Below are 72,089 nucleotides of genomic sequence, written 5' to 3'. Positions count from 1 at the left end.
TATTAGATAGCAATTTTTCATTGTTTTAGAGAGCTCTAATAAGCATTGTTATTCAAAGTGGATGTCTCTTAGAGAATGATTCATATAACCGCTCGACAAAGTATGAGTATGAATCGCAAACTGTTATTTTCACGATGTATGCACTAAAGTAATCTCACTAGCAAGTGTACTAGTATGGTTGTAGCAAGTTATAAAATTTTTGGAATCAAAGTTGAGTCCCAAGTATTATCCTCAGGGATTGGTTTTCTCAATTATCACTTCACAAATCAATATTTAGTTGAACCATACAATTGATTAGAGAGTTTGTATTATATAAAATTCAAAAATAACAAGTATAGAAAAATGTAAACTTGAAGTAAAACAGAACTGCAAAAATTGTATTGAGATGAGATGTATGAACGAATTAGAGTTAGAAAATTACTTCACCAAAATGTCAAGCCTATCAAACTTATAGAAAATTACTTAATAATAAATTACAGGCTTGACAGATTTTGTCTTAAAACAAGTAGTATTCAGTAAATCTAGTGTGAATCGTTATTCTGAGGTAGGGAAGCTTACTTTAACTATTAAACGATGTTTGGAATGATTTGGTATGCTATTACAAGAAGTTTTGAAATGATTTTGTCAGATATTTTGGATGAAAACTATTTTCAATGTTGTAATTGGTATTAATTGATTTAAAATGCTGAGATTTAGCTGAAATATTATGAATTATTTTAGCTAAGCGGTTAAGAATATGATTTTGTCTGTGATGCATCATACTGAGATATATGTCTTGCTTCATTATAGAGTCGAGTTTCACGTTTAGATGGGTAGATGTATAACGATAGATCATACTGAGTTGTACTATGTTGTGCTATCTGGATCCAGATACCAGAAGGGTAGCTCTCGAATCAGCTCAATTTCTTTTGGATTATTTAGGCTGTAAAACCAATTAGAACCATTTTCATGTTGCGCATTAGATGGATTGGGAATGCATGAAGTTGTTGCTGTGAGTAATATTTTGCTCTATATATGATTTTTCTTTTGTAAGCTCACTCTTACATTTCTGTCTATGTTGTTGTGTGCGTGTATACTGCGATAATTGTACGGTGGTACGTGAGCAAATGTAGCAGCAGGTGTTGCATCTACTTTACAGGCTAAGAGGTCAGTAGAAAATTGTTAGAAGGCTAGAGTTGAGTAATTTTGCATTAAATTTCTTTTTCTTATATTTTGAGATCTCATATACAGGAAGTTATGTAGTATAATTTTTGTGTATTTTGAACTAAATATAATATTATGTTGTTTTGTTGGATATTTATTGTAATGAACTTTGTTTATTTTGAATGAAAAGTGAATTTTATACTTATATTCTCTATTATTTATTCATCTTAAATAAGTAAGAAGTGTAGAATTAATGTTCCTAGTCCCTTATAAAAAGGAGTCGTGACATGAATGCTTGATAACTTTACACCAACAACCCCCCTTTTTTGTTTGTTTGAACTTGGTGCATATTTCATGTTTAATAATTAGTCCCTCAAGCAATGTTCACAAGAGGACGACTTAGATTAGCTTAGCCTAGTACACATTTAATTTAATCATACTTCGATAGAGGTAGCGACAATTCTTTGATCAGATAGCATTGCAATGGACTTTGTGATATGATTGCCAAGAACACCTATTGGTCATTACACAATATGGGTAATAGTAGATAGACTAACTAAATTTGCTCACTTTTTGCCTATAAGCATAAAAAGTCCCTTGAAGAAGCTGACGCAAATGTATGTGAAGAAAATATTGAGACTCTATGATATACCTAATACCATCATATAAGAGAGAGATCCTAAATTTACATCAAAATTTTAGGAAAGCTTGCATCAAGCTTTAGGAACTCAACTTCTGGTTAGCTTAGCTTATCATCTACAAATTGATGGATGATTTGAAAGAATGATAAGAGCCTTGAAAGACATGTTGTGCACTTGTGTGTTGGAAGACAAAGGAGCATGGGACAAATTCCTACCACTAGTAGAATTCACTTATAACAACAATACCCTTTCAAGCATCGGAATGCCATCCTTTGAAGCTTTATATGAAAGAAGGTGTCATACATCATTGGGTTGGTTTGAGATTGGCAAAATCTATTAGTGGAGTTAGAAATGGTACAACAAATGACAAATCAAATTAAGGTGACACAACTAGAAAAAAGCTATTTATAGACAGCTTTACAGACAGATTTTTTTAAAAATTTTCTGAAAAATTCAATTGTAAATCTGTCTGTATTACAGACAAAATTTTATCTGTCTGTAATTGGTCCGCTATTTGGCGCGAAGTATTATAGACAGGAAAATAAACAAATTTTTTTGTCTGTAATTTGAAAATAGGAGGGATATTTGGAGCGAGAGTTACAGATAGGAAAATCTATTTGTAAATGTTGTCATTTTTGACCGACTTTTCATCTGGCAATTTACAGACAGATTTTTTCGTCTATAACTGTATTTGATAAGACGGATAAATCTGTCTGTAATTGAACCTTTAAAACACATCATTTCATAAACCATTTACAGATGAAAAAAATCTGTCTGTAATGTGTGAAACACATAAAACTGCGCCTCCTCCTTCTTCTTCCTCATTTTGCATAATTTTTTCTCTCTCTCTGTCTCTCTCTAAGAGCTTCAGTTTTTTGGCCTTTGCAAGTGATTGGAGCATTTATTTGAAAGATAATTTACATTATTGTGTTCCTGGTACGATACTCTAACTTTTGATCAGTTTAATTTTTCTTATTTTTTATATATTTTAGAGACTTAAAATTTTTAAGATAGAGTTATAGGATTGAAGATTATATGACTGGGGGAAGGGCATAGATGTCCTTCTCTGAACCTGATTATTGTGTGCTGTGGGATTGTTTATGTTTGCAGAGTTTGTAGAATATGCATATTGTAGAGTTATAAGGAGATGTGCTCTAAAACGGTTTAAGATTGTGATGTGTTTGTATTTTATGCATTGATTAATATATTGTTATATAATATATTAGTTATGTATGGTGAAAATTTTAATTTTTGTAAAAAGGTGGTAAACAAACGTAAGGAAATTGACATGTATTAGGGGAGATTCTGCCAAAATTTATATTAAAAATTTGTGTAATGTATAATAGAAGGTTGATACAACATTGTGTATTTATATTAGGTTTATATAGTTCTTGATCCAGATGTTTCTTAGAAATGGTCAGTGTATGTATGATAGGTTGCACCCAAGTCGGGGGGAATAAAACTTGAATTTTTTTAGGATGCAGAGGAATTCATACGTATTTGTTGTAATTCGCAGCAACTCATCACCAACTAAAAAGTTAGAAGTTTATGTTCTAAGTGCTCAAGTGTAGAAAGTTTTTGGATATTGATTCAATTAGGTATGATTTGTATAAGTTTGGATTTAAACACGATTATTGGATATGGACTGAGTATGGGAAAGTAGTTAATGTCAAAAATCAAGTAGGCAATTCAAATATATTGCAATCAGGTGAGGATGTAGGTAATGTAAGTTGGGAAGAAAGCAATAGTCGTTATCAAGAAATAGTTTATGATGTTGTTGGTCCTGAATTTGTAATTTTTCGTGATTTTGAAGCTGAACAAGAACCTAATAGAGAGGCTGCAAAGTTTTGTAATGTTTTAGAGGCAGCAAACAAGCCTTTATGAAATAGGTGTGTGCATTCAGAGTTATCTTTAGCAGTAAGAATGTTAAGCATAAAGTCAGAAGGCAATCAAAGTCAGAGTTCATTTGATCAATGAGCTACATTAATTAGTGAGTTTAGTCCCTAACCTGACTCAATCCCAAAAGACTTTTACCAAGCAAAAAAAGAAGTCAAAATTGATTGTTGTTTGAAAGACTACATACTGTATTACAAAGATGATGCTGTTTTGACTAATTGCAAATTCTGTGGAGAGCTTAGGTTTAAACCAATAAGAGGTGGTACAAGTGGTAAACATAAAGATGTACCGCAAAATAAAATGCATTATTTGTCCCTTTTCTTGCACCCGAGAAAGTGGAGGACATGGTCCGCACTTAGGTCCATGCCCTCAATGAAGAACTCTAAAAGCAGAATGAGGAGATGTGGAAGAGTAAGGAAAGTGCATGGAAGAAGAAGTGGACAAAGAAAATGAAGAAGAAGATAGAGAAGAAGGTGACATTGAGGATGCAAAGAGAGGTCCAAAAATACAGATACAGCAGATGCATGCATGTTTTGAGCTCATGAGATCAAGCAGCTCCACACCTCTTCCTCCTCCTTCACGAGCTTCAGCACCACCAGTTTTCAGCTTCATGCATCATTCTTCTTCCAACTCCTCGTCTACTGATGACAATGCTCAATCAGATTATGATCATACAGATTATTCGTGATGAACACTTTTAATATAAGCTCCTTTTTTAAATTGCTAACCCATATATATTGAATGAATAATTAATAAGCTCACATTTACTAGTAATAAATATGCCTGCTTTTATTGATCTAAGCTATTTTGGGGGTATAACATTATTAAGTTACAAGTACGTTTAATGAATTGATTTATGTTTGCTTGTAAATATTACCAATGATATACGAAGAGAGAATTGCAAAATGACAGTTAAATTAATAATTGCGACAGCATTAGAAGGAAACAAATTATTAAAATAAAGTATGCAAAGCGTTTAGACCGTTACCATTAAATGAGTCACGTTGTTTACTAATTATAATTTTATTTTAATAAAAGATTTACATGTAATTTTATCATAAATTATCAAGACAATATTCTTATTTTCATCAGCATTTAAATTTGCATGAAAATTAGCAAAGTTTTACCTTATTATTGTTTCATTTACGCCAACAAGAGAATTTAATGTTTATAATAACCTAATAACGCCGAACAACAATGGTCATACAACTAACGTGCTAAGAAAATTGTTTTTCACTAAATTTACGCAATTAATCTCTCTAAATATTCGTTTTTCTTCCAAAGGTTGCCAGGTCGAATTTACTTGAAGATAAGAACGATGTCTTACAACAGTTATATTCTTAGAGGTTGTCTAAGTAATTATTAAACGTTATCTTTTCATTTTATTGAACGCACTCAAATATAATAACATTGTCGGATAGGATATGGCAAGAGTCTCCCTTTGAATATTTAACAAATCGCTTAACTAAAACTCAAACTAGTGACCATATTGAAACAATCAAGTGATAATCAATCTACTCACTCGGAAATATAATTTTATTATTTGAAAATATATCTGTCCCTTCCCCTTCTTCAAGCACCTCCCAAATCCCAATCAACCCTTCCTTATGGTAGCCACCGCTAAGAATGCAGGGACTAGTCCACTTCATATCCTCCCCATTTCGAACAAACTAGCTGACACAATTTATGAAGAAAAATTGCATTACAATCAATCAATCAATAAAAAAATGGAAAATACAAATATTATTTGATCCAAGTTTAAGATACAGAAAATACAATTTTAGAATACAAAAATACAATTCTCAGAGGTTTAGAAACCCTTGATGACACTTCCTTTTGATGAGCTGGTTTCAGAATCTTTGTACATCTGGTTTATCAGCAGAACTCAATAGCTGTAACCCCACATCATCCAAAACCTAATGAGCGGAAGAAGGGGAAGGCAAGAAAGAAATCCTATTGTGTCGGCAAAAAGAGCTGAGAGAAAGTAGGCAGAAAAAGTGTTTTCTTTTATCAATATCCACATGGGCATACACATTACATTGCCAATTCCTTCAGGTATATGCAGCAAACAGCTCTTGAACACCTACACTTCGGCAATTGTGGGTGATCAACATATTAAAAAAGCCTATACTTTGTTTACATCGGAGCAGAGATAGCACATTACCAGTCATTCAGCACTGTCATCACTCAACCATTCGTCATAAGTGTTAATATGAATAACATTACAAATGATCACTGCAAAGAAATGTCAAAACCTCATTTCGATGTTGATGTCCCTTGTGTGAGATCATAGACTGTGCGGAACCTAAGTCCAGAACCTATATGGTTTGATGTAGGCCACAGCCAGCTAAGGATATTTGGTCCCAAAACCTGCAGCAAAATTAAACAGAAACTCAAGCTCAAATAATATATACATCCATTTTCTGATTTTTGTTTCAACAAAAAATGGGGGAGAGGAATGAGGCAAATTTTATTAATTGACGAATTAATACATAAAGAAAATCAAACAAATTTATTCACCAACAAACACAAATTGTATAATCTATCATTCTCAACTTTGACCAGAGCATTAGAGTATCAATCAAGTATAATATATAGTTCCACATTATCAGCTGCAGTTAAGTGATATAATTATAAACTTCAATAATATACTTAAAGATCCGTGTTTTATAATACGGTAGCAGCCAGTTATATTACAATTATCGAAATTGTGAAAATTATTGGTAAAAGTGGCTGCAATTATAATTAAAATAATGGTTGCAGAAACCTCAAAAAGACAAACCACGATATAGTGAATGCAATTACAGTTGAGAAATACAATTTTAAATGGAAAAATTATACTTTTCATTATCTTTCTTTTTTTTCTTTCACTCTAGTTCCGTAAGTTATGAAAGTTTCAATATGCTCTTCTAACTCTCAAATAGATCTTTTTCTGTTTTGGACGTTAACACCACTTGACTTTTCCCCTCTTCACTTCCTTTTGCTCCTCTTCCTCTTTTGTTTCGTCCTTCTTCCTTTTCCATGTTTCCACTAATTTGCTGGTGGTGGTAGCAGTGGTGCTGTGGTGCGTATTCTAAAGATAGTGGGGGAGCAGATTTGCTAGGTCTGGTTGTTATGAGTATGGTTTTGTTGCTATGTTGAGTGATTCTAGTGGAGGATCTTGGTCTTTGTTGATGGAGGTGGTCATCAACATTAGTTAGTGATTGGCTCTAACGGTGAACATGGGCCATGATTGGTGGTGGTTGGTGGTTGGTGATTCGTGATTCGTGAGGACTGTAGTGGTTTCTGATGAAGATGGTTCAGCAATGAGTTTACATTGCTAGGTAATGGTTATTTGGGTGCTAAGTCTGGTGTTAGTGGATGATGTGGATTGATGAGCACAATGGAGGTGATGGCACAACTAAGTTGTGACGTGTGATGACTGGTGCTCTATGATGTTGGCTCAATGTGGAAAGGGGTTTATTGTTTCAAAAGAAGAGGAAGAAATCGAGAGAACAATATTTGGCCAAAATAAAATAAAAAAGTTAACACAGTTTAACGTTCTTAACAGAAAATAATATATTTGAAACATATTTGAAAGTTAGAAGATCACATTAAACTTTTAAAAGTTACGGGACAAAAGTAAAAAAGAATAAATTAGAGGAACAAAGGTATAATTTTGCCAGTTTAAAACAATGTTAGACATATAGGGCCTCTTCATGAATCTTCACTGAACAGCTTAAGATTTATGGTGAGCTAGTTATGGACAATGTACAGCCTGTATGACATAGAGACCAAGACTTTGATCATTACTGGCCCTATTCTTCTATTAAAAAGTTATGTTTCGGCATATGGCAAGAATGAAGCTGTGCATTTGCATGTCCTAGAAAAGCAAAGCCAGGGTTCATCATAAAGACTTAGAGAGACACAAAGCCGTCTTCCCTCTATTGCCTGCAGTGAATTGCATAACTATACTAACTTGTACTTAGGCAAACCAAGATTGTTCGTAGTGTGTATCACTGGAAATGACCACACTAGTTTGAGTGTGCATGTCCTTGAAAAGCAAAGCCAGGGTTCATTATGGTTAGGAAAACAACTAATGGACCATTTAGTCAAGTGGTCTATGTGATACAGTGATATACCAAAGAATAATATTCAAGTTGTTAGCAAATGTCGATAAACTGAAATTCATAATAAGTGATAGGACCCCACATACAAAAGAAAGAGAAGCAACAATAAGCAATATATTAGTTAACAATTGTTGAAGAAAAACACAGATAGAACCATAATGAATTCTGGCTATGAGTGCTTAAATTTTCAGATCATCTAAATACAAATAAAATGACCTATCTTCCTTAACAGTTAACACCATATAAGGCAATGTTTGGTACATAGATTTCTTAGTATCACATGTTTCTTACAGCTTACAGAAACAACATACCATTCAAAATAATTATGACATTTATAGTTACAATTCTTTCCTATTTCAAAATGTGAAAGGAAACAGCCGTCAATTATTGCATCGAATAGATGTTCTTCAGTCTCAGTATATTTAACCCTACCCCAAAGTTCAACCACAACTCAATCCGTAAATCCATATCATACGATCAAGATGAAGCAAGTGAAGAAAAAAGAATGACCAGTTGAACGAAGTGAAAAAATGCAGGAGGGTGGGTGCAAAGAAAAAGAAGTGAAGACATTAAAAAAACTGGATGCTGTGGCATAGTAGTAAGTTCTTACAGATGTCAAATTCTCATACGGCCCAATGTCATATGGATGTTTATAGATACGCCCACCTTTCTCTGCTAGCCACAAAGCTCTCACTCCTTCACGATACTGCCAACATGTTGCTTAATTTAGAAAGTCGATATCTTTCTGGTCAAATAAACTAAGTTTTGAACTAAAAACATGTAATAACCTCTATCGTGGTCTTGTTATGTAGAATGAGATAGATATGCCACCCAAAAAGCACACATAAAGCTATGGATAAGGAGACCAGCAAGAGAGAAGAGACAACCTGCAAAACTGAAAATCATGAGATACAAATTGTTGAGTTCGCTTAAGTAAAATATCTATTCGTTTCTAACAGAACTTACATATACAGTTCTGAAAGAGCTTCCATTTTTCTCTTCATCCTGAATACCAACATAAGCTAGACTACCCACAAGTAAGATCTGTACATTAAGAAATATAGAAAACAAAATAGATTGTCAGCACATGCAGAACCATAAAATCTAGCACCCTGTTATGACAAATACAGAAAGAAAGAGAAAAATAAATCAGGCCACAGATTTCATTCATGCAAATACATTTTAGTGTGGGATTGGGTTAGGTTATTTTAATAAAATGAATATTATTTTGGAATGTTTTTAAGAAAGCTTTTGAAAAGAGAAAAAAAAAGACTATTTCTCAAAAAGAATCAGTTTCCAAACACTGATAAGGATATCATGATTGTAACAATAAACTCATAATAAAAATCAACTCATGTTTACAATGAAAAAAATTCACATACCAGGGAGTAGATGCAGGCAATTACAGCATACAAGACAAAAATGAAGAAGACCTTATAGTTTGCATGGCCAACGCAGTTATTTATCCAAATGCAGTGATGATCCTTACAACCAAAAGACAACAGTTTTCATCATTATCATGAAAATCCTAGATAAACCTTGACAGATAATTTAGATCACGCATACCATTCGAAGAACACATCTTTTACAAACCCGGCAATGATGTGCACGAGGAGGCTTATAGTGATTACACTTCTGGCAATATCTCAAATCTCCACCCTGCTTGCATATCCAAACAAACATCACTCGAAATTAATTTCCATGATGCTCAATACTAATATACAACCACTTAAATCCTTTAAAGATCAGAAATACATCCTTTTCTGTTAAGTGTTAATGTTCAAATAAACCATAAAATTAAGAAGCCATTTGATTATCATATGAACTACAACCATTTTCAGAGCATACAAATTCATTTAAGATGCTTCACAAGTTCCATGCAGTTCAGAAGTGCATTTGATCGTGAAAATAGAGAGGTAGGGCAACACGGCTACACCAAAGACCAATAAAAAAATCTATCCACCTGAAAACCACCGAAATTCTATAGCTACATTGTACTTAACTGAATAAAGGATAGAAAATTGTCTTTAAACAGCAAAGTATGGTAGAAAAACTATGAACTTTTTATCTTCTGACAACCAGAGATCCTTTTGCTCATTAGAGAAGTAAAGGGACAGAAGGTAACTGAAAAGGGCCATTATGCTACTTGCACGTGATCAGGATTAGAGTATTAAATTGAGATTGCGGTTGTGATATGGCTGCATTGCACATAGTCGAAACATGTGAAATCTTAATGACTGAAATGATGAAAAACCTTCAGAGGAAGGTGAAAACTAGTAGAAACCATTCTTTTCATCTCTCAGCCTCTCATAGTTTGGACCTTAGCATTGGAGAAGAAACAAGGCAGAGAAAACCAAAAGGAGCTAAGCTCAAATTAGCTAGACTAATAGACTCACCTTCAAACTTCCAAATTGATCCCACCCAAGTTTATCAAGCTGCAAGTTTTGAGGTGAACCAACCCAATACTTATCTCATGTCCTAAGATTGTAAATTTGACGAGTTAACTAGGGAGTTTGACATACATGGAAACGAGATACTGATTAATTACAAAAGACAGTCTCTTGAAAATGAATAAAGGTTTCCACAGGTTATATTATACCAAAGCCAGTGTCATATAAACAGGATTCTGAGATGAAGAACCAGAACAATAGCATAAGCATGGATGACTACAAATCATAATTTCTATCCAAACCAACCATATTGAAATCAATTTGCATTCAATCTCAATGGGCATGGCCGATTAGGAATATCATTAACCGCACTAATTCACTTTTCATATGGAAAACACTATTATGATGACACAACACCAACCTTTCTTGCACCACAAACACAACAATGAGAAGGTTGAAATTCATAACCCCGTACTCTTGATCAAATAACCCCGTTGCCTTAATCGCAACATCCATCAAAACCCTTCAACTATCCAGCAAAAACGAAGTGTTCCCCACCAAAATTCTAAAATATGCACCCTTGTGAATAACCAAAAACCCTAGTCTTGTAACAACACTATGCACCGAAAACTCTAAACCGATGGATTGTGTTTCAGAATGAAACGACCCTGAAACAGCATCAACTGCAAAATGTCATTCTTTCTTTTACCCGAAGATCAAGAAACGAAGCTAATTTTACCCCTAGAGACTTCGAGTTCCAAAAAGGCAGCACAAGAAAAGCAAAAATCATCGCGAAAAGAAAAAAAGGAAAAAAAAAAATCAATAATGAACGACAAACGATGTTCCAAACGGGGAAAACTAAACGAAAGAGAGAGGAAGAACGTAACCTTGCGTTTGATCTCATGGATGGGGCTTTCAACGTCTTCGACATCGGGCACGTAGGTGGAGGGGACCCGACCCGGATCCGAGGAAATGGCAGTGCGATAAGTGAAGGCGCACATGGAGGTGAGTACCGTGAAAACGACGACGTTCATGATACCCGGCGAAGAGAAGAGGCCGAGCCAACGGTCGATGAAGACGAAAACGGTGGAGGCGTATATGAACGCGATGGCCAAAACGACGATGCTTACTGGAAGCGAGAACGTGAAGCTCCGTTGCTGCTGCGCCTTCGTCTTTTCGGCCATTTGGATCGGAGGAGGCACCGGCGTTGCCGAAACGACGGCGTCTCCGCAAATGCGCGAGAGAGAGCGCTCCGAATTGGAAGTTTGGTGCGTGGTTATTATGATGATGACGATGCTGACTTGTACTCTCTAACAATAAATCCACACGGTGCCGCTGTCTTTAATTTTACTCTTTTGAAGGAACGGCTTTTTTTTCCTTTTTCTTTTTTCTTTTTTCTTTTTTCTTTTTTCTTTTTTCTTTTTTCTTTTTGTGGTATTTTCTTTTCTATCGTTGCTGTTTATAGCAAAATAAATGTATTATAAACGCTGTGCAAAGGATTATTATTAAAATCGGGTTGACCGAGGGTTATTTTCACACTTTGTGATAATTTTTAAAATTAATTTCAATTCAATTTGTTGTTTTTTTACGATTTATTATGTACGATAGTCTTTTTTAATATTAAAAAATTAAAATTTTAATAATTACGTACGAAAATTTACTTTTTATTATGAAATAATAAATTTTAAAATTTATACATTTACTTAATCCATGATTTTAAAATTAAAAAATAAAATATAATTATATCTTACATCCATGTATCTAAAGCATATTGCATAATATTGAGCATAAAAAAATTACATTATTTTTAACTGAAATAACGAGAAACGTGTAAATTTATCAAATGATTTTTACCAGGGTTATTATATTCTTAATTATGTCACATTTTATATTTAATTAGTTTTAATTTGATCTTTTGAATTTTAAGTTGTTTATATTTTTTAATTTTAAAAATATTATCTCTTAATTATTCTTTTGTTTCAAAACAACACAAACAAACTTAAGGAATCAATCTGAAGAAGCATATTCCACAAGCATCATAAAAAAAGCAATAAGTTTAGGGGAATGATTTTACAATCATCTAATGTGATATATTTGTTAGACAATTGACACATTAAACTAGCCTCCTTAAATATATGATAAAAATTGACAATTCTACATTGAAGTAAGTATTTAATTTCACCGATTAAAGGAGCAAAATAAATGAATGACAAGTTTAGAATCTATCTCTACCAAGACTTTATCATACTTAAGAGCTTGAACTTGGCAAAGACCAATAATAGTCCAAAGTTTAGCTGAAATAGACAAACAAAAGCTAAGTTTGCTGCTTAATCCCATTATAAACATCCATTGCTCATTCTTAATCAAGTCGCCACATGTTGATTTCATTAAATGCATATTAACTGACCAGTCTATATTAAGCTTCAACCAGCTTCTAAGAGGAGGATTACAACTAATGATTTCCTCTCTTTTAGAGCACCTATGAATGATATTTGCTGAAATAGTAACATTAGAATTAAGATAATCTACATAACTCTTGATTTGAGAAGAAAGGACAACACAACACTATTTACAAACTTATTATTAAAAAAAAAACCACACATTTTTTATGATTCCAAAATTTACCTACAGCCACTTGATGCTTATTTATTGTTTGTCTATTTACAAATACAAATAGCACTAATAAATGTGACACCTCAAAATCTCATTAATTTTAATTAGATAGAAATCACATCAATCTAATTAAATAAAAAATAAAAAGTTACAGAATAAATTAGAAATTAGAAACACACTTAGAAAAATATAAAAAAAATAGTCAAATTAGAAAAAAAATTGGACAATCAAACATGATGTAAACTAATTTTAAGTATAAACTAATTATCCAAATCACTTAAAATGATTCACAGCTATCTAAATTAAGGGAAATAAGTATTTATTTTAATTGAGAAGAAAAAGAGTAGAAAATTAAATCTAATTTAAAAAATTAGTCTAAAATTATTAAAATACCCCTAAAAAAAGCCTATAACGTTACTCCACTTTGAGTAAGAAAATGATTTTTAAAAATTTAAAATTTTTATGGCTATTTATTGGACCAAATAGGGTTATGGATAACAACTGAAAAGTCTAACAAAATGTTTGAAAAATACTCCTTATGTGATGTGAAAATGACCAAATTTTGAGCAAAGTTTTCAAAATTTCCAATCCTATTCAATCTAATCCAATTTGCACAGTTCTTGTGACTTGAAAGGGAAGCTAAATGTCTAATAATTAAGCAAGAAATTAGCTAAATAGGATGAGCCAGTAGGAGAGGAAGTTAAGTACACCAAAACTTCATGGAAATGACACTTGAATCAACGAGAGATTCCTATCCAATTAGCCTTAACAAAGTGCAACTAAATCTTTCCAAAATTAGCCAATGATTGATGATTATTAGAGAGGAGAAACCAGACTTGATTAGTAAGAGAATTAAGAGCCAATCAAGTAAGTACATAGAGACAAACCAAATGACATCACCAGAGTCAAATTTTTTCAACATGTATACAAGACTTTTGTGGACTATTTTCCACATGAAAGGAGGTTGAATGAGGAGCTACTCTCAAAAGTAAAAATTATTGTCGTATTCTACACTATATATTTGTAAGCTCCAACACACACACAAAGAGTCAAGGAAAAGTTTGAAAAAATAAAATCCATGCAAAAAGAGACCTTAGTTCACATAAAAGTCAAGAAGCAATAAGAAAACACTTAGCCAAAATTTCTATCAACCAAATCAAACATTCTCAATCACTTAACAATACCAAACACATACCAAAGGAACTCTACCACCCTAGTCATGTCATAATTTGTGCCCAAAAATAGGAAAAATAATTCAAAGAGAAACCAAACAAACATTAAGTATCCCACTACCAAAATTAAGTAAAAAGATTCCAACATTTGAAAAGCCAAAAGAAGGTCTCAAGTCTCAACCATACCAAGAATCTAAAGAGGAGTGGTCAACACTCATTCGCAATCCTATAAAAATTCAATACAAAACCAAGTAAAGGACTTAGAGAGACACATTAGGCGTTCCATAAAAACTTAGAGAGACACAAAGAAGTCTTCTCTCTATTACTTCTAGTGAATTGCATAACTATCTTGATTTGTACTTAAGCAAATTGAGATTGTTCAAAGTGTGTATTACTAGAAGTGACCGCATTAGTTTGAGTATTGTGCACTTGATAGTTTGATCCCTTAGGGATTAATGTAGTACCATGTGAGACACTATCTAGAAGGCAATTACAAAACTCTCAATCACTCAAGCATGAAAACTTAAAATCAAGATGGAATAATTAATTACTCCATGTTGAAATGATAAGAAAACATCTAAAGTTATTTATGTTTATTTGTGTGAATTACTTATATTCATCAGTTGATTATTTTCCTTATGAGACAATTTATAAAAAGAAGTATACTCATCCTTCCTATTCTTATGTCTCTCTTTTATGAATTTTATGATAAAAGGTGAACGATGATAGCCTTGTGAACTTGTACATGGTATTTTCAGCTTTGGCATAGGAATCTAGACCTTTAATCCTATGAATTAAATTATGATGTTCAATGGTGTTATCATGTATACTTTAGGTGAGATTGAAAATCCTTTTATTCTTTCCTCCATCACTTATAAAGGGTTGCGAGTAGAATTTCTTTTTCCTCAAAATTTTACTTTGCATTACTTGGGCTTGGATGGAGGTGTTTTTTTTAGGATCTCTTTTATTTTTCTATTACTATATATATATATATATATATATATATATATATATATATATTTATCTTTATATATATAAAAGTAAATATGTTTTTTTTTGTAACTTAACATATTAATATCAATTCATTTATTCTTGTAAAGTTTAAGGCAGTTTTAAATTTTAATATTAAAAGTTTACTTTAAATTTTATTATTAAAAATTGATAACTGTATCTAATTAATGAAGAATAGTGGATGAATAAATAATAATTAATGAGTTTATTATTCTAAAGGTCATGCAACAATATAATAAATACAAAATAATATTAATTTAATGCGATTAACATATTTACATATTTTTTTAACTTAATATTAACATATTAATATTAAATATTATTGTATTTATTCTTAAAAAGTTTTAAGGCAATTTTGAATTTTAATATTAATGAATTATTTTAAATTTTATTATTGGAAACTGATAATTGGTATTTGATTAATGAAGAATAGTGAAAGAATGAATAAAATTTAATGAGTTTATATATTCAAAAGGTCATGCATGTTATATTTGAATCTGTTATGGATAATTAAATGCTTTTAATATGGTAAATATAATTAAATGGTGCATCAGAGCTACATGGACAAACCTAAAATATTTAATAAAGAAAAAAATTATATTTTATTTAGTATATATAAAAGAAAATACAAGTTGTTTGTTTAAAATAATATTTTTCCAAAGCGGCACCTAAGATATCAATGCTTTCTGAAATCCAACATGGGAAGGTGGATTGGAGGATAATGGTTCAAATAATCTATTTGTGATTTTCTTCTGAGTATAAAAATAAAAGTAAAGTTAATAGCATTGACATGATTTTGGCCGATGAAAAGGTAAAGTTATTCAATTTCTTTAGTCAATGTGTATAAAAAATTTTTATTATTTAATTTAATTCCTCCATCTTCTCTCATTATTTTAGAATTCAAGAATTCATTGTATTGGCAGAAGGATATTATATTATGTTATAAAAAATTATTGAATGAAGGTAATGTGTATATCATGAAAAATCTTATGATAATTACTCCTAAAAAGAAGTTGTGAACTACTAAACACAAATGAAAGTTAATTTTGATGGCAACCACCAAAGTTTCTGAGGTCAAATGTGATAACATATCTTTTAACTGTTTTGATTTTGTTTCATTCTAAAAAATTTTCAGTGAGTTGAATAAACTCTATCTAACTAGTGAGTTCTGTTTTTTCTAATTTTAATTGCTTTCATATATGCTACTTTATTATTTTTAATGAATCTTTGTCGTGTGTTTAATTATATGTCATTGGTCATGTGATTTGTAACATCCCAAATTTTGGTCTACATGGCAGAGAGTGTTAATTATTAATTAGTGACTCTTTTGTTTGATTTTTAGTACTCTAGTTCAGTTCTTGCTACAACTGTTTAATCATATTATGTTCCCTGCTAGCACAATTATTTCTCCCAAGGTGTGTTTAGTTAATTTCGTATGTGTATGTCTATATGATTATGTGATCAAGTTACCTTGACTTAACCCAAGGTTAGTGAGATTAGCCTGGGGGCGAGATAGTCTTTTGAGTCAGATGAATGGACCCTATTTCTTTCATTCCCCTGATGATTGTTATTAATGTTACATAGTTCTTTTAATTCTTATTATTTGATTGTGTGATGTGCTTTCTTAAATTTAAGTGGAACTGCACGTGTAACTTTCTTTATTTATATTGAATGTTCATTAGGTTCTAATAGTGGATGTACTTAAATCTTCCAGTATTCTGGTACCATGCACACTAAGTTAGACCATTAATGAGAGCCATCATCTATTTTTTTTACCCTACAAGTCACGTGTACTACAAAGGACCCAAGAGGCAAGTTTTAATCTTTCCTCATTTAGTGCTAGTAACCGAAAATTCATTCATGTCCAGGGGGGGGAGAATCGAATTTAATAGCCTAGGATTCTAGCTCCAAATTAAGTATACTTAATGCAATTCCATTGTTCCAGGTTACCCTAAATAAATACAGCCGCCACCTCTTGGACTGCCATATTTTGATTGGATCTTATTTAAAAACTTTCCTTTTTTTTTTTTATATATAGTGCAACCGAAAATTTAAAGCCCCAATCCTTTTCTAGAAGGAAACTTTCCATATTCTCGGCACTTACACATAATTGCCACCTTATTCATTAATGCGCCTCATGATTTTATTTAATACCCCTCTTTTAAATAAGGTAATCAGATTTTCGTTATTTGTTTATGTAGGAAAGAGAAAGACACTGGCCATAATGACCTAGATTCTGAGCCTAAATAATTGCACTTAATACAATTATCAATTCCCTAGTTACTCTAATTAGGTGTAGACGAGGATGGAGTTTTATTCCTTTCCTTAATTATAAACTTTCCATATTCTCGTGCACATTTAATTAAGGTAGGTTATTAATCATAAATTAGCGAGAATCTTGTAGTTAATTAGAGAAGATACCCTTGCCTTTTCATTTACTCGAAGAAACCCCCCATTTCCTCATTTAACCGCCATTAAACTCCCTTAATTACCCACCTACATTAAATACCATAGGGGAGTGAAAAGGCGCCTGCTTGATTCCCTCCACATTAATCCAATCGGTTACATGCATTTAGTGGGCGTGCCAATCAGCTTGAAACGTTCCACCTGAGGCAATTAATTCCCCAGAACCGTGCCTGACATCAACTATATATATTCCTTCCTTAATTACCTTGTATTTATGGTAAAACCCTAGGGAGATTTGTGTGAATGCATGGCCAAAAGTGGCGCCACCTTCCATCAGAAAATTTAAGTAGCCACCCTGCATTAATTGCATGGCATTACCGAAAACAATCAATCATTCACATTATTTTGTTCCTAATAACCATGTTTTAAATTGCTTAAAACCGAGGGGCCTCTCCTGCCTCATTTAAACCATCATTAAAGTTACCTAATTTAACTCTTAACCGCATTTAACCTCATGAGAAAAACAAAGGAAAAACCTACTCAACTTCCTTCTGGAGTTGACCTAGCCGCCAACCTGCACTTAATGTACAGCCAAAAACTTAGCAACATATTTCTGGAAATTATGCTCCATTAATCGCATGCAATTATTTCCTGTTTTATGGCACTGGCCACACATCCAAGACAAAGAGAAAGGCACCACCTTTTCACTAACCACTCAAAATAACATCACCCTTTTCAATTTGTGGGACACGAAGGGTTTGAACCCGCTTCCGTCCACAACAAACCCTAGCCTCCAACGTGCATTAATTACCCACTCTTACCTAGGCCAAACCCCCATTTTGGTTACTCCATCATGATGAATGGCGTGTGGAGATGTGTGGATCACCTACGGCTTGCTTCTTTTACACTCTGTGCATTGAATGCTCTTGAGAAGGCGCATCACCTGCACCTGGACACCATGAGACGTGACTATTCAAGTGAGAAGGCGAAAGGGTGTGTCACTTTGCCTAACCTAACCCTAAAACCCTTCTTGTGCAACTCACCGCCAGCCTTTGGAAGACGAATGGGCAAAGCTTTAAGCCACACTAGATAAGAACACCTTCTAATCCTCACGCGCCCTTTTTCCCTTATTTTCAAAAACACTCTCAACCTCACCACTTCTCTTCTCTCTCGACACATTCTCACCCTCTCACAAAACCTCTACTCACCTTTTTCTCTAGTGGACAACACACTCCATCACCAACCTCAAGGAGGCGACAAAACACCAAGGACTCAAGTTGTGATCAAGATCCTGCTAGTGCCAAGACCAAGCCTTCCACTCTATCTCTCTTTCTCATACCAAACAAGGTTAGGGGAGCTCTTGTTTGCGCTTGAATGCATGTGGTTGTTCGTTAACTTGTAAACTCTGCATGCACTCTCTTCTTCTTGTTTTCGTCTCCGACCTTCATCAATTAGAATTTCATGCAAACCATTTTCCTTCATCTCGTGGTGATTCTATTTGGATGGTGTTTTAAAAATCCATGTTTTGTAACTTGCGTGAACTTGATTGAAGCTGAAATAGTTTTGCATGTTGATAATATTGAAATCTTTGTATGAATCCTTGTGTTCTTTTTGGTTTTCATCGACTACCCTCCTTCCTTTTTGTTTTAACTGAGGAACTACTCACCTTTTTCTCTCGGTTTGATTTTGTATGACCAAGGAACGCTTTTTCTTAACCATGAAAGAATTCTCCTACCACCTAATCACTATGTTACGAAAAATTTGTGGTAGAAATGAGTTGCATGTGTGATTAAACTTGTGGTTATTTCCATGATTCTTTGATGATCATTTTGTTTGTTAAGGTACATTTCGACTATGATGTTTCAACAAAATTTTTATAACTATCTCCATCTTCTCTCCTTTTTCTTTTATTCTTGGACCGTGAACGAATGGTCCTTTTATTCTTTGAACGTACCAGCTCTTATGAGCATGGATTTGGATATGTGGTTTGTGACCTTTGGGAATTTAATGTGCGTTCAAAAATGGTGTAAGGAGGATGCGGTTACGAAACTCTTTATGTGCATGATATAGAGGATGGAGAGTTAAGGTCACAGTCTAGCACAGCTGAGGGATGTGAGTGTTCAGGTTTGAGGGAAGAACCTTGGGGGTAGTGGAGGGGGGTTGCCCCAATGGTGCGGAATAGCTCACCGCGGCCGGGACACGTCGCCATCGAAACCTCCACTAATCCTGACGCGAGCAAGCATTACCGAGGATCGTGGAAGGACTCGTTCCTGAGGAACCGAAATGGTTAAGTTGGGAGAATATTCTTGATGGATTACATACAATGTGTGCTTGTAGGGAACGAGGGTCTCCGATCACCTTGACTGGAGGAATAGTGGGAACAAACTGAAGAAGTAGTGACGTTTCAATTACCTTGAGTATAATTATGATATGAGGAACTCATTCACTTTATTTGCGTTGTGGCTGTTTGATGAATATTATGTTATGATAATGTGATTATTGAACTATGAGTCAGTAGGTTCGTTACTATTATGCTGATTTTCTTACTTATTCGATTTTTGATAATTGAATGTATTGAGCTCACCCTTTCTGTTCTATTTTTGTCTGGTGTTGCGTCTTGTCTTGCTGTTGTTGTGTGTCGCATGAATGCATGGCAGATGGACCCACTCCGAGCGAGGATTTGGGGAGAGGATTCGGGAGGAAAGGAGGGATGGATCTACGACTCAGCAACGCGCCGCTTGACGTACCAGGGAATGGTCTCCATGTCCATGGGACCTCTCACTGAAGGCGAATGGAAGCCCAACTGGATGGACCACATTTTTGCCGAAATCTCCGTGCCCCTACCACCCGAACGGAGTATCATCATTCATACACCTCCCTCTTCTCCACCGTCTCATGAACCTCCCGCCAAACGTCTTAAGACTTTTGTGGATAAAGGTAAAACTATCATTGACCTTGACCCTGAACCCAGCCCCTGTCCTAGCCCTACTCCTGCGCCCACACCTGAATGGAAAGACATTGGAGTGGTTGCGTCTTCCGTCAGGCCAGTACCTCGTCAAGATCTCGATATTCAGGCGCCACCTACCGACGAAGCTGGACCTTCCACCCGACACCCTTCTCCACCACTGCCACCCACCTCGAGATCGCCACCGCCTACCATCGGTTGGATTGACAGCGACCCGGACGACTTGCACCCTCTCCTCGCCCTCAGCCTGTGGATGCTGCACCTGATTCTGATGAAATGGAATCTTATCCTAGTGAGGATTCCTTTCCACCAGAGTTTTATATGTAGATGTTTTATATTTTTTTTTTGTCATGGATGAACACTGCTCTTAAGTTTTATACTTTCCTTTCTTTTTGGGGGCTGTTTATAATTAATTTTGATTTTGTGCATATACGTCCCTAGTGTAAACGGTTCAAGGTAAATGAGAAGTCCTCAACAATGAGGAGTTCTCATTTACCTTGAACCGTTTACACTAGGGACGTATATGCACAAAATCAAAATTAATTATAAACAGCCCCCAAAAAGAAAGGAAAGTATAAAACTTAAGAGCAGTGTTCATCCATGACAAAAAAAAAATATAAAACATCTACATATAAAACTCTGGTGGAAAGGAATCCTCACTAGGATAAGATTCCATTTCATCAGAATCAGGTGCAGCATCCACAGGCTGAGGGCGAGGAGAGGGTGCAAGTCGTCCGGGTCGCTGTCAATCCAACCGATGGTAGGCGGTGGCGATCTCGAGGTGGGTGGCAGTGGTGGAGAAGGGTGTCGGGTGGAAGGTCCAGCTTCGTTGGTAGGTGGCGCCTGAATATCGAGATCTTGACGAGGTACTGGCCTGACGGAAGACGCAACCACTCCAATGTCTTTCCATTCAGGTGTGGGCGCAGGAGTAGGGCTAGGACAGGGGCTGGGTTCAGGGTCAAGGTCAATGATAGTTTTACCTTTATCCACAAAAGTCTTAAGACGTTTGGCGGGAGGTTCATGAGACGGTGGAGAAGAGGGAGGTGTATGAATGATGATACTCCGTTCGGGTGGTAGGGGCACGGAGATTTCGGCAAAAATGTGGTCCATCCAGTTGGGCTTCCATTCGCCTTCAGTGAGAGGTCCCATGGACATGGAGACCATTCCCTGGTACGTCAAGCGGCGCGTTGCTGAGTCGTAGATCCATCCCTCCTTTCCTCCCGAATCCTCTCCCCAAATCCTCGCTCGGAGTGGGTCCATCTGCCATGCATTCATGCGACACACAACAACAGCAAGACAAGACGCAACACCAGACAAAAATAGAACAGAAAGGGTGAGCTCAATACATTCAATTATCAAAAATCGAATAAGTAAGAAAATCAGCATAATAGTAACGAACCTACTGACTCATAGTTCAATAATCACATTATCATAACATAATATTCATCAAACAGCCACAACGCAAATAAAGTGAATGAGTTCCTCATATCATAATTATACTCAAGGTAATTGAAACGTCACTACTTCTTCAGTTTGTTCCCACTATTCCTCCAGTCAAGGTGATCGGAGACCCTCGTTCCCTACAAGCACACATTGTATGTAATCCATCAAGAATATTCTCCCAACTTAACCATTTCGGTTCCTCAGGAACGAGTCCTTCCACGATCCTCGGTAATGCTTGCTCGCGTCAGGATTAGTGGAGGTTTCGATGGCGACGTGTCCCGGCCGCGGTGAGCTATTCCGCACCATTGGGGCAACCCCCCTCCACTACCCCCAAGGTTCTTCCCTCAAACCTGAACACTCACATCCCTCAGCTGTGCTAGACTGTGACCTTAACTCTCCATCCTCCATATCATGCACATAAAGAGTTTCGTAACCGCATCCTCCTTACACCATTTTTGAACGCACATTAAATTCCCAAAGGTCACAAACCACATATCCAAATCCATGCTCATAAGAGCTGGTACGTTCAAAGAATAAAAGGACCATTCGTTCACGGTCCAAGAATAAAAGAAAAAGGAGAGAAGATGGAGATAGTTATAAAAATTTTGTTGAAACATCATAGTCGAAATGTACCTTAACAAACAAAATGATCATCAAAGAATCATGGAAATAACCACAAGTTTAATCACACATGCAACTCATTTCTACCACAAATTTTTCGTAACATAGTGATTAGGTGGTAGGAGAATTCTTTCATGGTTAAGAAAAAGCGTTCCTTGGTCATACAAAATCAAACCGAGAGAAAAAGGTGAGTAGTTCCTCAGTTAAAACAAAAAGGAAGGAGGGTAGTCGATGAAAACCAAAAAGAACACAAGGATTCATACAAAGATTTCAATATTATCAACATGCAAAACTATTTCAGCTTCAATCAAGTTCACGCAAGTTACAAAACATGGATTTTTAAAACACCATCCAAATAGAATCACCACGAGATGAAGGAAAATGGTTTGCATGAAATTCTAATTGATGAAGGTCGGAGACGAAAACAAGAAGAAGAGAGTGCATGCAGAGTTTACAAGTTAACGAACAACCACATGCATTCAAGCGCAAACAAGAGCTCCCCTAACCTTGTTTGGTATGAGAAAGAGAGATAGAGTGGAAGGCTTGGTCTTGGCACTAGCAGGATCTTGATCACAACTTGAGTCCTTGGTGTTTTGTCGCCTCCTTGAGGTTGGTGATGGAGTGTGTTGTCCACTAGAGAAAAAGGTGAGTAGAGGTTTTGTGAGAGGGTGAGAATGTGTCGAGAGAGAAGAGAAGTGGTGAGGTTGAGAGTGTTTTTGAAAATAAGGGAAAAAGGGCGCGTGAGGATTAGAAGGTGTTCTTATCTAGTGTGGCTTAAAGCTTTGCCCATTCGTCTTCCAAAGGCTGGCGGTGAGTTGCACAAGAAGGGTTTTAGGGTTAGGTTAGGCAAAGTGACACACCCTTTCGCCTTCTCACTTGAATAGTCACGTCTCATGGTGTCCAGGTGCAGGTGATGCGCCTTCTCAAGAGCATTCAATGCACAGAGTGTAAAAGAAGCAAGCCGTAGGTGATCCACACATCTCCACACGCCATTCATCATGATGGAGTAACCAAAATGGGGGTTTGGCCTAGGTAAGAGTGGGTAATTAATGCACGTTGGAGGCTAGGGTTTGTTGTGGACGGAAGCGGGTTCAAACCCTTCGTGTCCCACAAATTGAAAAGGGTGATGTTATTTTGAGTGGTTAGTGAAAAGGTGGTGCCTTTCTCTTTGTCTTGGATGTGTGGCCAGTGCCATAAAACAGGAAATAATTGCATGCGATTAATGGAGCATAATTTCCAGAAATATGTTGCTAAGTTTTTGGCTGTACATTAAGTGCAGGTTGGCGGCTAGGTCAACTCCAGAAGGAAGTTGAGTAGGTTTTTCCTTTGTTTTTCTCATGAGGTTAAATGCGGTTAAGAGGTAAATTAGGTAACTTTAATGATGGTTTAAATGAGGCAGGAGAGGCCCCTCGGTTTTAAGCAATTTAAAACATGGTTATTAGGAACAAAATAATGTGAATGATTGATTGTTTTCGGTAATGCCATGCAATTAATGCAGGGTGGCTACTTAAATTTTCTGATGGAAGGTGGCGCCACTTTTGGCCATGCATTCACACAAATCTCCCTAGGGTTTTACCATAAATACAAGGTAATTAAGGAAGGAATATATATAGTTGATGTCAGGCACGGTTCTGGGGAATTAATTGCCTCAGGTGGAACGTTTCAAGCTGATTGGCACGCCCACTAAATGCATGTAACCGATTGGATTAATGTGGAGGGAATCAAGCAGGCGCCTTTTCACTCCCCTATGGTATTTAATGTAGGTGGGTAATTAAGGGAGTTTAATGGCGGTTAAATGAGGAAATGGGGGGTTTCTTCGAGTAAATGAAAAGGCAAGGGTATCTTCTCTAATTAACTACAAGATTCTCGCTAATTTATGATTAATAACCTACCTTAATTAAATGTGCACGAGAATATGGAAAGTTTATAATTAAGGAAAGGAATAAAACTCCATCCTCGTCTACACCTAATTAGAGTAACTAGGGAATTGATAATTGTATTAAGTGCAATTATTTAGGCTCAGAATCTAGGTCATTATGGCCAGTGTCTTTCTCTTTCCTACATAAACAAATAACGAAAATCTGATTACCTTATTTAAAAGAGGGGTATTAAATAAAATCATGAGGCGCATTAATGAATAAGGTGGCAATTATGTGTAAGTGCCGAGAATATGGAAAGTTTCCTTCTAGAAAAGGATTGGGGCTTTAAATTTTCGGTTGCACTATATATAAAAAAAAAAAAGGAAAGTTTTTAAATAAGATCCAATCAAAATATGGCAGTCCAAGAGGTGGCGGCTGTATTTATTTAGGGTAACCTGGAACAATGGAATTGCATTAAGTATACTTAATTTGGAGCTAGAATCCTAGGCTATTAAATTCGATTCTCCCCCCCCTGGACATGAATGAATTTTCGGTTACTAGCACTAAATGAGGAAAGATTAAAACTTGCCTCTTGGGTCCTTTGTAGTACACGTGACTTGTAGGGTAAAAAAAATAGATGATGGCTCTCATTAATGGTCTAACTTAGTGTGCATGGTACCAGAATACTGGAAGATTTAAGTACATCCACTATTAGAACCTAATGAACATTCAATATAAATAAAGAAAGTTACACGTGCAGTTCCACTTAAATTTAAGAAAGCACATCACACAATCAAATAATAAGAATTAAAAGAACTATGTAACATTAATAACAATCATCAGGGGAATGAAAGAAATAGGGTCCATTCATCTGACTCAAAAGACTATCTCGCCCCCAGGCTAATCTCACTAACCTTGGGTTAAGTCAAGGTAACTTGATCACATAATCATATAGACATACACATACGAAATTAACTAAACACACCCTGGGAGAAATAATTGTGCTAGCAGGGAACATAATATGATTAAACAGTTGTAGCAAGAACTAAACTAGAGTACTAAAAATCAAACAAAAGAGTCACTAATTAATAATTAACACTCTCTGCCATGTAGACCGAAATTTGGGATGTTACATGATTGAGAAAGATAATCTTAAAGACACACACAAAAAATGGAAAGAAGACCAAATATACTGATTTGGTTCTTGAAGTTTTGGAGTGAGTAGTATTTTAAAACACATTTTAATGGTTAAAATATTTTTTATTTATTTTTCCTCTATCATTACTTTATACTAATTAAAGGTTATATCATATTGAATCTGTTTCATAAGAATCAAAGAATTATTTTCACTTTATAGGAGGAGTTTGTTTATCAGATGGTTAATTTTTAAATAGAAAAAATTCTAATGCTTTACTTTTTGTGGTTATTCAATTATGTAAAATGAAAATATTTGGTGGCATGATTTATTTATTTATTTTTATCTATATTGAACTTATTTTAATTGTGTGATAGTTATTGTTATCAACAAATTATATTTCATGGTTCTTTTAGGAACTTTAAGCATATCAAATGTTTATAATGAGACAAAGTTGACTATTGATTACAAGAATAAGTATTTTTTAATTATTTTTTATTTATAGAGGTATCATTATGTTTTGTATGATGTTTATTATTTTTGTTAACTTATAAGCTATCCTATTTGTGATATAGGATGAATGAAAATGATGCAAGTATAAGTCAAATATTAAGTGAGATGTTAGGGCACTCTTTTGTTTCAATGAAAGATGATTTGCTCCAAACTCAATGAAAGAACATACATAAAATAATTAAGATAAATTATATATGTTTTGTATTGAAATAATCATGTGAAGTGTATATAATTTTTTAATTCATAAAAATATTAATTTGAAATTTCATTTTTAAAAAGTTGAATTTGCTGTTATTCTTGCCTAAGTTATTAAAAATTTAATATGAGAAGGGATTAAAGATTGAAAATATTTTGATGGTCAGTTATATGTAGCAATCTCCATGGTAATCAATCAAAAAGGATTAAAGATCCTTATATAAAATTGTGATGGAAAAAGTACGAAAAGTATTGCAAATGTAATGTACAAGAAAATTTTTTGAAATTTAAATTAAGTTTATTATAAAAAAATTCTTTTTTAATTAATATTAATATGTTAATATAAAAGTAAAATAACTTTATAAAATTATATATTATATTTCTTTTATTCAAATAGTTAATAATTTTTTTATTAATAATAATTCATATGCACTAATTAATTTCAAATTTTAAAATAACTTAAAAATTATCATAAAAATTTTATTTTATAATTAATAATTAAAATATTATATTATGATGTAATAATTTATCTGTGAATCCCATGATTCACCCTACCAGTAGATGTGATATGGAGTGTTTTATAACATAACTTCAGCAAAAATGTATAGTATTAATTATATATATAATGAGATATAAAGAAGCTTCTCAATAAATAATTTTGATGATATTCATGATATTCTAAAATCTCTACCACTTATATAAGACAAGTTGATAATAATAGAGATGACAACAGGTAAAATATATGGATACCTACAAAATTTATCCACAATAGGTGGGAATGGATGCAAGTATAGGTATTGAAGTATATATATATATATATATATATTATGCTACTTATGTAAAATTTTATTTATGTTTAAACTTTGTTCTATAACTATGTATTAAATTTTTTATTATTATACAACTTATGTAAAGTTATATAAGATTAATATAAAAATATATTTTGTAATAAAGTAAACAAAAAATAATTATTTTGGTTCATATTTTTAATAAAAAATTTTATTTATTATTTTATATTATTCAACTAGGCTAATATAATTTAATTATTACATGATTAATATGAGATTTAATTTTTTTTTTAAAAATTATTTATATATGACACATATAAAATATTTTTCACATAAATATTTTTTTAATAAAATTATATTGATATTTAAATCATAAAGTGAATAATAAATAATAAGCAAATGTAAATATTTTAAATTTTACAATCACTTACTATTACCGTAAGCTTAGAATTATTATTTATTGATAATATTTAAATTTTATTTTTTATATTTCAATTTAAAATAATATTTTCTTATGTAACATGTATAATGCAACATATATATTACAAGCACAACTATAATATATTGAATCTAAATAATATTATTATTACCATTTATTTATATTCAAAGAAGTTTTTGAAAAGATATAAAATATAAAAATATTGTTAATTCTTATTTATTAATTTTTTGGATAAAAAAGTATAAATTTTTTATATATATGTATATTTTTTTAATTATAAAATTTTGTTGTAATCATTTATCTTTTATTCAAATTCTTTCTTTTAAAATATATATATGTTATAAATATTTAATTTATTAAAATTATTTTTCAAAAAATTTGTATTTTTGAAAAAATACTTTTGTGTAATTCTTGAGTTAAAAATACTAATATATATTATTTTAATAAAATATATTATTTTTCTTACAATTTCATATTCAAAAGTTAAAAAAGAAAAAGTGTTATGTGTCCACTTCTTGCTATCGTTTAATACTTAAACTTCTCTACCCTAACCTTACTTTCATTTTCAATGTCTACTTCATTCAAACCTATTGCAGCAACTATGAACCATTATTCATTAGAGTTAATTGTCAAGGCTACTACAAAAGGTTACCAAGTGATTCCAAATGAGAGGCCACCTATTGTGTAGATCCATCTCTTCGTCACCCTGTTGTTGTTGCATGATTGTATTTCACACAAGACACGGTTATCATCCACAAATAACTTGTGTATTTAATTTTTCTTGTGATTTTTAAAAATTTTAGTTTAGAAAGTTATTGTATTATGATACATTTAATACTTGTGATCTTTAAATATATTATGCTATTTATGTGAAGCTATATAAGTATATTTTTCTATATAAATAATTTTTTTCTCAAATAAATACGACTATGGGTATGCAGGTACCCCGAGAATAAAGTATGAGAATTAATGTTACTATCCATACAAATACGAAACTAAGTTTGTGTATTCTTTTAAAATGAAGATATGGGGATAGGTATCCTACCCATTACTATTAATGAATAGAATTTTAAGGTGAATAAGACTTTATCACAGGAAATAAATAAATTTTAGATTGACGAGTTCTTAAGTCCGACAATCAAAGCATTGTTTTGCATAAATTAGTTCTATAAATCCACTTAAAATGTGAATTTATGATTGGGCGAGATAACAACGGTAATCTTTTTGCAGCCATGACAAAAAACATGTATTCCCACTCCAAATCACCCTATTGTTGTGCTGCTTTACAATGGTCACGGGATCTATGTTGCCAAAACTCACAAGTTTGTATGTAGTTGAGACTCACTACTTCCTACTTAAACAAGCACGGGGAAGTTCAAGATTACGCTTTTGTAATCACCGTTAATGGCTTAATGAAATGCCAAAATTACATGCAAACGCCTTCATTTCACCTTATTTGCAAAGTTCGTTGCAAGCATTGTATTGACAAAGTAGTTTTTGATTTGGTGGTATGCCCAAATATATTCTTACATCATAATGTTTTTGTTCTACCTTAAGAGTAAATCCCTAACACATAATACCAGTATTAGGGGAAAAAATTGCAGTATTTGACTTCTTAACCAATATAAGTATTACTAGTTTTGTTGAATTTACTTAAATGAGCAAGAAATCAAACCATTATATAAACAACTAATTCGTTAGTCCAAAGCTCCACTTCAGAATTGCCAATCTTAATAATCTATTAGGTTCCACGCTGACATGAGGAAGCAACAAAATCCAAAGCAAGGAGATAGCATAATCCCTAACTGCAAGACCAAGAAAAGAATTAGCCATTCAATTGTCCTTTTAAACTTAATGAAATGTTATATTACTCTTTATACTAGTTCGCAAAAATAGTGCAAACTGGATAATAACATGTTTTATAGTTCATTATTATAATGAAACATGATCTAAGCTTGTGCTAATACATACAATGAAAGCCTTGACACTGCCAGTCTGTTAGTGTTTTTAAGAGGAAATAATATTTACTTTTCAAAAGGTCTCTCAAAAAGTTGTATAAAGTAAACAATTATATGGTAAAAAAGTATTTTACCTTCCTAATTTTTGCACTTTCCATCCTCAAATAAAATTAAGTACAATATTTAATTTATCATAATTATTATAATTTTTACTTGCACCTATTTTTAAAAATAAATTTTATGAAATATGCTATACAATTATTTGACGAATGTTTCGAGGTAAAAATGTTTTGCTACAAATCTAAATTTATATATTTCATTACTTTTACAAGTAATCATCGACTAATAGGGAAAAACTAAGAATTAAAGAAAAATGGTAAAAGAATTTTAATGATCATTAGAAGTTCATCATTTTTTTTGTGTCATTTAGAACTTCTATCTCGTTCTAAAAACATAGAGCTTAATACAATTAGGGTGTATTGTGCTTAATTTTAACTTTAGAACTGTGCTTATCTTTAAAATTAGAGCACATTCCGTTAAAATTAACTTTGAAATTGAATGACACGTTGATTAAAATAAATTAAGGTATTGTGTTTAATTTTATGTAGAAGGATAGAAAGTGCAATTAGAATAATCAAATAGGGATGGTAAATACTTTTTACCCGAATTAGATTCTTAAAATAAGCTCAACTTAATGTGTACTTAAATTTACTTGTAACACACATTAATCATTAATGTCTCAAATTGATCAACTACAAGTAAAAGCTATATTTCAGTTGTAAATCAAAACAATTTAGGCATTCATACATTCTTTTATTTATTTTGTTGTTTGGGAAGGGAAGTTTTGGAGGGAAGGAGAAGAAAAGATAAATTTTGTATTTTAAATAAATATATTTAAAATTAATATTTTTTAAAAAACAAAATACATAAAATAATATATTAACATAAATTTAATGTATTAATCATGCATTTATTATAATAAATTATGTATAATTATTTTAATTTAAAATAAAAAATATATATGTTCTCTCTTTTCTCTTTCAAAAACCTGTTTCAAACATACTCTAAATGAATCTTCGGGTTGACACAGAAAAATCATCAATCATTATTATGCTTTGCCCAACAGGTCTTACAATCGAAGCTAGGCATCAAAATTATCTTTCTGAAAATTTTAGATGTTTTCATTACCAGTTATATTTGACTATATTGCAAAAATGTAAAAGTACTGCTTGATTCCAAAAGATAAAATTTGAAAGCATTGGGGATTACCAAAAATAATATAAATGAAAAGAACGACTATTAAAGAACTTCATCAGCATAAATTGTCAATTAATTGCAGGCTAACCTTATCAATTGATGGAACTCATTTACAGTCTACCTTTTGTCTCTGAGGCAAGTCAAGTTTGAGCAACTTGGTGAACTGCAAAATATTACATTGAGTGAAGCAATGAATCTGTTTACAATGGTGCACAGAAATCATGTCAAGTACGTTACTTTAATTTATCTTAAAATATTAATGAATTGGAAACAATAAAGTATTAATTATACTTTTGCAATTAATACTCACATTTATTAATATCTCACCTAAATACATAGATTCATAACTACATTTTAACTGATTTAATAAAGATATTTTGGTCAAAGAGAGTCATTTATCATAGTAACTTACATAATTAATAATTTTTAAAGAAGGGTGTGTATTACTCCGTCCGATATTTTTTTTTTATAAAAATAAATAATTAATTCATATAATGAAAAGTAATTAATTATATATCATACATTTATAGTGCATTTCAAAAATATCCATTATGATAAATAGTCAAATTAATGACACACATTAAATGGATTTACTCATATGATAGCAAGTGAATGTCTCCTTAATACAAATCTCATAATAAATAAGGATATAAAAAGAACTTAACAATTAATGCATCTGAAAATAAAGGTTTCTTGGTTATAATTAGAAAAAGAAAAATAGTGATAATTGTTTTTAATAAAAGGACTGGAGAGAGTAGTGTAGGAGACAAATGATGAGATAGTAGAGTGACAAACTTTTGTAGAAAGCATGTGCTCTAAACTAATGGCCACGCGTGAATTCACACCCACACTTAGATGCATTCACAGACACACCTGAGATGTCTTGAGTTCTAGCTCATACCACTCCAAGTAGGGACTGCTTCCTTCAACTATCCCTGTTCCAGCATATATAAATGCTCCCATATCCTATAACAAAAGCTTGCCAATTTGTGACTTGATGGTAAGAACAGCTTCAATAAAATTGTGTGTGATTTGGTTTCAAAAATTCAAACTTGAGTGTTGATACTAATAATGAGATTTCTGAAATTCATGGGAATTCAGAGTTCTTTTCCACAATTTTACCAAAGGGACAAAAGGGGTTTGTAGGAAGCTAGCAAATCAATTTCAACAAAAGGAAAAACACTCTTCGAGTGCTAACTGCTGCTGAAACTTGAGGGGGGAAAAAACGCTACTACTACCCAAGATGCATACTAATATTAATGGAGTGATATTTATTTCATAGAAAGTAATGTTTAATGATATATAGATTAACGGAGTGTTTAAAAGAGGTTATGGGAAACTTTTGAAAAGCTCTTTTTGGCTTATTTTAACAATTTTTTCGATCAAATTTATAAGAGATTATTGGATAAGTGTTTCATTAAACTAATTACTCAAACATAACCTAAATCAAATGCTTTTACTGCAACAAAACTACTTAAACAATATTAATATCACTTTTACCCCTGATTTATATAGGTGCTGCTGGTAAAGTGAATCATTTTGGACCATAATCAAAATCGTCTGAAAGTCTCAAGTCTCAACCTATGCAAACTGAATTAGTCATTAAGAGAGCTCAAATTATATAGCTAACCTTCTTTACCAATGCTGACCTGATGCCAACGGCAAACTCACTCTCTCCTCCTCCAAACCAACCAACAGGTCCAGCATACATCCCTCGATCAAATACTTCTGCACATTGTGTTTGACAACAAGTAAAATTTATCCTACTGAACAGAAGTCATAACTTCATAAACAGAATGTGAAACATTTACCAAATACTTGTGCATTATATTCACCTTGTTTATACCATCAAAACATTTCACAAGAAAATATATCAATGTACTACACCGACTTCACCAAAATTGAATTAACCTAAGTACACTTAATAATGTCTTCAATCATCAAATTCATTAAATCAGCGATATATCACATTATATACCAACTCTGACTTCTGTTTTCATCACTTTATTACCAAATAACATTACAATTCCCCTAAATTTTCAGGCATTGCCGGAATTTCATGTCTTGGTACAACTGTACAAGAAATGTTCTTTCAGTTTCTGCCATTAGTTTAAAAGAATATAACTTTTCAACACAAGTTATATGACTTTTTATTCCCAAAAGCAAAACATAATAGCTCAGGTTAAAAATTATTTAAAACAAGAAAAAATTTGATTGCATTATAATCATGAGTGTATTGGAAAATGGATGTACCTGTTTCTGCAATTAAAAGTTGAGCCTCTTCTGTTGGAAACCCACAAACCGCTGGACTTGGGTGAAGGGATGACAGAATTTCAAACTGACAAATTTAAAAAGAAAATGAAATGGTGAAACGAACTATTTATATGGTGAGTTCCTTTTTTATATTTGAGAAAATTAAGTTAAAGCATCTTAAGGAATGCTAATGGAATTTGTGTATTTGGCACTGAATTGTGTGATGGTTACCTCATCTTCTTCACTTCTTAACCTTCCAGTTAACTGAGCAAATAAATGTTGAATCCTGGGGAGTTTTCTTATCATTTTATTTGGCTTGATAACAACCTTTTCACATACTGCCTGCAAAAATCATGGTAAACAAGGAAGTTCTTAAACAAGATATGGAGATGCAAGAGTAATATGAAAAATGAAACAGCATGTTTGAGTGTGGCATTACACAGTTCAGACTTCATCATATCATGGACAACTTAGCTTCAATGTTTTAGTTAGATAAACTTCAGCAGTTAACCTACTCTTTGTTCTTAGTCAGATTCTATACATTGGCAGAGCGTGGCTAACAATATCATCCACACATGATTCTTGAAGTTTATATCATACAAGCAATAATCATTTTACTAAAAAAAAAAAAAAAATCTCTTCCTTCAATCTAATGCTCTCATTGACTATGAATATCAAAGGGCTCAAGGAAATATTCATTTAGAAACAAGATCAAACATGCAGAGGAAATATCTTCTAAAATGATAAGCAATACATGTTTATAGTAAAAATTACAAGAATAAGCTCACCTCTAATTTTCTTCTTATAGTGTCTCTCACTATGGTAAACTCAATGTCATCCTTTGGACTGTAAACATATGACAGAAACTTAAACAACAAAAATATTGAGGTAGACATAAATGTAAACAGTGGAATTCACAAGCATAAGGGAAAGTATGTCTAAAGCAACAAGTTATACCTGGTAAGTAAATCAAGCTCAATTTGACGGTCTAATGCTTGTGACTCTCCTCTAGCACGGGTTCCAGCCAAAGCCTCGCTAGTAATGTGGAGCCATTTTCTGTGAAATAGTTGCTCTGGCTATTCATCAAGTTCATAAAAATTAAAATTGAAACACAGGAGAAAATGTGTCATTGCTGATTCAATTCAGAAAACAGTTCTCAAAAAAGTTATCCGCATAATGACTTTTAGTGTAAACAAAATTAAGCTATTAACCAAAATTTATAAAATTTAATTAGAAAGTCACTTATTAAATTATTCGAAATCCACTTTGTAGGCTTATTTTGAGGTATATTCAGGACAATGGCATGATTCATGACATAGCATACAACGATATGTTGGTAAGAATATATAAGACCATCCTTGTTTATAATTAATTGTCAGAAAGACAGAAACATGGCACACTTACTGTGTTCCCAATGAATGCTGGTGCATTTGGTGGCTGAAGGAAAAACTGATAAGCATTTTCACCTTCAACCTAGAATAGTTTTGATGGAGACATAAGAAATTTGCCACTACATATTATAAAGATACCACTGGTCAATATAAAGGGGCAAAGGAGAAAATAGAGACTAATACCTTTAAGCAAGCTAACCATGTAATAGGATCAATATCAGCAGTAGGCACTACTCTAGTGCTTCGAGCTAGCACAACCTGAGTTTCCAATTTGGAAAAAGAAACTGAAATTTCAAAAGAACTCTTGAAACAAAACATGTGATCAAAAGAAGTAAAGAAAGTTAGACAGAAATGAAGAGCATGAGATGTAGGTTACCTTGGCTAATAAGGAGTCATTTTGTTCTATCATCTGCAAAGCTCTGTTAACAGCAAGGTCCCAGTCTACTTTACTGGGAGTGTTATGGATTCTTAATATTAGTGTCGGAGGAGTTTGTTTTGGAAACTTCACAATTGAAGAAGAAACCTGAAGCACAAAGATGTAGCGTTTGAACAAAATCTTTGGCTTAATAACTTAAAGTACACCACCTATTTGCACTCACTTTGCAAAGTGTTTCTTGGAGTGAATTGATTGCATTCTCCCATGACCAAGAAAGATCATTATCCCAAGCAATAGTTATGGTAAGCATTGATCCTCCTTCAAGCTCATTAAACTCAACCTGTCATTTTTTTTTGGCTTGGTATCTCTAGCTGCTGATGCTATTAAAACTAACACACATGGAATAGCAAATTAGTGTTTGGAAAGAAAACCATGTATGCACCTGAGGAATCATGAAGTAGAAAGAACCAAAATCCAGCCACTCTGATGACACCTTAGCTTTTGCATTGAAACGGATAGCTCCATATGCACGGATTAAAGGGCATCTCTCAGAAAGAAACCTTGAAAGTGAAAGCTTTTAAGAATCAAAAGCTAAAACTAAAAACCTCTAACAGATTTTGAGGTTCTATTCTATTTATCACAGTTGGAGGAATAAATTTTGCACAGTAACAGTTGCTGTAGATTATTAGGCAGTAGTATGCAGATAATTTTAACAGTATAGTTAGATTTAAGAGGATCGTATAATTAAAACCTTTTAATTGGTGACTCATGGCTTATCAAATTCAAGACAACCAAACACAAGACTTGACAGTTTATTGCCAAAGACTTGGCTAGTGTGCATTACGTATTCAGAAGAATTTGAAAAGGTAAATTTTAGTTGGCAGAAGAATCATTTCTCAACAGATGCAGAGTAACGTTAATTGCAGTAAGATGTAGCTCATCTCCACCAAATCATTTCAACTGGCTCAATTGGCATTAGTCTAGGTACAAATATTGAAGGTCTTAAAAAGCAAAAAACAAAATCATTTCGAATCATCCATCCCTTTTATTGGTCTAAATTCTTCCCTCGGACTCTTCCCTGAAAATAATTCTATCTTTTACACGGCAACACTTTCTTTCTTAATATTATTAGTTCATTTTTACAAATCTTATAAACGAATGCCTAATGAGCTTCATTAAAAGTCATGATGAGAACGAATTGGCAACACAACTTCATAAAAAAATTTCACTTTGAATTCCTAAATTAATTTTCCTTAATTGCATTCTCCTAATTTTATTGGCGTATTAACTTTCAATTAGGGGGATAGGAACTACTAATTTGACTCTCCTACCACTTGCATTGCTAAGTAAAGTCATCTATGACTATTTAACAGTTTCTAATTTCGATTTAGCTAACAACCAAGCACTAATATCCTAAGAGCACCCAACAATAAATACATTTAATTAAATATTTTGTAATTACTTAAAAAGAACATATTAAAAAATTCTCATGTTTTTATATAACAATTTTTAAAAAAATATTATGCCTTTACAAATTACTGAAGAGAAAATATTTACTTAAGAGGTCCAAACTCTTTTCAATTACCTCCTTATAGATATCCAATCCCAATAGGAAAAGGGATGTGGTCGAGAAAAGAAAACAGCTGAACCCACACCAGCAACACTAACCAAGTTCCCTCCAATGCAAGGACTATGTTCCCTGCCAGAGAAGAAGCAACGAGGAAGCAGAAGGTGGTTCTGTGAATGGAGCCAATCAATGGCTTCAACATGCTCTTCAATAGGCACCTGCATCCTTACTATGCCAGAAGAGGCACCAAATGGAGCCTCTAATTTCAGCTCCGAAATAGCAGTGTTGAGACTATACATAGCCATTGCAGGTGATGCAACTGGTGCCAACGTGCGAGTTTCTATAGTGCCAACAGGGTCTCTGGCATTTTGATGTTGCCCTTCCCTGCAACCGTTCATTGAAAGGTAGCATCCCTGACACATAGCTCTCTAAACCAAAAAAAAAATAATAAATAAAGGAAAAAAAAAAAACACACAAACATAGGATTAATTCTCATTGTTGTTAACGTTGTAGGACATGTATGTTTGGGTTGTGGAGGACAAGTGAGTTTGTTGCATTACGTGGTAGTGGATGAAGTACAAGGAGTGTTGCCTCTTGGAAACAGGAGGTACGAGGATGTTGGTGCTTTTCTTTGCGGTGGTGAAATGTGTGAGGCACTTGTGGATCGTTGCCATGAGTTTGCTATGTGTGAGGGAGCATGAGTGAGAGAAAACGGTGACTTGTGTTGTGGCAAAGTGGCGATGGGGATATGAAATGATATGGTTGGGTGGGGGGTGGATGAGTTTTAACTTTGGAAAGATTGCATTCGTGATTTCATTTGGATAGCAGTTCATCCGTAAATGTGACACGTGATATGTTAATATGCAATTCAATGTTTTCCTTCTTCTCTCCCTCCTAAGCCTCAAAAACTACGACTACCTTTTTCTTTCTTTCCCAAGTAAAATCATTCCCTTCCATTGCTTCCTCCTGTGTCCGTCATTTTGAGCGGCATTTCATGCCCTTTTTAATATTAACGGATAAGATATATTTATATTTATTAATATTAATTCAATATTTTTATATTTATTTTAATTGTAAATATTTTGTTAATGTAAAAATATCTTTTAAAATTCTTGTTAATACAAAAAGTCCTTTGAAGTTATTGTTACTGTAAAAAGATCCATTTTATTAATCTTTTTTTAGTCATGAAGGTTAGAGTTTATAATCTTTTTTCAATAATCTTTGAGAAAAAAATAAAACATTCCTATCACTTATCTTAATAGTAGTTTTATCTCTATTTTACTGATCGTTCTATATTAATTATCTTGATACTAAGCATACGTTGTATAGCTAAAATTTACATACTATTTTTTTTTCTAGATACAAAACACACTAATATTATACATTAATATGCTTTTGGAGTGCAAAATTTGTTATAAACATTCTAATTATTTAAATATAATACAAAATAAAAGAAATAAAGGTCTACAGAAAAAACTTTATAGCACACATGTAACATATTACATTAATTTTTAAGTAATAATTTCACAAAATGAGAGTAATAAAATTTTTATTTACATAAAAAGATCACATCATAGAGTTTTATAAAACAGTTCAAAATAATAAAGAATTATAAATTTATATCAAAGATTGCTATATGACTAATTCAGTTACGTTATAATTTCAAAATACAATTTAAGTCTTATAGCAGTTCATCCTTCATTCACTGAATCTGATGCTGATTGTCTTGGTCACCTGAAAAATAAATGTAAGGGTGATTACTCTACACTATCTAACACACATAGACATAAAGACTCACCTCAAATACTACACATTTATTAACATATTTTAAATCATGCATCCACAATACAAGCATCTTAATCACAATAACCATTCATCGTCCATTCCAATTCAAAACATAACCAGTGCACTCACTACACCAACATTTTACACACGTACGCTTACCGCACCTAGTCACGTTCACTGTAGCACTGTGATCACAGTTTTACACCATGAATGATCGTCAGTTACCCCCGCCTCACAAATACCGCATGGGCAGTCACGGGTCGCTCAACAAAGGTAGTGGTTAGAGGTCTAGTCAGGAGAAGAGTGTGTGGCCTGTGGTGCACCCATGCTCACTGTGGTGTCACCACCACTCTCTCTTTCCCAAAGTATTTCTATCGTCCTCATCTTCCGCACCTCCAGTGTATCGTTGAACCATTCATAGCATATCATACACAACAATACTTTGCCCACATTTATTCACATTACACGGCATAGAGGCCCACATTCATTTTCAGTACACAACACACAGTCCCATAATTCATTCACAATACTTGGCACATATGCCATTATTCCATCACACAACATATTAACAGGTCATCCATATCCATTTCCAACCATTTACACAATTCAATCATCATTCCTCAACATGCTCACACACATTCTCAATCAAGGGTATGTCAACCCCACAATCAATTCACATTTCACTCCAAACACATAATTATTTTCATCAAATCACACATTTCCTACTCTCTATTTCAGCCACATCACAATATTCAGCGAAATAAACAGTAAATTGAACACAATGAGATAGGGTAGAATCCCCCATACATCAAATGAAGACCCACACACCAAATCAACAAGTTAGGCGTGTCCCCACACGAACTTTGACCTAAATACATGGAAGAACCCTATGAGAACGCAAGGAGAACTGAGAAATCAGAGGATGGGGATGAGAAATTGAAACTCTAACCATTAAAACTCACTTCTAAGCGTTCTTTATACAAATTCAACCTTCAATCTTACTTTTAAGCGGCTTGGAGGCAATTTAATCCATGAAATAGAGTTTGGGAGTGAAGGAATCGAAGAAATCTCAAAGGGAAAGTGAGAAATGAAACTTCCCCAAACCCTAACCCCTTTAAATCCCTTTTCTGATCGCGACACTCTCTCTACAACGAGACATTCTCGCTGCAGCGAGGTTCTCTCTCGTTACAGCAAAAATCTCAGAGGGAATTGCATTTTGATTTTTGCAGAATCTCGCTACAGCGAGACTGCACCCAGAAATGCACCACAAACTATCGCTTTGTCACTACAGCAAGGGACCTGTCACTGCAGCAAGAAGGCGACAGTTTCACGCTTTCCTCCTAAGGCCCTCTCGCTATAACGAGAATGCCCCAATATTACACCCTTAACATGTTTTTCAGCCCAATCAATCCAATCTAATCATATACAAATATATTTATACACGTTCATAAGCATTTATACACACCAACATTCAATGTTCATCACACGCTCAAGTGCAACTCCAATATCAATTCACATCACACATAGATATATGTTTATATATATTATAAATACACAACATAAAAAAGTCAACGCAAACACTTATATTAATAATCAAACTATATTACAAAAATTTGGGACATTACAACATATAATGTATATAGTAGTTTCTTAAACAATTTGTCTCTCTTTACTCTTAAAGCTCACTAGGAGGAGGATAGTCATGCAAGCCTAAATATGACATTACACTATATAGAGGGATGAGACTTCAACCCTAACCACATCCGCCATGACTATGAGGGCAATGTTAGGATTATTCAGAGTGGTTATTGTTGAAATGACATTCTCCATAAACATGATGATTTAGTTAACACTATTATAATCTTATCTCTTGTTCCCATGAAAAACACCATGCATGCACTAATTAGGAATGAATGACAGACATGTCTCCATTGTTCATTTTACATCCATAACATTATTAAAGGACACAAAATAAGGAAACAAGGAGTATAAATATTTGTCAACTATTTTATAATGCAGATACTAAATGTTGAAAGAAATAATTAGTCAACAATCAAACATTTCAGTTTTTAATTATGTTTTCTCCATGGAGTAATTAATTATTCATCACTTTAATTATTAGTTAAAGATTGAGAGTTTTGTGCCTGCAATCTGGATAGTACCATAGGTACATCATCCCTCATTGGGAACACAATTATTGTGACACCCTTAATTTCATTTTCAAAATATTTAATAATTTATGTTAAAATAGGATAGTACAATAGATTTTCATCCAAAATATGTAATATAAAAATGTGAGAATATTTAAACTTTTCGTGGATAAATCCTTGTCTAAGTGAATAGATTTCCTGCTAACATATATGTAGCATAGGTTACCTTTCGCTCCTTTGCAAATCCCATCATTAGAAAGATTTTCTCAATCTCTCAGATCTAGAGCTCAGCTGCATCTAGTCTGTCGACTCCAGTAAACTGAGGAGGGTCACTCTTTCTGAATTTAGATAGACCCTAGTACTCAGGCGATGGTGCTACTGCTGCCTGAATTGCAAAAAGGCTGCCTGATTTGCAGCTTGTTGCTGCTAGACAACCCCTAAACTCTCCTTCATGGCTGCCTCCATAGCTTGAGCCATTTGGTTCACATCAGGTGGAGGGGGATCTGAAGCAGGTCTCCTTGGTAGTTTTGCCATCTTAATACAAAGCAAAACTATCTTAGAACACTAACAGTTAGCTCAATCTTAAAATCAATCATTCAGTTACACAAATAATCCACCAATTACGACATAAGTACAAACTAGCATAATTCAGCACGTAGACACAACTCATACACCATATCAGCATACAACAGTGCGTTAAAACAAATCATATTACAACAATTCAACTTATTCAATACAACATTGACATCCACAAGCCATCCGAGAAACAAACACAATTTGCTTCAATATTTCATCACAGCCTAACTCAGCAGCACATTACCAGACCACATAACTTCCCTACAGCTCACCAAAGCCTCATATGACAAAATCCTTTGCATTCGTCATATCAGAGAACAAAGGTGATCAAACTCGTTTCCCATATAACTAAATGATTAACGAATTTTGGTACATGATCTACAGCCAAGACTCTCTGCTCAGAATATGCAACTGAAGTTTAGTAATCTCACCTATTTTTTTATAAAGGATTGATGATCATGTATTACTGCTTCCAAAACAAATTTATTTATAAAATAAAATAATTATAAGGCAAAAGATAAAAATTTAATTTCAACATTCAACATAATAACAAAGTCACAAAACCCTTTTCATACAACCCAAAAATTTTGTAAGTATATATATTTTTACAACAGAAAATACAAATTCATGAATCATAGTTACATTTTTTAATACTGTAGCTAAATAGTCTAGACCTATCACTAAGACCTAGACTAACAAAATGACTAAAGCTACAATATTTCCAAACGAGAAAGTATGGTGACTTCAAAGTTCCTCAACAAGACCCTCCAACATTAGAAGTGGATGCATTTCCTGTCACATCTACTCTCGTACCACCATACGGTCATTGCAGCACACGCACATGCCAACACAAATAAAAGCAAGAGTAAGCTTATGTAACTAACAGTCATCACTATAGATATGAAAATGTTAGAAATATTTAAACAACTCAAATAGTTCATAGCAATTTAGCACAACAGTTCAACCCATTCCCAGCCCATCTAATACAAATGCAACATTTCAGTCCCAACTAGTTTCACAACCTAAGTAATCTAGAGGAACTGTTTTCAGTCTGAGAGCAACCCATCCCGGTATCTGGATCCAGACACAGCACAGCTCAGCATATCTATCGATACATGTCTAACTACCTGAACATGAAACTTGGCTCTAGAATGAAGGAAATTAACATGATGCAACACAACTATATACTCCTTCATAATAAAACTAATCAGCTCACAGCATAAATCAAATATTTTACCAAATCATTTTCTACCACAACATTTAAATAATCATCAAACAACAGAGAAATCTCTTCAGTCGTACATACTCTGGACTCTAACCCAAGGTTTGCTCATATAACAAAATATTCTCAGCTAAAATGAAGTTATCTATGTAAATATCTCAACATCTATTGAGTGAACAAAGCCAGCTCAGGTAAGCTCCCCTTACCTAAAATGGGTTTCCTTAGTTTTGAATCTTCGTGAGTTGCAACTAGATTCGTACTTAATGGTGTTCCCACTTGGATTGAGAGGAAGTTCAACTTCGGAAAGATTTTCTCTAAGGGATGAGGTGAAAGAACAAAGAGAAAATGAGAGGGTAAGGCTATTTGGTAAGAAATGAACGTTTCTTTGAGCTGGGATTCCTTAAATACCCCTCCAAGCCCGCGCTCTCTCACTTGAGTAAGCCCTGCTTTCGCCTGGGCGAGAAAACCAGACAGTGAAACTTCATAAATTTCTACTATTCTTGCTTGAGCGAGTTACATCTCGCCTGAGCAAGTAGCACTCTCGCCTGGGTCCAGAGAGCTATCCATTTTCCTACGAATCCTCGCCTGAGCGAGCTTCTCTCGCTTAAGCGAGGTCGCCTCTCGTCTGAGCGAGGATCCTTCTCGCCTAGGCGAGAGAACAATTGGAGAGGTCTTATCTTGTCTCGCTTGAGCAAGAATTACCTTGCCTGAGCGAGAACGCTCCAAAATGCTCAATTCTTCACGACTCAGTCTCACCTAAGCGAGAACTACCTCGCCTGAGCGAGACACCCTATACCAAAAACTCCCAATCTCTCTTACAAATGAGATAACACTAGTTCTTAACCATACTCCCTAGATTATCACATGCACAACACACTTAACAATCAATCTTTGACCTACTTCGCTTATGACATTCAACAACATCAGCACACAGTACTGTGAATATACTACTCCTTATTCAGCAATCACGTAACTTTCATATTTACATTCCAATATACGAATAATTCATATAATTTAGGCATATACAACACCATTTAAAGAAAATAATACATCAATATGACAACTAAGAATGTAAGTCATGATTAGCTTTGTTGGTTTATGACCTCGATTAGTCTCAATTTTATGGAAGAGCACAAGGACCTAGTGTGAGTATTTATTAACTAAAAATGACAGTACTCAATTTCTCATAAAATATTTAAAATATGACACATAAAAAGAATGTGTTGTTCACGAGTATTTCTTTTTAAGTAAAAAAAAATTATTTAAAAAATTAACTAAATGTTGGAATTTAACATAATTAAAATGAACAAATTCCTAACAAGAACGTGAAACAAGACAGAATAATTGAGAGCATTGATTATATAATCAAATCATAATATACATATACAATATACGTATTAAGAATATATTAACGGAAAATTAACTATCTTTTTGATAACTTAATTACGTGTCTAATATCTTCCTACGATGAAAAATAGAGTTGTCTTTTAAACAAACAATTTTAAGTAATTTAGTATCTCTATTTTTATATAACATTTAAATTAATTAAAACAAGATAATATAGTTTAAACTCGAATCTCAAATAAATATATGTTGTATTAACGAATAACAATTAAAAAGTCTATCAAGCATAATTAGTTTCCTCTAATATGATCAATTATACTTAAATATTTATTTAAAAGGATTATTCTAATATTTTTACAATTAGTGATTAAATAAATTAGGAATGACAATAGGTAGGGTATGGGTAGGGTACTATAGTACCCATCCCCATACCCACGTTTTAAAAAAATACCCGTACCCGACCCTATACCCGCATGGGTATGAACATTAATCTCCGTACCCGTACCCTTTGGGTACCTGCATACCCATCTTATATCTATTACTCACGCTTGTTTGAGAAAAAAATATTTATAAAGAAAAATATGTTTATATAACTTCACATAAGTAGCACAATAATACAAAAATTCAATATGTAGTTGCCGATCAAGGTACAAACATAGATAAAAAATAAATATTTAAAGATCATAAATGTTAAATGTATCTTAATATAATAATTTTCTAAACTAAAATTCTTAAAAATAATAAGCGAAACTAAAGACACAAGTTACTAAAGACACAAGTTATTTGTCAGTGATAACTCTATCTTGTGTGAGATTTGATCGATTGGCAATGTTAGAGCGACAATGAAATAAATTTGTACAATGGTTGTCCCTTCGTGTGGGATCACTTGGTGACTTCTTATGACGGCATTAACAACTAACTCTAATGAATAACGTTTCATAGTTATTAGGTTTTAATGAGACAGACATTGAGAATGAGAATAGAGTTAGAGTAGAGAAGTTCAATACTAACAAAAGAAAGTGAATACATAAAATATTTTTTTAACTTTTGAATTTGAAAATGTAAGAAAATTAATAGATTTAATTAAAATAATATATATATATATATATATATATATATTAATACTAGTATTTTTAACTTATATACTATACGAAAGTATTTTATCAAAAATACAAAGTTTTAAAAAATTATTTTAATGAATTAAATATTTATAATGTATATAAATTTTAAAAGAAAGAATTTGAATAAAAGATAAATAGTTATAATAAAATTTTATAATAAAGAAATATACATGTATATTAAAAAAATTATACTTTTTTATCTGAAAAAAATTAACAAATAAAAATTTACAATAATTTTTTATATTTATATCTTTTCAAAAACTTTTTTGAACGTGAATAAATAGTAAGAATAATATTATTTAGATTCAATAGATTATAGTTGTGCTTATAATATATATGATACATAGAAAAATATTATTTTAAATTAAAATATAAAAAATAAAATTTAAATATTATTAATAAAAAGTAAGTTTACGGTAATAGTAGGTGATTGTAAAATTTATAAAATATTTACAATATATTTATTATTTATCATTCACTTTATGATTTAAACATCAATATGATTTTATTAACAAAAATATTTGTGTAAAAAATATTTTATGTGTGTCATATATAAATAATATTTTAAAAAAAGTCAATCTCATATTAACTATGTAATAATTAAATTGTATTAGCCTAATTAAATGATATAAAATAGTAAATAAATTTTTCTATTAAAAATATAAACCAAAATAAATTTTTTGGTTTACTTTATTATTAAATATATTTTTATATTAATCTTATATAACTTCACATAAGTAATATAATAATACAAAAATTCAATGCATAATTGTAGAATAAAGTTCAAGCATATATATGCGGGTATGAGGCGAGGTGGGTATTTAGATACTCATACCCGCACTTATCCCCATTAAATTTTGCGAATTTTTACCTACACCCATACCCGTACCTGTATAGCAGGTAAATACCCTACCCATTGTGGATAAATTTTGCGGGTGCCCATCGAGTACTTTACCTATTGTCATCCCTAAAATAAATACTAGTAATAAAATTAAAACACTTAAATAATTATTCTTAATTGATAGATGATCATTCTCTTAAATATTAAAGATAAGCATTTATTTTTCTTATTATGAACTTGTTTCCTACATAAATATTATTTTTTTAAAAACAAAATTTATAAACCTTTTCTAAAAAATTAATAATTTATTTAACACATTTATAGTATAGAGAAAAATAAATATTTAAGTAAAATAATATTAATTATTTCATTTTTTTATTAAATTAAACTTATATTTATAGAATCATGTTTTAATTAGTATACGGAAATATAATCATTATTATTATTGATATTCTTTTCTAACTTGGTACAAATACGAGTATCGGAGTATGTTACAATATTCACATTTATATTAGTGATTATAGCATACAACATTTTGGCTCTCTCAATGCTGAGATGGCTATCATCCATTACAAGCACAGAGAAGTTATCATAAACCCACACCAAGCTTTTGGTATTGGTTTTAGATCACTTATCACTAGTTCCTTGGGTTTCTAGGCTGCATCATTAATCCATTGTGTTCCTGGTTTGCACATAGTTATGAGGATTTAGCATTGATGGTGTGAAAACTCCTATGAAAGTGCATTCCTTGGTTCTGGATGGAGAAAGTTTGCAACACCTCATTAATGGTGTAACTGTCAAGAGGAACTTGTTTTCCCACTTCCTTTGTGCAATGTTCACAGAAATTTCTTCACTCTCCTTCCTTGATAGCTAGGATTCTCTCCAAAATTATTTGCCTTCTGGACATTTGCTTTGTGAACTAAGGGTATATCCACCTTTAATAGGGCTTGGTTTTAAATATGTACCACATATGGAGTGGTGTGATCTTAATAAGAAATAGGTTGCGATGGTTGCAATGTTTCTATGTTGACAGCAGGTAGATGAGAGAGCTTGGTTCCTCAGCTTTTGTGGCAGCCATCATCAATCTTGAAGACTTGCTTGTTGGGCTGACTTTCTCTTAGGCACCATTTTATGCTGTTGACATTATAAAAGTAAGATTAAAACACAACATTTCTTTTATTTTCTTTTACATTCCAAAAACAACAATGTGACCTATCATTGGTGTTTATGCATTCAAATCCTAGTGTTACAAGAATATGCAGCACAATCGTAGTTATAATGCAATTCCAACATATTGCATAACAAAGAATTTGACCCAGATTTTTATGCATATTTTAGATTAAGCATATCAGACTTCAATTCATAGTTCCAATTTATTAGCTAATTTTTTGTGACTCATACGGAGTATTAGAACTTCAAGAAAAATTTGAGAGAGAATTATACACCAGAAAATAGTTGTTCCTTTAATTATTTACAAGAAAGCATGCATTATTCACTTCCATATACTTTTTACATAGTGTATAATCCTAAATCCCTAAATCTGGAGTAAAGTAGAAGAGTATACATTACATACAAAGCATTCAACAAAGGATTCAAAGTAATATCAGAAGTTCCATAGTGCAGAACTTACTTCATTCATGTGAAAATACCAGGCTATGACTATTTTTAAATTAAACATAATTAAATCTTACTGTGAATGAGTACGATCTTAGACTAAAAAACTAATATCTCTAAAAAAAAAAATTAACAGCAAGGTAGTTTCCATACTTTTAAATAATTCAAAGATATACTTGCTAATCTACAATGCCTCTTTTGACTTGATTTAGGGTTGTAATGAGTCCTATAATTAAACAAAATAAGGGAAAGTAAAACGATATTCATAATGTACATTCAGCTTAACCAAGCAACACCAAGGAAAATCCTATTTGAGATATCTATTGAGACAACGTAAACATGGGTTAGTATCGTGTATGTAAAAGCATCAATATTTATGGAATACAACTTGTACGGGTAAGTGAGTTCAAATTCCTAAGAAATAGTTACTTGTGTAAGCAATGCTTAAATTTGAATGCTAATTTAGGCTAATTTAATTGACACAACTATACATCGGTTACTTATATATAAGAAATTGTCTATAAAAAAATTTTAAGAAAATTATTCATGGTAATAAAAAATAAAATAGTAATCCAAGATCACGTGATCTTAACCATTGACAGTTTGACATGTGTTAATTTAAAATAATAATAAAAAAAAACATACATGTCATATTTTTATTGATTGAAATTGGAATATAAAAAAAAATAAAATTCTAGTGGTAATTGAAGAATCGCCTATGAGAAGTACCCTGACCTTTTGAGATCCTAAAAGTCATACAAAGAGTTTTGGAGTAACATATTCTTGCAAATTAATTAGTGTATCCCCCCACATCACATCACAACAAAACATTGAACTTTTCTTTCTTGGTACGGCGGGAACAACGTAAACCAGTTGGCTTTTGGAGATACATATAATAACTTGCTAATTTTCTTTTCATGTTTCTTCATTTTTATTTTTATTTCTCAATTTTTATAAAGCATTTCTAATCGATTTCTTAACATAAACTTTTCAAAAAATATTTTCATTTGCGAATAAACCGACTCGTATGTTATTCTTTTAAATTAGGTTCACTTTTTTATCATCTTCATATATTTACAGTTGATATAAGTACATTCTCGTTAAGCTTTAGGTAGAGTATTATATAATTAAAATTAGCTTAAGCAATTAGAGAGCCTAGGGAAGCTATATGTATGCCATTTAAAGAAGGAATTAAACGCTTTGTATTTTTTCCACCTTAGGAGATGCAAGATCTTGATTCAACGTCACACGGTCTCAAGGACTAGAAACGGTAACAATTTAGCTACTAAGTACAAACATATTGACAATAAAATAGGCATTTACACTTTTTTACAGTTTCATCAGCTCCTATTAAGTAAATACGAATCTAACTTTCATCCATGAACTACTCACCGATCTAGAATATATGTATATATGTAATGAAAAGAATTTTGTTTCAAACGGAACATGGCACGTAGGTGACCCTTCTCTACTGAGACTTGAGTAAAAACTTGAAATTTTACTGTTGAATTTTGGGGGGTGCCACCACCCTGCACTGCAAGATTCAACCCATTTGTCAGGCGAATCAGTGATTCACTGGTACAGTGGACCACTGTATTTCTGAACAATACAATTGCAGCAATTTAATGCCATAATTCACAGTCACTGATGACAGCAAGAGAAATTGACTCACCCAGATTACAATTTTAGAAGGCACAGTGCACACTATGCATACAAGCACAAATAGGCCCCTTAACCAAAAAAAGACAAGTCTTCAAAGCATCAACTCCCAACATTCTTCTAACATAATGAGAATATTCACAAATGCTAATCCTAAATTTGACATCTCCCACTACTTTATTAAAGTAATCTATTTTGGTCTTTCTAGCACAATTAATGGCTGGTGTCTCTAAAAATTAAGTTACAATTAGCTAGTGTTTCACATCTATTAACATGAAACTTACCTAGCCCAAATAGACCAACTTCCTTCCCACAAACAATAGAATCAACAAGAAGGATCAAACATTTGGGTGCTTACAACAGAAACGTTAAATGACAAGAAAGAATGTCAATGTTTCAGGTTTCGGTAGTGTCTGAACTTATTACTGTCCCTTCTTCAACTGAAGATATTGGCAGTTTGCTTCCGGAACTCATCTTCTTCACATCCTGGCTGGAACAAATGAAGATTCGCCTCACCATATTACAGAATTCACTGGAAGGTAATATGATACCATTCAGCATGGTGTTAATAAGCAGAGAAGGTTAAATTAATGAATATAATATAATTGTTTTTAAGGAGATACTCACGGCCAAGGATCGTCTCCCACAAGCATCATGTCCCCTTCGTCATCAGTAAAGACGATTTCCCACTTATTCCTGTGTTTAAGCTGTCCCTTTATGTCAAACATATCCTCCAATTCATGTATAAGTTGATCATATCCATCCAACATGGTCAAATCCACAGCACGACCCACTGCAACACCCTGCATTTGAACCTTTTGGCAGGTTTTGAAGGTTCACGTCAGAGACCTTTCGTAATAGACTTATAATAAAACTACTATTATCTAAATAAACGATCTATGTTCAACACCTTGGTACGACTTCGACAAATTTGCTTGCTCTGACTTTCCTTTGGTGATGCATCGGACTTGTGGCCAGTATCAGTTCTGGACAAGGTGCTGGCACAGCCATCAGCAATGATTCTGGGTGCATTTACTGCATGTGTAGATGCCTTCTCTACAGCAGGTGAGTTTCTAGAATGATCAATAAGATCAATTCCAAACAATCGATAACTCATAGCATTCTCGACTTTGTTCTCCTTGTCAACTTGGTCAAACACATTATCATTGTTCAATCTGGATGAGTTAGGCTTTGAAACAGGCCAAGCTGAGGCACTCTTGTCATCTGTTGCATCCTGAAATAAGTGAGAAAGACAACTAGAATGGGGAGAAGATAGCCAACTTCCTTCTGTCTGATTTCTTAACATAGTGCCGCTGCAGTTGCTTTTACTATTCATATCAGCTTGTTTATGATGCCACATACCGGTACTGTCACTCCTTTTGCTTTCAGCTAAAACATTAAGTTGTGTCATGTCAACCTGTTTGAGCCCAGCATCCCAGTAAACAGAAGCAGCAGATGTTGTATCTAGTTTGAAACAAAAAGATTGATGGTCAAACGAAACAAATAACTTGATCAATATAAGAAATGGGAGGAGTTAGCAGAAATAATTCCTTACCAACATCTGGAATTTCACTGGTAGGTCGAGCCCTCTTAGTCTTTACAGCAGTAGGTTGAACTGAGGGTGTAGATGAAGAAGCCACAAACGGTTCTATCTCCCATGGAGAAACCCTATCAGGTCTTGGAACAGCTGAAGGTTCATCCCATTGAACCTGGGGATTGACAAGATCAAAAAAGGATCGATAGCATATAATCCACTGAAAATAAAATGAACTGCAGAGTGAAACATGACAATACCTTGAGTGATCGCCATTTTGAATTAATCCAATGAGGTGAAATATCTTCAACTCCAACTATGGTACCCGAAAATCTGATCAAGATTGTATTAGAAATTTAGACTAGCTATGAAAAGGTCAGAGAGAATAAACTTGCATGATAAATCTTATTACCTTCTGTCAGTCTCAGCAGAATCATCCCCCTCAAACCTCATCTTAAACCTCATGCCAACACCAACCTTGTTGTCCATAGCCTCCAAATACTTGTTCACGGCTATGATGAACTGGCTCGTCCTATGCACACAAAACTCGTGTCAACAATCACCCAGTAATTAACACTTACACACCTTCTAGCTCTTGAAACAAGTAAAATTTCTACCTTGGCTTATAATATACTACAAAAAGTGTCTGAGTTGCAACAGCATGAGAGGCAGTTGCTAGAACTCCAAGGTGCATGCTCTGACTGGAAATCACAGATGAAGGCATGCTACTTGCTTGACGAGAAAGACGTCTCACTCCAACACGTAATTCTCCATTGTCACCTCTACACACAAGATGAGTTAAAGTAACAATAGAATAGTTAAAGAGATAAATTCGTAGTAAGATTTCAAAACAATACGAATGAAACCAAGATAAAGAAAAACAATGAATGTTTACCTTAAAAACACAAAGGTATCTCCAGCAACTAATCTCTTGGAAGTCACAAAAGTACTCCATCCGGTTGTGAGCAAGTGTCTGCGCGGCTGACCTGATCAAAAAGAAAATTAAGTTCAAATTAAAATTCATAGGAAAAAGAAACCAAGAAAGTTAAATCGCAAGAACTAAAAAGAACCTCTATGTTCTCATTTCCTATACCTCTAAATATATGCTTAAAGCGCCATTCATAACCATGAAGATCCTTGGCAACCAATTCCTGAGTTGGTGTTGGTTGGGACATGTCCTAATAAGAAAAAGATAATCCAAACATGGTTTTTCCAAATAAGACCATCTGGAAAATGAAACCAACAAGAAATTCAACAAAAATTGAAACAGGAAGTATTACCAATGCAGGAAGGCATTCCGTGGCATGTTTCCTAAGAACAGAGAAACCGCCATGGGTGCTGGTATCCGAAGCAGTTAAGACCTTGCTGAATGAGTGAACTGGCGGCCTTGGAAGTTCAGTAGTGCATGGATCAGGGCTTGTAGGCTCATCTTGCTAATACATAATACATTTCCTCCATTAGAATCTAAACAAATGCCAAAAAGAATCTAAGGATGCCGATGGAAATTACTTAAAATCAAAAGGGGCAGCAACATCCTTACGTTAGATTCTGGCACCAAAGTGATCTGTGCATAAACCTCATCTGTTTCTTGCTCCGCCTAAAACACGCCAAAATTCAACATAAGCTTTCGTATCCTTTCTCCCCAACACAAACAACATAATAATAGAAATTCCAAAACCAAAGATTCATGATTTTTCTTGCATATAATTTAAAATAAAAACAGTTAACAAAAACAAAATAAAATGAAAGAGAGAGAGAGAGAGAGAGAGAGAATTACCAGTAAATGAACGTTCACGACACGACAAAGGATCTTCGTGGGAAGCTTCAGCAGAGGAATCCTCTGATTCAGTTCCTGGTTGGTGGAGGCCTCTAACTACAACAATAACAACAACAAAAAAATAAGGGAAAAAAAAAAAGCATTAATCCGGCACACCCAACAATCCATTTTGAGACAATCAGAAGTTCATTGTTTTTGCTGTGGATATGCAAATCTTTCAAAATAAAATGATAATTTTATAATTACTTAATTACATACAAAAATAAATAAAAAAAAGAAAAGAAAAGAAATCTCAAAATTTGCAAAACGTGGAGACTCACTTGCTCCATGTGACCTTGGGGAAAATAGAACACTCTCTGGCCAACACGAGGAACATCCACCAGTGGTCCCGCACAAGCTTTCCATAGCTGCTCATACAGCTCATTCTCGCTCTCACCCGAACCAACCACTGCCTCACAACAAAAACAAACCAGAAACCATAATCAGCTTCGCCCTTCCTTAAACCCGAAAACAGAAACCTCAAATTCCGTGACTCCCACCTTCAGCCGAAACATTTGACCCACGGTTCAACATGGTTCAACACAAGTCAACAAACCCACAAAAAATGAAAATAACAAAAATTACTTATGAAAATAAAAGGATTTGTCTTGTCACGCTTTAGAACCAATCTGAATCCTCCTTATTCCTTCCACGCAGACAAAAAGCCGAGATCCCGTTTCCACCACCAAACTTAGGAGACAGCTTTTAACGTAACAGTTTGAGACAAGCGGCTACAACATCAACAACCACAGAGAGGAAGCAAAAGCTATCCTGTGAAACGCTTACAGAGAGAAGCAGAAGCTGAGCAGTTTCGTTCAACGACGCGCAATGTCTGAGAGGCTGGGGAAGGAAACGGCGTTACTTGGTTGGAATAATGAATGACCACTCCCCGTTGGATCGAGTCCTTTTGTTTTATTTATTTATACATAGTCCAATTTTGTTGCCTCGTTTATTTATTGTTTTTTTATTTCAACTTGCGCTCTGTCGTGTCATGTGTGTCGCTTGTGAATTGTCTATTCCCACCAGACACAAGAAACAAGCCTATTCCTGTGGTTGTGTTGTGTTAGTTGTTACTCAACATGCTGATACTGCTTCTGGTTTTACATTTACCAAATAGTCTTTTCGGACTTCTATTATAACTTGAATAATGACTTAAACAATTCAATCTAAAAAGATTATTCTCCAAAGAAGAACATTTTTTTCCGTAAATTGAATTTTAAGGATAAGAATTTTGTGTGTAATTATTGATGTTGTTATTATGGACGGATAATCTGACATAGTGTGTAAATTTTTCTGTGAAAAATGAAAATGCAAAATGGAGTAAGCTTTTACAATGGTGTATCACTTTTTTGTTTTGTTGTTATAAAAAACAGTTCCAAATTTATGCTAGTGATCTATAAAAGTAGGTTCATGGTTTTCTAAATCAAGTTAATGTCTTAGAATTAATTATGAGTGACTTTTTTAAGAAAGTTTATAATATTGCTAAATTTTGTGAAATTTAGTTTCCTTTTTCCTAATGAGTAACATAATGTCAAAGAAAAAATTTATTAAATTTAATTAATAAATTTTACAGTTTTATCTTTTCAACGTAACTTAAACGCGAGAGAATCCACGTGAGAATCCAAATTCTAATTTTGTAAGGTCATACTTAATATTGGTTGAGGTGAAGCACATTTCGTCTAACAAGTCGCATGGAAAGAACAAAAAGAATAAGAAAAATAAAATAAAATAAAGGTGAAAAAAAATGGAAACAAAGAAGAAAAAATAGGATAGCATTTGATATTATTTGGTTTAAGGTAAAAAATTAACAAAACTAAAGGACTAAAGTGTTGTTTGTTTTCTATTTTTAAATAGAGGTTTTAGTTTTTAAAAATAAAAAACAGAAAAATATGTTTGTTAATATAAATTTAAAAAAAAATTGTTTTCAATTTTTAAAATTAAAAAATTGAATTATTATTTAGGTTATTTTTTTATTTTTCTGCTTCTCTTCCTGTAACTAACAAAAATTTAACTAAAAATATTTTTAGAAACTAACTTATCAAACAATATTTTTTTAACTTATTTTATAAAATTGTTTTAAAATATAATTTTAAAAAATTAAAAATCAAAATCAAATTAAACAAGCTCTAAATTTTTACTTTAATATCTAAGACAGTGTTAAATATTTTAGTTATTGAAACTTTTAAGATATCTCGATAGTTCTTAACTTTTTTTCTTCTTTCATCATTTTAGTCATTTGAGTCACACATTATCAACGTACAATAACATAATGTACAAATTACATGTATAATTATTTCTTTGATAAAATTTACATCATATAGGTGTGATATATATTTTTATTTTATTTTAGTTTTTGAAATTGTTATCCATCAGACATTTTAGTATGTGATTCTTAAAATCTTTCATCTACTCATTTTTTTTCTTTTTCATTCTTTTTTAACACTACTATAGCTGGAAACTACTATCTTTGATCACCATTTGTATATGTGCTATCTGTCAATGACTTTGTCGCTACCATCCAACACATTGAGGTTCTTCATTTTAGAAATGAACTTTGGAATGGACCTATTGAGCTAGTTTGAACTTATATTCAAATGAACCAAACTATGCATGGCAAAGTTGGAATCTGCAACAGATCCTAAAAATAAATTTGAAATTAAGAAAAGGTTTTTTGAGTGAGATCAAGTCAGTCTCCAATAGAAGAGAGTATGTCACCTTTGAGTCTATTGAAAGAAAAATTAAAGATTTTGAGGTTTTAAGCATGGTATTGGAAGTGGGTAATATTCCTTTGAATTTGTTGTTGGAAAAATTAGTGTGGGTTAGGTTGGAATATATGTTTCTTAAAAGAGAACCAATGAAATTGACATGGGAAATGGTCAAAATTTTGAGCGTTGGAGAAGTGCCGAATGGGGTAGGAAAGCTCTCAACATAGAATGCAAACATAAGCGGTGGTTGATGATGGTGATTTTTTAGTATGGTATTATTAAGAAAGAATGAAGAATAAGTAGACGAAAGGTTTTAAGAACCATAGACTAAAATGTTTAAAAGGTGACAATTTCATAAACTAAAATAAAATAAAAACATATATCACTCTATATACCATGTCATTTTTACCATACAATCAATCATACATCTCAATTAATGTAACATGTCATCATTTTGTTATTATGGGTTAACATTGTGTGACTCAAGAGACAAAATTATAGACAAAAAAAAAGTCAAAAACTAACATAACATTTTTAAAATTTGAGGGACTAAAACATCTGATACTTACTATTTTAGATACTAAAATAAGGGTTTAGTCAAAATTAAAATTTATGTCATTTTCTTCTTATTTGAAAAACTTAGTAAGAAAGAAAGTATTATAATGGAATAAGATACTTTTTTTATTGATAATATCTTTCTCTTTAATGTTGTTAATGAGATAACGTAATTAAATTTTAATTAGAAATTAGTTTTTTATCAAACATAAATATAGTTAGTTTTGTCATTATATCTTTTCTTATATGGCCATATTGTTCTTTTAGAATTTTGGTCATAGCAAATACAATTATGTATGTTCCATGAAATAAGGCTAACCTACAATAATGGTTGCTAGCTAGGCAATAACATGTTTTTACATAGAGCTAATCCTAGAATTGTAAAATACATAACTTCAACAATTTCAAAAGACTAAAATAAAATAAAAACATATATTATATTATATCATATAATATATCATTTTTACTATGCAATCAATCATATATGTCACTTAACATAACATATCAACATTCTATTATTCTATATTGATGGTATGTAGTTCAAAAGACTAAAATGATAAATAGAGACTAACACAAACTTTTTAAATTTCAAAAACTAAAATGTTAAATTCTTAAAATTTTATAGATAGTCTTTTGCAAAAATTTAAAGAATTTACTTGAAGACAAATAAAAGTAGTTAAATTAAAAAAAATACTTAAAAATTCTCACAAGATGCAATAAATGAAAAAAAAAATCTAACATTTGAAATAAAATGGGGGATGTTTAGACATTTTAAGTAAATTTAAGTCTCATGGCGCTGTTGAATTACTAATCCTTAGAAAATGGATTATCTCCATTTCCTTTATGGTTTGGGCAATGCAATACCAGTCTAAACTAAACTTTAAGAGGAAGTCTTACAAAAATAATTTATTAAAATTATTGTAAATTTATTTTATTTTTATTTTTAAGTTTTTTAAAAATGTAAAGTTATTTATAAATTACCACAATTTATTTTTTAATAAATTTTTTTAATTTATTGTTAAATTATATACTTATTCTCATGCACCACAAAGTGTTACGTCATTGAAAAGGAAAAAAGAAAGAAAATTAGGGAAAGCGACTTTAATATTATTTAATTAGAATTTAGGAGCATTTACTGCAGCGATGAAAAATGTAAGAAGTTTTTATAATTTTTTATTTAAAATATTTGCTTTAAGTTAGGGCCGGCCATATAAATTTTAAGTCGTCCATTGTGTAATCGTTATGATGATGTATATTGCTTCAACTAATGATTCTTTTGGAATTTTGTACATTTTCGTAGCAAGACTTTCCGGCTTGGCATCGGTTCATTGCTTAGTCAGAGGCGTTCCATCCGGGAGCAGTAATAGTCTTGCATTAGTTTTGTTTCGATTTAAGAAACAGTTAATAATACAATGCATAATTTTCTGAAAACTAATTTGGAGTTCTAATTCTACATGAAGTGAAATCACATATAAAACCTAATTCCTAACTATTCTTATTTGAATTTCTACCTTAATCATTTGTGTTCTTCTCTTAAACCCAATTTGTTCAATCATTTAATACAACTTACCTTCAAAACTTTTATTTCCACATGAAATTACATTTCTACCATTCAGTTTGAAACAGCTACATTTTATTTTTGTAATTTAAAGTTCTATCAAGGAAATTCATTATTGTTTACCTTCATGCCATAATTATCACTTTTTATTTTAATTTTCATTGCTTTTATTTTGATTTCCATTAATTCGATAGAAAATTTAAAAAATGAATTCTTTAAATCAATGCTAAGTAAGTCTAATATTAACATCACAAGGACCATAAAATCTATACTCATTTAAAACAATTGGTACTCTTGACAAGTTTAATTTGAGTCCATCACAAACTCCATTTAAACTAAAGAAAAGGTCCTTCTTATTCTAAACTCAATAAACAAAATATAAATAAATATATTAATATAAAATTTCATAAAATTTAATACATTAAAGATATTAAATACTACAAATCTTAATAAAAAATTATTATTTATTAGCTTTTGATTGCATATTCTTAGATAATTTATTTTTTAAAATAATTGACTTTAATTAATTTTATATTTGTATAATTTAATTGAAACATCATGTAAAAAATAAAAGCGAACCATTAAAATCCAATTTAAATTTAAGGAAACAAATTAAACTTGTCTAAACACGACAGTGGATTAGTGGTACTCAATTAGTCTCTTCATGAGTCAGAAGGTGTAGAAGTCAAAGTAAATGGTCAAAAATATTCTAGTTCTTGAACGGAGCAGGGGTTTGTTTGAGTGGAAAGCGTGGTGAAACGGAGGGAGGGACGGCGCATTGCAATGCGTGTGATTTGGGGTAACGGAACGGAGGAAACGGGAAGTCCGTGACCGTTAGCTGCCGTCTATTTCGTTGTCTGCTTCGAAGCATGCAGCAGGGCTGGTTCGAGTTACCCCAGCACACGGCACGACACACAACCGTATATTTCATTTCTTCTATTCATTTTCAACCATTTTATTTTTTATTTGGTCATTCGCAACTTGATCCTCACAATAGCGTATTCTGAGGGACCCACATCTACGATGATACAGATGAATACTATTTTACTTGCCTTCGATTTTCTTGGGAATGCTCGAAATGATGCTGTTTAATTTCATGCACACAGTTTATGTATAAATGCTTTAAATATTATTTTTTATTAAAATTTATTTTATCTTATGCGTGATAAAGGTTGTTGTCCTTAAAAGGTTAACATTCATTGTTTAGAAAAAAAAAAAAATTACCTGATCATGATTAAAAGCCCGGACATTTTTAATTAGTGTCGCAATAATATTGATTAAAAATTTTAAAAACATTTTTTATAAAAATATATCAAAAATATATAAAAAAATTATGATAGATATATCTTTATAGTGTTTTTAATAATTATTTTTTCTCTTTATTCAATACCTTAAAAATATTAATTATTATAAATGAAAGGTATCTTGAAAATAATTTTTATTTCAATGAGTAAAGATTGTATAAGAAACCCACAGTTGAATTTTTGAGCATTTTAAGTCAAAATTAGTTAGAAATTAGAGTTTTGCAGTAGTCAGCATACTTAGTTCTTAGAAGCAAGCATGAGAGTGTTTCGAATCCATATACAGCCATGCTTATAGCTTTGCACAACTATGTTCATCTGCGACAAGTCTAATTATGAAAAGTTTTAAGATTTTCAAACCTTATTAAAAAGAAACCTTGGGGATAGCAATCCAGTGCCCAATTTTACACTTTGTTTTCTGACTTATGATACACCTTTCATCTTGTTTTTCTTGCACAAGATATTTGATATGCTCTTGGCAGGACTTGGAGCTTTGAACACTTAAAAACCAGGAACTCATATATTTTAGTTTGCTTTTCTCTATGGTTTTGTTTATGATTTTTTTAGTTCTTTCCTTTAGTATGAGTAATTATGTCTATAGCTAAGGTTATGAGAATTATTATTTATGAATTTATGAGATTTCGAAGTTTGAATCTATTTTTTATTTTCGTATATGATTAGTGTTTATCCTATTATTGTATAATTGTATCAAGCAACCGTACCTCGATTAATTAATGAATTTATAGGATAAAACAAGACAAAGGATTAGATGGATCAAACTAATCTTTCTCTTCCAATCATTATTAAATTAACAAGTTCATAGGTACTTTATGTTTTCTTGAATTAATATCTTGTATGACCAATGTGGATGTTAGTTTAGAGAGAAAAATGCTAATATTCCATGACCATTGAGTATTGATAATCATAAGAAAATCAAATTTAGAGTTAAACGGAAAAATAACATAAATGATTAAATGAGAAAACTCATATGTCCTAGTTTTCTCTCTTACAAGTTCAACCAAGATGTGCATATTGTTATTTGTTTTATTTATAATTAATTTTTTATTTTAATTAAGCTCATATCCTTTAAGTTCAAATAATTAAATTAGAAAAATTTTAGTAATTGAAAAATAATCTTTGTGGAACAATAATTTCGAGAGCTTAATTTAAAAATTTTATATTACTTTTTGACAAGTATACTTGTCCAACGAATATATTAAATGCAAGTGATTGTAATAGGAAAAATCAACTCAAAGAAAGAAAAGAGAATTTAAGTAAAGAATGACAAATCTTGTTGCTCACACAAGTTAAGTAAGTTGGAATTATGTCACTAAGATTTTTGCATTCTTTAGAGATAAAATATAGTGAAATATTTTAATTTACTATAAAATGTTAAAGCATATAGTCATAAATAACACCTATGAATTGTTAATTTCATGATAAAAATAATTCTCATTAAATTAATAGTGATTTAATGTGAAAATTTATTGAATTAAATATGCTTTTATCTTTTCAAGATACATTAAATTTTGATCTTTATAAAATTATTTTTTATTCCTCACATTTAAAAGAATTATTGATTTTAGTTTCTAATTTGTGTTAAAAGATAATGTGATTAACTCAATTAGCTTCCAATGTCAATTTTTGTGTCATATTCTTTTGTGAAGTCACATAATTAAGAGGGATAGAAATTCATCTTTTGAAAAATGTAAAAGTTAAAATAAAAAATAAATAACACGGATTAAAAATTAAATTTAATATATTTTATAGAAAAAATATATTTAGGCCTAAGAGAAAATGAAGAAGAAAAGGTACTGTGTGTAAATCTGTAAAGCTATTGATACCATATTTGATGTTAATCAAGTGTGAAAAAGAGAGAAAGTAAGGGAAAATGAGATTTTAGAGGAAGAGAATGTACCTTTGTTTATACCTTACTCGCTAGCATTACAAAGATATAGCTGCTAATAAAATGCAACCTAAATACTTTTATAATTGCAGGGGAATCAATGATAGCTAAGTACAACTAAGCTAAGTATCTAGTAGTTTAATGAAACATTAGAGTATACGGCAGTGTATAATATATTTTATAATTGAATCGAATAATTTTTTATATAAAAATTAATTTAAATTAAATTTCAAATGCCCCTCGTAAGTTCAAGGGAGGCTGGAGAATAATGGAACTTTTAAATATTTCTTGGTATCTAAGACTATAGTTTTAGAAAGTGTTTAAACGATATAAATAAATAAACAAAAATAATAATATATAATGGTTTAGTTTAAGTAATTTTTTAGAAGTTTTTATTTTAAAAAAATCAATATAAAAAATAAAATGAAGCACTATATCTTCTCAAAATGAAATAACTTTTTAAAGAATAGAGAAACATGATTAATTTTTAACTTATAACAAAAGTTTTATTTATTTTTTCTATAAAAACTTCTCTTAAAATTTATCCAAACTAAATCAATATTAAATAATAAAACTATTTTCATCCAATGTCTCTGTTTCTCTTCCCAATTCACCATCTAAAAAAAACCACAATGTAGTTTCTTCTTAACTGCGTCAACTACATGTTACCATTTAAAATAATGGATCGAATCAATCTTCCAAAAAAAAAAAAAGAGTTCGTCTTCCTAAAATATTATTAATTTAACAAATTGTGATAATTGATTTATCATAAATTCATTATAAGATAAATTTAAAATTTTAAAAGGTTAAAAAATGTAAACATCTTTTTCATAATATCCATTTTCAATTTTAAAAAGAAATTATAAAACTAAAATTGTTAAGAAAGTTATTGTAAAAGATAAAGAATTGCAACACTAAAGTTTTTTTATATTTTAAAATTTATTAGACATATCAAAAGAAACATAACAATTTATGAATATAAAAATTTTAAAAATATAAAATGTTATTACAAATAAATAATTCAAAATAAAGTCTCATAATTTTAAATTTTATGGAAAATAATATTGTTTTCTCTTTTTAAAATAATTTGACTAATTTTTTAAATTTATATTTTTAAAATATATATAATATATATGTTTATTAATAAATATAAAAATTGAATTTAAAAAATTATTTAGTTCCCCTTTTTCCATTAAAATCTTGAAATAATTCTTACCAATTTTATTAAGACTTCTAAATTGAAAAGATGGTATATTAACAATTGTAAATAAAAGATTTAATTTATAAAGATACTCAAATTTTATTTTTAATACTAATAAGTGGTTGATTCCAGTAATACACAGTGATCTTCTTAGATTTTAATTTTGTGGTTGAGGAATTTTTTTATGAAAGAACTAGTCTTATCATTTTTATAAATAATTTTAAATTAAATAAAATTATTTCTTATAGAGTATACTTATAATTTAGGAAAAGATCTTTTTTAATGATCTCAATATTTTAAATGGTAAATTTAATATACTCTTGTGGAAAACCCAAACTACTATTGCATTTAAGATTATTATTTAATACAATACTACATACATAGGATTTAATGACAACAAAATGGTGGTTAAGTGAGGGAAACAGAAAGGGTTGTGAGAGGCAGAGGATGATGCACATGCAAATTTGGTGGGTAGCTATCTACGGACAGAGAAAGTCTTCTTAGTTTTCTTAGATGCCATTGAATAGGAATATTCTTCATTCATAGGAGTTGACCCAATTTTACTAGTCACACTGATTTTACATGTGTAAGAGAATATGCATTTTCTTTTGCTTTTCTAATGTCAAGCATATGCACTTAGATGCCCTTCCCCTCTTTTTAGACTCTTTTCCAATCTCACTCTTCCCTTCTAATATTAAAGAATTACATTTTTATGAAATTAACAAAATCATTATTTATTGTTCAGTCACATCGAAAGTAATAGTTATATATGCTATGAATTACTCTTCAGTTTTCTCAAATGTAACCACAATTGAATTGACACCTACATTCTTTTTCCCTTTAAGTTGTTACACTTAAAATTTTGAGTGAACAATAATATAATATTAAAGACTACAAATAACTATATGAATTTTAAATATATTTAATTGATAAAAATATATATAATTTAGAAATATAATAATATCATAATAATAAATATGATTCATAAAATTTAACTTACAAAATAAAATTATATAAAAAATTAATAAACCACTGTAATATTTTTCTATTAGGCAATCATTTTAGTGAAATTAACAAGTAGTTGCCTTGATAACTGTTGTCTAATTATTTTGATATCAGTTTTACACCTATAGTCACCCTCAGTGTAAACGGATTGTCTAAATAGAATAAATGACAACGATTTTTTAAGAATTAGATAAATAAAATTTAATTTAATCTTATCAACACACTAACAATAGTGGCCTACAATTTTGGCACAATTTAAAAATTACTGGTAAACACGAATAAATAATGATTTAATATCATACTTTTATAAAATATGAAAAATCAGTAAATTTTATTTCAGTATAATTTAATTTATTTATGTAAAATAATTTAATTTCAATATAATATGCTAAACCTTCAAATGTTGTGGTAAAATAATTTATTTTTTTATTTATGTAATTATAGGTTATACAATAGTTTTATTTCAGTATAATTTAAGTAGAGCATAGTTTAAATCTTATTTACATAAACTATATTTGTGAAATTATTTTATAGTTTATTTAATAAATTATTATCATGATAATACTATTATATATAAAGTATATATATATATATATTTGTTTTATTAAATAAATATCTTTACATTTAATTTATTTTTTATTTAGTCATTAATGTTATGTTATTAATTTAATGTTACAAAATTAGAAAATTTATTTTAGAAAAAAACTAAGTAACATGTACCATTCTTTACGATAGTCCATCGGTGAATAAAGTTACTTTTAAAATTTATATCGTTATTTGATTTATAAATTAAATATTTACTAGTTCAACAGTAATTTATTTAAAATAATTCAATTTTTAAAAAATGTCCATGAGTTTAAACTTTCTTAGAGTCCAAGAAGTAATTTCTTGAGGATCTCTGCTATGGTTCCTCTCGAATCTTAGAGTTTCTTTTTGGTTCAAGCGACGCGATGTATCTGCTATGCTCCTTGTTAATCATTGAGAATGTCAACCTCAAGTTTAGATGGAGCAGATAGAGGAGAAAAGTGCTATACTGGAGAGCAGGACCTGACGGACAGAAGTAAGAAAATCAAAGTGAATTCTACCCTATTTAGTTTGGATCTAGATTGAGCATGCAAAAGAAATCTTCGGTAGATTACCATGTTAATTGTAACACCCTCTTCTTATTTTTTGGTAATTTATATTTTGTTTAATATTAAGTAGTATTAGAGTGCATTTAGAAAAGAGTATAAAGGATTTTTGGAAGAATTTTAGTGCAGGAGATCTCGCTCAGGCAAGGTAAATCTCGCCCAGGTGAGATTGAACGTGCAGAAATGCAATGTTGCAAGGCTATTTCGCTCAAGCGAGATAGAATAAATTCAGTCCAAATGTCACCTCACCCAGGCGAGAGTTATCTCCCTCAGGCGAGCTAGGATCTCGCTCAAGTTAGATGGAGTTCGCTCAAGCGAGCATATAAGATAATAGTGGCGAGACCACTGTTTGCATATCTCGCTCAAGCGAGATACTCGTCGCTCAAGTGAGATGTTGTCGCTTAAGTAAGTTGTTCCTTGCTCAAGCAAGAACGCATGGGGCTGAGCAGTATTTAAGAGATTTTCAGCACGAAAATTTCATTTCGTTCTAAACTCACGTACTCCTCTCAGTTTTCTTTGAACTCTCCCTTCTATTCTCTAGATAAAAGCCTCAGAAACTCCAATCTCTCTTCGAATCCAAGCTTGGACATTGAATCTAAACGACTTCAAGTAAGTTTCTTCGAATTAAACTTAATTTTCTCCAATTGTTTTTCATGTTTTTGTTTCTTATGGATATCTCTTGGTATTCAGGAGAACTTCCATAGTTGACCCTTGATCCTTTTCAATATCTCTTTGTGAACTCATCTTCGAGGTAAGGAGGTCTCTATTTTATCGTTATATTATAGTATTTATTTTGTGCTCATATGAACATCTTCTGAGAATATGTGGTTAAGATATCTATTATATGAATAAGGAGATCTCGGTGTAAATCTCACCCAGGCAAGATTGAGCGTGCAAAAATGCAATGTTGTAGGGCTATCTCGCTCAAGCGAGATAGAATAAATTCAGCCCAATTGTCACCTCATCCAGGCTTTAACGCCCCAAATTTTATAATATAGTTTGATTATTAATATAAGTGTTTGCTTGACTTTTTCGTGTTGTGTATTTATAATATATAAACATATATATATATATATATATATATATATGTATGATGTGAATGGATATTGGAGTTGCACTTGAGTGTGTGTGATGAACTTTGAATGCTAGTGTGTATAAATATATTATATATGATTAGATTGGATTGATTGGGCTGAGAAAACATGTGAAGGGTGTAATACTGAGGCATTCTCGCTGTAGTGAGAGAGGCTACAGTTTAGGATGCATTTCTGGGTGCAGTCTCGCTGTAGCGAGATTCTGCAGAAACCAGAATGCAATTCCCTCTAAGATTTTTGCTGTAGCGAGAGAGGGTGTCGCTGTAGCAAGAGCGTTGCGACCAGAGAAGATTTAAAGGGGCTAGGGCTTAGGAAACTCATTTTCCCTTTTTCTCTCTTTGAAGTCCCTTCGATTCTATTGACCCAAAACCATATTTAACCGATTAAATTGCCTCCAAAGCCATTTGTGAGCTAGATTGAAGGTTGGATTTGTGTTGGAAACGCTTGGAGGTGAGTTTTCATGGTTAGGGTTTATGATTTCTCGTCCCCACTCATTGTTTCTCGATTCTCCTTGGGTTTTCATGGGGTTCTCACATGTAATTAGGTCAAAGTTCATGTGGGGGAGCACCTACCTTGTTGTTTTGGTGTGTGGGTCTTCATTTGTGGTAAGGGGGGACTCTACCCTATCTTATTATGTTTAATTTACCGTTTATTTCATTGAATGTTGTGATGTGGCTGAGATAAAGAGTAGGAAATGCATGATTTGATGAAGTTATTATGCGTTTGGAGTGAAAAGTGAATTGATTGTGGGGTTGACATACCCTTAATTGAGAATGTGTGTGAGCATGTTGAGGAATGATGATTGAATGATGTAAATGGTTAGAAATAGATATAGATGACCTGTTGATGTGCTATTGTAAATGAATATGGGCTAACGGGCTGTATATTGTGAATGAATGTGGGCACTTGTGCCGTGTGTGTGAACGACTATGGGCCTATGTACCGTGTAATGTTAATGCGAATATGAATATTGTGTGTAATTGAAAAATATGTGTGTGAATGGGGCGTCTTGAACGCTGTTGTAATGATGCTGTGAATGGTTCAGCAATACACTGGAGGTGTAGAAGATGGAGATGGTAGAAATACCTTTGATGAGCGACCTGTGACTACCCACGCGATATCCGTGAGGCAGGGGTAACTGGCGACCATTCATAGTGTGAAACTGTGATCACAGTGCCACAGTGAGCGTGGCTAGGTACAATAAGCGCACGTGTATGAAATGTTGGTGCAGTGAGTGCACTTGTTGTGTTTTGAATTTGAATAGGTGGTGAATGCATGATTTAACTATGTTAGTAAATGTGTAGTATTTGAGGTGAGTCTTTATGTTTATGTGTGTTGGATAGTGTAAAGTACTCACTCTTACATTTATTTTTCAGGTGACCAAGACGATCAGCACCAGACTCAGTAAAGGAAGGATGAATTGCTATAGGACTTAGATTGTATTTTGAAATTATGATGTAACTGAATTAGTCTTGTAGCAGTCTTTGATATAAATTTGTAATCATTTGTTATTTTGAACTGTTTTATGAAACTCTATGATGAGACCTTTTTATTTAAAGGAAAATTTTATTACCCCCATTTTGCGAAATTATTACTTGGAAATTAAATTAAGGCATTACACAGGCGAGAATGATCTCCCTCAGGTGAGCTAGGATCTCACTTAAGCGAGATGGGTCGCTCAAGCGAGCACCCACAGGAGAAATATCATGCTCTCTGGATACTATCTTGCTCAAGTTAAATGGAGCTCGCTCAAGCGAGTATATCAGAAAATAGTGGACGAGACCATTGTTTGCATATCTTGCTCAAGTAAGATGTCGTCGCTCAAGTGAGCTGTTCTTCACTCAAGCAAGAACGCGTGGGGCTGAGCGCTATTTAAGAGATTTCTAACATGGAAATTTCATTTTATTCTAAACTCACGTACTCCTCTCAGTTTTCTCTGAACTTTCTCTTCTATTCTCTAGATAAAAGCCCCAGAAACTCCAATCTCTCTTTGAATCCAAGCTTGGACGTTGAATCTAAGAGACTTCAAGTAAGTTTCTTCAGATTAAACTTAATTTTCTCTGATCATTTTTCATGTTTTTGTTTCTTATGGATATCTCTTGGTATTCAGGAGAACTTCCATAGTTGACCCTTGATCCTTTTTAATATCTCTTTGTGAACTCATCTTCAAGGTAAGGAGGGCTCTATTTTATCGTTATATTATAATATTTATTTTGTGCTCATAGAGCACTGTTATATAAACATCTTATGAGAATATGTGGTTAAGATATCTATTGTATGAATAATGAATAAAAAGATGTTTGTTTGATTGTTTGGACTGATTGGTTGTTTAGACTAAATGATTGGTATATGTATTACACAATGAGCACTTAATGTAAAATATTATTTAACTTGCTAAATGATTATTATGAGATTTTATGAAATATGTCTGAGTAAAATGATATAAGGAAATGATATTGATATGAAAGAATTTAACAGTTATAACTATATCAATAAGTGTATGAGCAGAATGGATTGGAATAGAATTAGTTTAGAAGTGCTTTACTACGCATAATCTTATGAGTGAGAAAAAGGAGAACTCTGATAATGACTTTAAGAGTCGAATATGGATTGAATCTAGTGTAAATAGTTATAGAGATACACTGGGGGTATAGAGTCCGGAAACGATGAAAATCTGGGAAAATGTAGGGTGGTGAGTGATGAACAGAAATTTGTCGCGAATCCTCATCAAAATATAAATAGAAATTAATGTAATATAGGATGCTACCTAGGTCGACTCCAGTGACAATGGTTGAGAATATGCATAAAATATGTTAAGAGCATTAATTACGAAAGCAATTAATTTATGGGGGAGTGTGTGTAGTTCCAAGGTTAGAATAAAGAATAAGAAGCATAATTATAAAGTTCAATCAATAAAAAGTAGTAATCCCTAGTTCATTCATGTAGACTCTATCCCTATTCCTCTCAAGATTTAATACTTTTCCTCTCCTCCCAAAATTAGGTTAATTTAACAAGCATAAATCAACCTTATATTTTTATATGAATTAATCAATTCAAAATGAACTCCAATCTCTCATTCCAAAATTATGCAATCTTAGAGTTAAATCTGGAATTAAGCAATTCAAGTTTAAAATTTTATTAAAATGAATTAGGGTTTATTACGCAATGCCCCCTCATTCAACCATTAATTCAATTCAAGAGTTTGGGAAGAAGAAATTCATGGAAGAAAAAGAACTATATTAACAATCAAAACCTAAGAATTCAAGAGTCTAAATGAACTCTCTAGGGATTACAAAAGGTTTAGCCCTCCATGAGGATGGGTCTTACAATTATCAAATGAAAATAAAGAAAAACCAATGGCATTAATGCAGAAATTAAAGAAGAATTAGGAAGAAAATGGAAATCAAACCTTTGGTTGGGTCCTTGGCTGTCATCCAAGGCTGACCTAAGCTCTGCAAGTGTTCCCAAAATGGAAAAAATCTAAAAGTGTAAAAGGATCCCTAACCTAATTTCCAAAAATCTATATATACTAAGTCTGACACCACTTCATAGTGATCACTCTTGTTTACGCGTAACATCCCTTAGGCTTCCCCCTTTTTTGTAGTAATCACTTTTGTATATGATAGTAGTCACTTTGGGCGCACGTAGTTACTCTCACTTATGAGAGTGAACACGCGCAGAGTGCTCTAGTTTAGGCTTTACTAGAGTGATCACTTTCACTTCTGAAAGTGGTTACGTGCAAGGTTCTTCATCTTGGGGCTTTCTGAAGTGATTACTATCACTCACGAGAGTGATTACGCACAGGCATGATGGCTCTCTTTAGCTTTGGAGTGATCACTGTTGCTTCTGAAAGTGGTTACTTTGGCCCAACCTTTGGAATTAGCCCCCTGGAGTAATCACTATGGTACCTGAGAGTGATTATTCTCACTTCATATTTTCTCCAAGAGCTAAAAATTCATGAAGTTTGTCTAGAATTTCCTGCATAATTGTTCAAAGGATCAAAATTGCAAAATATATTCACAAAAATTAGTGTAAATAAGGTAAAAATTAAGAAAGCTATAATATTTGACCTAAATGAAATTTCTATGTTATTTACAATCTCTAAGTCTATTTTTCTATTAAAAATCTATAAAATGTCAAACAAAATATCTATAAATTATAGATTCATCAGTGAGCGACATTTGCATATGTATACACACTCTTTTTGAGAGCGAATGCGTCACATGACCTCACACTCGTTTCATGACTAGATTCCTGACTATGCCTTTGTTAAGGGGCCCGATTATTGTACATGTTGTATCCGTGTGCATGGGCTAATCGGCGACTATTTACCTAGTTAAGTAAGACCTCAAGAAATGCTAGAGTCATGAATATCTGTGATCATAGTGCACTGAGAGTGCATATTGAAATAAGAGAACAAATAATGGATAATAAATTGTTGAATGGTGTGTGATGTGAATATGTTGGTAATATGAATTTGTGAAATTGAATGTATTGTATTTACATTATAAATTATGATTCTATAAATATTTTGTAAAGAATAGAATAGATGCTCATCCTTACTAATATTTTCAAGAAAATAGGATAACGGAGTCTCAAGCAAGAGTTAGATTAATAGATATATCAATACATAATAGGCTTAATTTTGTATTTAATGAATATCAAAGAGTATGCTATTTTAAATTTACTCTTCTTGTGGAAAATGAACCTAGGACTTTTATTATGTTAGAAATTGATTTCTTTTGTAGTATTCCGTTTGATTTTCCTAGGAGTAGAATACATTAAACTATATATATATATATATATATATATATATATATATATATATATATATATGTATAGAGGTATTGTTAGGACTCCGGCAGCCTCACCTATTTATTTACCTATCACGACCACGACCACCTCGGAAGGCCGTCCAGATGGACCTTTGTCCACGTTACCAGCATGGAGGTCACAGTTGATTTAGGCGATCGTTACCTTGGATCAGATGATGATCTGGATTCGAAAGATTTAGCCGAGATAGAGAGCTTGCACGAGGTTGATGAATAGGATTGGTCTTCAGTGTTGGCTTATATTTGAGACTGCTCTGGAGTTTAAGTTTGTATATATTAATGTAATTATTTTGATAATGTAAATTATTATACTTGATCTAAGAGATGCATGATCAATTTCTTAAATTGAATATTCGCTATGTTTTATTACGGTCTTTAAAAGCATTGTGCTCCGTTTATATTGCACATATATGGAAGATTTTTGCTTACAATAAATCCATTTATAAAGTAACTTTTATTAACCTGTTATAACAAGATTTATAAATCCTGCTTTGTATAAATAATTATATCTAAAGAAATTTTCATTGATTTGTCATAATAAATCCATTTATACTCAAAGTTCATATTTTATCTCAAATTATTAGTAATGAAATACACATTGTACGGGTTTAAGATTTTAGGGTGTTACATTAATCAAGGGCTTTCTGACCTTAACTCCTTTGATCCTATCTCATAAAAATATGGTTTTAGGATCTAAAGATCTAATTCTAGCTCTGCAAGATGATGAAATAATTAGATTAGTAATAGAGAATTTAAATATTCCTCCTGATAATGAATATGAAGAAATAATGCCTGATAATGAATATGGTTTGCATGTCTAGAACTAAAAATTGCCCTTGATAACTATGAACAGTGGTGTTCCCCATGGACTTCTACCCTAACTATTAAGTTGTTAGGAAAAGCTATAAGATTTAACTACTTAAGTCAGAAATTAGGAAGTATTTGGGCAATAATGGTTCTATCAAAATACTAAACTTAAATAATGACTTTTTTCTAATAAAATTTGATAATATGAAAGATTATAAACATGCATTGTTTGCACTTATTTTAGATCACTACGTATTAGTATAATGTTGAAGGCCCTTGTTTAGGCCAAAGGATCAAAATCTAAAAAAAATTGTTGCCTAGGTGCGCATTCTAGACTTGCCCTTAGAATTGTACAATGACAATATTTATGATAAATAGGAACTTGTTTGGGAGCAATGTTTAAGATTGACCCCATGCTTCTCTATTATCTAGGGATAAATTTGCTAAGATCTGTGTTGAGTTAGATTTAAGAAAGAATTGGTTCCCTCATCTATGGTCCCTGGTTAGAAATTTAGAGTGGAGTACAAGGGTCTACACCTTATATGTTTTAATGACGGGAAATATAGACAGGAATTTTGTCCAAGAAAAAATAGTTCTAAACTTGAGGGTACTTTCCCTGATGTGAATCCTAAGAGCTTTAGAATAGGGAAAAAAGTGAGTCCACAGGTCTGCCATTCCTTGAAGGGAGACTAGGGGGTTAATAAGGACATTTTCGATATTGAACAAGGTAAGTTTGGTCCCTGAATAATTGTTAAAAAGTCTATGAGAAAAAAAAGAAGTCAGTCTAGGGTTATGGGTGCTTTAGGCCATGGTAGGAAAAGGAAAGGACATTCTCTAGGATCTAGGTTTGATATTTTGGGAAATGCTGGCTCTAAGTAGGATCAGGATATTGATATTAATCCTATAAAATCTGATGATATCCATAGTTAACATAGAAAGGACAAACATTATCAGACTGATATAGAATCTCCTCTTTACAATTAGAATTGCCTTGAAAGTAATAAGAGAAGATCTTTTGCCTAATGAATAGGTTTCATTAAGAAATTAGTAACAATCCTAAGGGCATATTTGTCCAAGACTTGATAGACATGAACCTTAATAATTCCTGGCTTAATCAACCTAAGAAAATTAGGGAACCATCTGATAAACACCCTAATAATAATCCTTCTATAGACATTAACCATCTCAGTTCTCAATCTAATTCAATTCCAGAAGAGCTAATTAGCCCTATTAATAACCAGCCCATTGGGCCTAATATGTTTAGGTCTTAGCATCTTGCACATGCACTTCAGATTCCTCTATTTTATCTTCAATGAATTGTTTCTTTTGGAATTGTAAGGGTCTAGGTAATAGGTCTTTCTCCAAATTAGTTAATGATCTTATAGTTATATATAAGCTGGATTTTGTTACTTTATTTGAACCTAGAATGAGCTTGGACAAAGCTGACCAATTATCAAAAGGATTGATTTAAGTGGATCTACTAAGGTAAATACTTTAGATTTCTCAAGAGGAATCTAGTGTCTGCGGAATTCTAGTAAGGTCAAAGTGTCTATATTAACCAAGTCAAGATTTGTTATGCATTTGAATATTAGTAATTATGGTCAATTTAATTGGATTATGTCATCTATTTATGATAGCCCTCAGAAGAGCTTGAGAGCTAAATGCTGGAATGAGCTTATTGACTTCAGCTCTTACGTGAATTCCCCTTGGTGCCTTGTTGGAGATTTCAATTTTATCTTATATGAATATGAAAAGATAGGTGGTAGACCTGCAATCTTAATCTTAAGAATTTTTCCAGTTGTCTAAATATTTTTGGTAAGAAATTCTAAACCTGATAGACTATTATCTTGAGAGAAAGATTAGATAGGGTTATTGCTAGTGAGGAGTGGAAGTTGGTGTTCCTAAATAGCTCTGTGATACATATTCTTGTTTTGTAATTAGATCATGTTGGACTTTGTTTAAAATTAGAAATAAGGACAATGTAACACCCTGCATTTCTCCATTTTAAATATATTCATTCTCATAAAATTTAGAAAGAATAATCAACTTTTTCTATAAACATTAATCAAATTTAGAAAATAAAACTTTCCATAATAGTAAATTCTTATACAAAACAAATTTAAGAAGATAATTGCATGAAATATATTATAATTTAATATTTACATATCATTATTCATAACATATTAAAATTT

At 32.1% G+C, this 72,089-nt stretch overlaps 3 protein-coding genes across 16 annotated transcripts; all 3 read right to left on the bottom strand.

Annotated features, from left to right (window-relative positions):
• Positions 1-5,190: 5,190 nt before the first annotated feature.
• On the bottom strand, positions 5,191-17,410 carry LOC113849888 (probable protein S-acyltransferase 16). Of its 4 annotated transcripts, none has more exons than XM_027480112.1 (8): positions 17,397-17,410; positions 11,067-11,328; positions 9,356-9,448; positions 9,172-9,273; positions 8,756-8,833; positions 8,578-8,676; positions 8,400-8,495; positions 5,191-6,050 (listed from the first exon to the last, which is right to left on the bottom strand). In XM_027480112.1, the coding sequence occupies exons 1-8, from the start codon at positions 17,408-17,410 to the stop codon at positions 5,937-5,939; spliced, it is 858 nt and encodes a 285-aa protein (XP_027335913.1). In that variant the 3' UTR covers positions 5,191-5,936. The 4 variants fall into 4 exon arrangements, with proteins under 4 accessions (XP_027335913.1, XP_027335911.1, XP_027335915.1 ...); XM_027480111.1 differs by lacking the exon at positions 17,397-17,410 and having other exon boundaries at positions 5,373-5,857; positions 5,936-6,050; positions 11,067-11,495; XM_027480110.1 differs by lacking the exon at positions 17,397-17,410 and having other exon boundaries at positions 11,067-11,495.
• An 11,415-nt stretch (positions 17,411-28,825) lies between these two features.
• On the bottom strand, positions 28,826-36,890 carry LOC113849128 (isochorismate synthase 2, chloroplastic). 4 transcript variants are annotated; one of them, XM_027478786.1, is made up of 15 exons: positions 36,702-36,890; positions 36,160-36,569; positions 35,017-35,134; positions 34,798-34,914; positions 34,575-34,721; positions 34,382-34,456; positions 34,212-34,280; positions 33,765-33,883; positions 33,596-33,653; positions 33,039-33,149; positions 32,808-32,892; positions 32,185-32,282; positions 31,428-31,520; positions 30,643-30,717; positions 28,826-29,144 (listed from the first exon to the last, which is right to left on the bottom strand). In XM_027478786.1, exons 1-14 carry the CDS (start codon positions 36,813-36,815, stop codon positions 30,661-30,663), a joined length of 1,671 nt encoding a protein of 556 aa, XP_027334587.1. In that variant the 5' UTR covers positions 36,816-36,890; the 3' UTR covers positions 28,826-29,144; positions 30,643-30,660. The 4 variants fall into 4 exon arrangements, with proteins under 4 accessions (XP_027334587.1, XP_027334586.1, XP_027334588.1 ...); XM_027478785.1 differs by lacking the exon at positions 30,643-30,717 and having other exon boundaries at positions 28,925-29,144; positions 36,702-36,881; XM_027478787.1 differs by lacking the exons at positions 30,643-30,717; positions 34,212-34,280 and having other exon boundaries at positions 28,925-29,144; positions 36,702-36,881.
• Positions 36,891-47,977: 11,087 nt separating this feature from the next.
• On the bottom strand, positions 47,978-52,809 carry LOC113849897 (auxin response factor 9-like). Of its 8 annotated transcripts, none has more exons than XR_003502152.1 (15): positions 52,389-52,700; positions 52,085-52,212; positions 51,765-51,860; positions 51,528-51,584; positions 51,268-51,420; positions 51,081-51,165; positions 50,883-50,973; positions 50,605-50,769; positions 50,400-50,519; positions 50,248-50,320; positions 50,009-50,162; positions 49,364-49,917; positions 49,081-49,268; positions 48,467-48,985; positions 47,978-48,328 (listed from the first exon to the last, which is right to left on the bottom strand). XR_003502152.1 is itself a non-coding variant. In XM_027480126.1 (15 exons), the coding sequence occupies exons 1-15, from the start codon at positions 52,335-52,337 to the stop codon at positions 48,850-48,852; spliced, it is 1,896 nt and encodes a 631-aa protein (XP_027335927.1). In that variant the 5' UTR covers positions 52,338-52,700; the 3' UTR covers positions 48,179-48,849. The 8 variants fall into 8 exon arrangements, 6 of the variants coding, with proteins under 6 accessions (XP_027335926.1, XP_027335928.1, XP_027335929.1 ...); XR_003502151.1 differs by having other exon boundaries at positions 48,173-48,328; positions 52,304-52,700; XM_027480126.1 differs by having other exon boundaries at positions 48,179-48,985; positions 49,364-49,677; positions 49,816-49,917; positions 52,304-52,700.
• Between the last annotated feature and the right edge of the window lie 19,280 nt (positions 52,810-72,089).

Source organism: Abrus precatorius, unplaced genomic scaffold (genome assembly GCF_003935025.1).
Source record: "Abrus precatorius isolate BTA unplaced genomic scaffold, Abrus_2018 Scaffold9, whole genome shotgun sequence".
Taxonomy (NCBI): Eukaryota; Viridiplantae; Streptophyta; class Magnoliopsida; order Fabales; family Fabaceae; genus Abrus; species Abrus precatorius.
This window is presented reverse-complemented; position numbering and strand designations above follow the sequence as displayed.

Bases quoted from the DNA above. Each gene is read 5' to 3' on its own strand.
- LOC113849897 (XM_027480123.1), bottom strand. From the start codon at position 52,337: ATGTTGAACCGTGGGTCAAATGTTTCGGCTGAAG. The intron at 51,166-51,267 runs GTAATACTTCCT...TTTTCTTATTAG, and splicing joins CGGAATGCCTTCCTGCATTG to GACATGTCCCAACCAACACC. The intron at 50,770-50,882 runs GTAAACATTCAT...TCTTGTGTGTAG, and splicing joins GATACCTTTGTGTTTTTAAG to AGGTGACAATGGAGAATTAC.
- LOC113849128 (XM_027478785.1), bottom strand. From the start codon at position 36,815: ATGGCAACGATCCACAAGTGCCTCACACATTTCACCACCGCAAAGAAA. The intron at 34,457-34,574 runs GTAACCTACATC...TTGGAAACTCAG, and splicing joins ATGACTCCTTATTAGCCAAG to GTTGTGCTAGCTCGAAGCAC. The intron at 34,281-34,381 runs GTATTAGTCTCT...AAACTATTCTAG, and splicing joins CATGGTTAGCTTGCTTAAAG to GTTGAAGGTGAAAATGCTTA.
- LOC113849888 (XM_027480110.1), bottom strand. From the start codon at position 11,363: ATGGCCGAAAAGACGAAGGCGCAGCAGCAACGGAGCTTCACGTTCTCG. The intron at 8,496-8,577 runs GTTATTACATGT...ACATGTTGGCAG, and splicing joins ATAACAAGACCACGATAGAG to TATCGTGAAGGAGTGAGAGC. The intron at 6,051-8,399 runs GTAAGAACTTAC...ATTTTGCTGCAG, and splicing joins CGTATGAGAATTTGACATCT to GTTTTGGGACCAAATATCCT.